Below are 71,204 nucleotides of genomic sequence, written 5' to 3'. Positions count from 1 at the left end.
AAGGTAACTCAGTTTATAGTCTAAGTATATAGTATATAAGTCTGATGCAGTGAGGGCCAAAGAGACAATGTACTACGGAGTATTAGGACCACATTGAGGGAAAAAACATCTGAGATTTACACAATAAAGTCAGAATATTATGAGAACAAAGTCATAATTTAACGAGAATAAAGTCATAACTTTACGAGAAAAAAAGTCGTAATATTACGAGAATAAAGTCATAACTTTATGAGAAAAAAAGAAAATAACACGTAAAATTCTCAATTTTATTACAAATTACCAATATATATATAAAATGTATGCTAAACTTCTGACTTCATTCTCTAAATCTCAGATCTATTTTTTTTCCTCAATGTGGCCCTAATACTCCGTCGTACCGTCGTACCGTCGTACCATAGATCTACAACAAGGATAAATAAAAATTAAAACAAAAATCAGTTATTCATTTCCATGTTTAATAATCCACAGGGAGCCGCCGGAGAGGAGCTGAAGAGACGCAGGTTGCTGACCTCTGACCTCTGACCTCTGACCTCTGTAGTCGGCCATATGGAGGAAAACGTCAGCACCAAATATTAAACATTAAAATGACTTGTTGGTTGTTTTTTTCCGCACTTTTATTGCAAAAGAAATGAAAATTTGTAACAGTTTAGACCCAATCATTTATTGAAATTGTCAAATCATTATGTGCACACATTGTTTTATAAATAGTTCTTATTACAAGTAGCCATAATTTGGTTTGTTTGCCAGTGTAGATCAGTGCATCCAGGGAGGACCACTTCTAAGACAGCAGTGTAGCCTCTTGGTTAAAAATAGTGGAAAGCAGAGCAAAAGATGTGAAGATCCTAGAAGTTAACAAATTAAGTTGACAAATTAAAACATATATTTTTTTAAATTAAACAACAAGCACCTTAAAATCTCTACAAAGTAAAGATTGTTGTATTCCTTTTGTACAAAGATTGTTAAGACTTGTCAACAGAAACCGTTTTTTGTGCTGGCACATGAGAATGTTTCAGAGGTTTCCTCCTCCTCCTCCATTAACTGTGCATTTACATTTTATAGGCATTAATCAGGGAAATCATACTTAACGTAAGTCTTCAGTCCATAACGTGATCTGCCAGTGCAAACATCTAATCTATTCTTCAAGATACAGAGGAAAGGTGTGCACGGTGCTGGGCTCACTAGAACACAGCGTCGGATGTTTAAACCATGTGCTGTGGAATGCTGTCGGCATGTGACGTAAAGGAATGCACTTAATCGTGCAGCATATTGCAGTAGAAAATACACACACACTCTCTCACACGCACACACACACACACACACACACAGTCAGGCTTGTAACTTAACGTGGTTATAATTCATCTCTCATCTTGTCGCCCTTTGGCCTGACCATCCTGCCGATGAACAGGATGGAGTTGGTCTTCTGGTCCTTCACCAGGAAGATGAACGGGTGGTCGGCGTAGAACAGTTTAGGGTCTTTCAGCTTGTCCGTGCCGAAGACGCTCGTGTCCATTTCGTTGCCAGCGGTGTCCCATTCCATGGCGGAGGCGTGAAACACGCTGGCCAGGTAGAGATCCTTCTTCCCGGAGATGTTGGACAGGTCAGCTTTGGATTTGTCCACGGCCGCCGTCAGGCCCAACGCCCCGAGGTGTTTCTACACGGGAGCAGAACATCAGATTGTTAAAGGGATTTGGTTTGAATTGACAAAAGAAGGGTCGAACCAGGGTCAGATAACCCTGGTCAGATAACCCTGGTCCGACCCTGGTCCGACCCTGGTCAGCGGTGTGAAAGAGGTCTTATTACCTGCAGGTCGTGGCTGACTTCCATGCTGACTTTGGGCAGAGACACGGCTACAGCCGACTGCTGCAGCTTGCCCATCCATGTCTCCAGCTGCTTCTTGGTCAGCATCTTCTCCAGCCTCTGCAGAGGTTCCACCTGGTGGGGCATGATGAACACCACGCTGGACTTCTTATGAGCCAGAGGGATGCTCAGGATGGTTAACTTATTGGTTTTGTCATTATAGAAGCTGTAGAGACCTAAGGAAACAGATTCAATGTATTACAAATATCAGCAATCCCTGCTTAACAATAACATTTAGGGAACCTGTTTTTTTTCTCGGAAAGTTATGACTTTATTTCGTAATATTATAAAAAAATTCTCATAAAGTTCTAACTTTATTCTCGTAATATTCCGACTTTTTTTTCTTCTTAAGTTAGACTTTATTCTCACAATATTACGACTTTATTCTCTTAATATTACGACTTCTCTTTCCCGTAATATTACAACTTTTTTTCTCGTTATATTCTGACTTTATTGTGTAAATCTCAGATGTTTTTTCCCTCAATGTGGCCCTAATACTCTGTAGTACATTGTCTCTTTAGCCCTCACTGCATTAGACTGATATACTATATACTTAGACTATAAACTGTGTTACCTTCATCACAATGATCACATGTTTTGCGGCTCCAGACAGATTTCTTCACCTAAAATGTCTCTTTGATAGTAAAGGTTGCTGACCCCTGCGCTAACAGGACCGTGTCCACATACCTGTGCGGTGCATCATCTGTACTGACACCGTGTAGCCACGGGACACCATAAATCCACGGTTGTCCACCATCTTATGATGGAACTGCTCGTCCCAGTGAGCTGTGAGGAATAACAAATCAGTTTAGATGGATTTAAAGGGAACAATGCTGCACATGAACAGGTCGTTTACAGACTCACGTTTGAAGAACATAGCGTTGATGATCATGGCGCCGTCGGTCTTCTCTACATCCTTGGTGACCTCAGCCAGTTTGCCATCAGTAGACTTGGCCGCCCACTCGTTGATGGAGTTCACCGCGCTCTTCTTATCGCTGAAGTTGATCTTGGAGTGGTCGCAGTTATAGTGCTTTTTGCTGCTCTTGACGAAATCCTCCACGAAGGTGACGGAGCTGGGTCCGTACAGGTGGTTGCTGATCTTCCAGGTGACGTTGCGGGTCTTTGGGTCGCTCAGCTCGGTCAGGAGCTCGGCCAGACCGGCATGCAGCTGCTCGTCTTTAACTTTAGCTGCGTTCAGGATGGTTTTTACCTGGGAGGCGGTGGAGGCTTTGCCCCCGAGAGCCACCAGACCCAGAGAGGAGGCCACTACGACGGGGGAAATCAGGATGTTTTCTACATTCTTTTCCTTAGCCATGTTCTGGTAGAGACTGAAAGCCAACTTTGCGCTGTTGTCAGCGAGGATGGTGGCGTGGTTACTCAGGACTTTGTCCCGTGTGGCCGAGGTGGCGGCTGAAGCTGAAGTGGCCAGGAGGACCAGAGCTACCAGGTGTGTCCCCCACATGGTGTTAATGCTCATCAGAGAAAACCTACGAGAAGACATGAAGACAAACACCAGTCATTAATGTAATCAACCTAAAACCTCTCGTCTGGGCTGACGTTTGGTCCGTTTCCGTTTGAAATATCTTGTTTCCAAACTCAGGGAGCCCATGTTGTGGCATCTTTAGGGTTTATTTTGCCGTTTTTAAAGGGGACATATCATGAAAATCAGGAACGATAAATTCAGAGAGAGTTTGATCGAGATGGATGCTGAGCTGTAGCTGTGTCCTGATCTCCCCTTACTCCGTCCAATCGGAGTAATTGTTGGTAATTTCTAAACCGGATCAGTTGTCTAAAGTTGCAACAGCTCTACAAAACCTTTCTGAAGTGAAACTTTGTTTGCTCATGCCGTGTGGAACCAAAACAAACACGCAGCAACCTGCCTCTGAGGGCACGCTAACAATGCAAATGACGGAAACACTGACTACGCTGGTAGACGCTGCACTGGAGAAACATTTTTCCAAGGCTGAGGCCATCTCCAAGGAGAGATTTACTTGAATTGAGCAATGTTTTGATGCCCTACAGTCAGACATATCATCACTCAAGGAAGAAACCAGTGTACTACGGGAAGACCATGCAACCTTAATGATGTGCACAGAAAAGGTAGAGCGCACATCGAAATTACTGTCAAAATCATTAACGGCAGTAGAAGTAAAGTTAGCGAACCTTGAAGATCGCAGCAGGAGAAACAACAACTGCGTTCATGGGTTTGCTGCTGTTAGGTGGGACAACCAAACTGACGAAAAATTCATTGAGTTGTGGCAACTGTAGCCCGCTACTGCCTATCGCACGTTTCGTCGAGGGATTACCATGACAAAGTCAAAAAAGACAAATGTTGGCGAGAAATATCGGAAACACTTCATCAACCAGGTGAGTAGATATGCTTTGATATGCTAGCTATGCCGGCATATCCCCAGTCCTAATTACGGGAATATGCCAAGCATTGACAGTTGCTTCAACCTCCTCCCCGATGACGTCTGAACTCGCGCATGATCATGGAATACGACGCTGCAAGACACTGCAAGAGTTTATGGCGCTGTGATCGTTAGATCTCACATGGTGACCATCGTCAAAGACTAAAATATCCTGGAGTCTGATCCCGGCATTAAAGAGACAGGAGCTAAAACAGAGCGTTTCAGACAGAGAGGTATATTCAGACAGACAGGAGGAGAACATTAAAGCTTGTAAACGTGTTCCAGTAGAAACCCAGAATACAAGAATGAAGCTGTGAAATGAGCAGGATGTGTCTCCTATAAGGAGAACAGCAGGGAGAGTCTGGTCTCTCCCAGTAGACCTCCAGGCTACAGACTTTCAGCCACGTAGGCAGCTGCAGGATGGAGCTAAGCCTAAATCTTGGCCTGAGTTCTTCACGTCTTGGCAACACAAAAGATTTAAGATTACAAAAACATCTCTGTGGAGGAATGAGTCTGGTTGATGCTGATTGGTTCCTGGTGGTGTGGGCAAAGTGACCACGTGCTGACACACAGGATTTAATCCGGTCCACGTATATATAGAGGGGATGTGAGGTTCTGTGTATTTTATGGTTACAGTTAAAGCTGTTTTTGAACTTCTGTTAGTGCTGACAGATGAATTGGCCAAGTATCAGCTTGTTAATAAAGAAACCAGAGTCTATGATTAACATCTAGAGTCTCCTCTCAGCAGCTTTCAGACATGTTTCTACAGACAGAAGGAGCGATATCTGACTGAGATCTGTGCACGAAAGGCTTCATGTTTACAGTTACATTATTCTTTAAATAGTCTTAGACTGAAAGTAGTAACTAAAGAAAGTAATAGTAAGTTTAGAGGAGAATAAATCACCAAACGCTGATGATGTGATCTAAATAGCATTTGTAAAGTAACACTCTGTTTCTTTAAATGAGCCGGTGACGAACGCTGGTATATTTAGTTTCTCTGTATTTTCATTCATGTCCTTACTGACTGATTTCTGAATCTGTATGCCACCCTGATGATGCCCTTTTTTAAGCCATTACTTTTAAATCTGTCACCTACACATAGTTCATCTAACTGGACATTTAGTGTGAATGAATGAATGATGAGAACTGTGTATATATACAGTATATATCATCAATACAATTAATGTATTTTGCACAATTTGTACCCAAAGGAAAGAGATGAAATCAGGTCAACTCTCTAAATGTCTGTTTTCTAACTTTAAGCAACATACTTCCACATTTTCTTCCATGTTTTTCTAACTTTTTAAAACTGATCCAACAACATGAACATGAACTGATTAAATCTCTGACTGCAGATCACAGATGTGAGTCTGTGGCCTGTTTCCACATGCCTGGGCATTTCCCACACTGCCCTGCAGCCTCTCCCATCCCCCCCTCACTCACTCCCACTGCTTTATATCTTACCTTATTAGGCTCTTTCAATAACTCAAGGTTTTGTCCTCAAGCTTTTCTTGCAGATAGATCCCCCAGCGCTGATGTGCACTATGTTTAGTTGCTGTACACAGAGTAAAGAGTTGAGTGAGACAGTTTCTCAGTTTCTCAGAGCATTAAAATCTTCCTTCCAGGCCGGTCCCACCCAGAGGAGAGTACAATCCTCCCCCTCCAGGTCCTAAAGCCTGGAATGGTAGCCCAGTTGGACCACTCAGTGAGCCGTAATAATAAAGTTACCCCTCATTACATACTGAGAAATACATGGTAGTTTCCCCTTCAGTATCTAGGACAGCTTCATCAGTATTTACTCAGCTCCTCCAAGGAAATAACAAGAAGGGTTGTAAGTGTGATACACAAAGTAAAGGTATGGGTATTACTGTTTCACATAAAATATAGCTGTGGTATCTTGATGTAGAAACATGCTTTAACATTCCTGTGTTTATGTCGCTTCACTTCTGAGCTCATCTCGACTGTACAAACTTTTTATGTCATGAAAACTGTATTCAGAGTTTGGTAGTGTTATGACTTTTTTTTACTGGATGAGAATAATAATGTGTTTTTTGAACATTAAAGGGACTGTTTGTAACTTTTTACAGGTATAAATCTACCGGGTCGGGATTCCATGCGCGCTCACTTGTTGCCAGAGTTTCTCCTCTGCCTGCCTTCACTCACACACCGCCCGCGTTCTCTCTCTCGCTGTCTCTCTCCACCTCTCACGTGCATGCTGCTCACTCCACACTGCAGAAGAGTTAGTTTAGCTCTGAGAATATCTAGTGAATGTTCAGTGGACGTTTGTGCAGAAATAACTGCTGCAGCTCCTCCAGACCAACAGAGGTTTCCCGTGTCTTGTGAAGTGACGGGGCTCCGCAGAGAGAAACGTTATCGTCTCCCCCGTTCCCTCCGGCCGCGGTCGGGAGGCTGAGGCGGGAAAAGCCAACACTAGGATCAGCATTGATTCATGGAGAGACCTTGGTCTGGTCAGCTAACATTACTGCCAAGCAGCTGAAATATAGAGTGATATTGTGCTTTTAGCTGACGTGTGTCTCCTCACTGTGTTGAGTGATGCTCCTTCATGTCTATGTAGAGCGAGCACAAGCGCCAGCAACAGGACGCTGACTTTAGTTGACTTAACGGACACAGGTGAAGCTGTTAACAACACATTTAGGATTCTGACTAACACTCCCTTTAAATCATGCAAACATGTTTTAGTAGAAACCCAAAATACAGATGTGAAAGTGAGCAGGATATGTCCCCTTTAAGGATCAGTACAGTCAGTCCAGTATGTATAACCCCCCCCCCCATCAATGCTTCCTTCTCTTTTCCTGGTGTCCTCCGTGTCCTCCCCCTGCGTGGGAGTGGGATGTGTTTGGAAGTGGATCAGGCAGCAGGAAGTTACAGAAGTTACAGGATGTATGTCCGCTGTAACGCTCCTCTAGAGCGTATCATTATTACAGCTGGATGCAGCTGTTCTTCTGTACATTGGGCCTGATGGACACACATACATGCAGAACATTTTGCCACTCACGCAAAGAGACTTGTGAATCTGTCTGGCTCGTATCTCTCTAGAGGCTACAGTAACTCTCCTGAAGGGTGAAGTCTCTCCTCACAGTGTGTGTTCATGTCATTGATTCATTCACACTAATCAGCTGTATCACTGTGTGTTCCTTCATCAGGCCTCTTCTGTGCTTTAAATCACTGTAAACTTTATTTACCCTACTATATACCCTACTACAGTACCCAGATTAACTCTTTATTTACCCTATACCTTACTACAGTATACCCAGATTAACAGATTCATTTCACATCATGTCCACGATCACAACAGTCCAGAGGGTCCAGGCGCCGTCTGCTGGCTGAAGGACCGACTGTCAGCTGAGCAGCAGGTCTACAGGAACTTCATGTGACCACTAGAGGTCGACAAAGAGCCAACAATAGCCTCAACAGGTCTTTAGGGGGGTACAGGGAGTCTTTAAGAGGACCTATTATTTTTGCTACATTTATTTATTTTATTTATCGAGTCATTTATTTTATTTATTTTATATATTTATCGAGTCATTTATTTTATTTATTTATTTTATTTATTTTATTTGTTTTATTTATTTTATTTATTTATTTTATTTATTTATCGAGTCATTTATTAATTTTATTTATTTTATTTAATTTATTTTATTTATAATGTAATTTATTTATTTATTTATTTTATTTATTTATTTTTCGAGTCATTTATTTATTTTATTTATTTTATTTATTTATTTTACTTATTTTATTTATTTTATTTATTTAAAGAGTGATTTATTCATTTGTTTATTTATTCATTTATGTTTTTATTTTGGCACGTTCCGTCCTCCATAGTTTTGGAGTGAGCAGCTCTTAGGGTCAAAACGCCTCCCCTGACATGTTTCCACATGTTTCCACTCCTGACGTGTCTCCTCCACCAAGAAGACGCCATCAGGACCAGCATGCATTTCACCTGAAGGAGAGATTCGAGTCGAGGGACTGTCACCGCCACCGCTAACTTGTTTGGGATTAAAGGGACTTGACGTAATTCTGCCGGGGTCAAAGGTTAATCTGTCACTGCTGGGCCTGGAATAGATCTCCTGCAAGACGTTACTCATCTGCTCTACCTCTTTGTCTCAGGTGTTGGTAATGCAAGGCCTTCTGGGTCTCGTACAGTGAGCTATAACTCTGTGTTAATTATTAGAACAATCACTTAGAACAGTAGAGGAGAAGAGCGCCGCCATGTTCAGACCCCATCAGAGTCAACCTTTCTATGGAAACTCTCCGTCACAGTCTTCATAAACCCGTCCAAAGCTCCTCTCCGCTGCCCTTCTACTTCTGCTTGGTACATTCCAGGAAGCCCTAATGTTTCCTAGCGATGGGGCTAACCGTCCACGGCGACTTCAGCCCCCCCACAGAGAAGTTTAATTAAATTATTCTTCTCTTTTATCCCCCCTCTGATCTCTCCCTCCTCACATCACTTCAAACTGGCAACATGCTTTAATTTAATCCTCTCAACTCCAGCACACGAGACGCTATCATGTCCAAAACGGAGCAAACGAGGCCGGAGACGGCCAACAGGAAGAGGAACACTTCTCAGATCTCACATCTCCTCCTCCTCCTCCTCCCCCTCTCTACGTACTCTCCTCTGTTTCAGCTGTCTCATCCGTCTGCAATTTTAATATCCGTAATAATGGAAAATTTATGCCGTAAGATTTATGTCTGCAGAAAGGAGTGAAACTGGCTTTTGACGCTCTGTGATGTTTGCTCCCGCTGCAAAACATTAACCATGCATTTAAATATCCTGAAAATGCTAACACAATATATGGAATACAATAAACGTGTCCAAACAGCTAAATACATTTAAAAGTTACAATTCAGCTGGAGATGGAGGCGTTGAGGAGTCCAGTAAACCCTGTGAATAACGTTAAACTGTAAACGTTTCTAGGAGAATGACAGAGCCATCACAGATGGACTCCCACTCAAAGTCCTCGAAGGCATTGCCAATGTCTATTTCCCATAAGGACGCCTTATTATAAGTGATTTATGAAAGATGAGATGGGCTGTCAAAGTTAATAGACACGCCCACTTAAAAGTCAGAAAAAAGTCAGAAAAATGTCCAAACAATGTCCAAATAACCTCTGAAAAACTGTCCGAAAGAAATTCTAAAATTATCCAAATAATGTCCAAAAAAAAAGTCCAGAAAAAGTCAGAAAAAAAAATGTTCTAAAAAAAAAAAGTCAGAAAATATCCCCCAAAAAAAGATCCAAAAAATGTCAAACAAAATTCAAAAAATGACAAAAAAAGTCTAAAAAATGTCCGAAAAAAAATGTTCGAAAGAAAAAGTCTGAAAAATGTCCAAAAGAAAGGCAGCAGCAAAGTCAGATCCTGGTATAATAGTAAATAGAGAACCTGATGAATCCATCGGTACCAACCATGTCAGACTAGCTGGTCATGAAGAGGTTAAATAACGCTCCAAACTGTCATGTCCATGTTCAAAGGGGTCCCTTGACCTCTGACCTCCAGATCAGTGAATGTAAATGGGTTCTATGGGTACCCACGAGTCTCCCCTTTACAGACATGCCCACTTTATGATCATCACATGCAGTTTGGGGCAAGTCATAGTCAAGTCAGCACACTGACACACTGACAGCTGTTGTTGCCTGTTGGGCTGCAGTTTGCCATGTTATGATTGGAGCATATTGTTTTATGCTAAATGCAGTACCTGTGAGGGTTTCTGGATCAATATCTGTCATTGATCTGTGTTATTCATTGATTTGTAATTTTTATATTTATTTATTTATCTATCTATTTATTCATTTTCCTTTAATATATGTATTTTAGACTTTACATTTAAATTGTTCAATATATATATATTAATTTTTTATTTTTCATTTTTTAATATTTATTATTTATCTATTCATTTTTACTTTCAATTTTTATTTTTCATGTCTATTTATCTATTTATTTATTTTTTATACTTATGTATTTAAATATTTTATTATACATAAGTAAGTACATATACTACATATACATCATATAGCTGTTATTGTTTTGTGTTGTTAACTGATTTACAATAATAAATATATACATACATTTACATAAAGCAGCATATTTGTCCACTTTTTGATAAGAGGATTAAATACTGGACTAATCTCCCTTTTAGGTTCATTTAGAACAGATAAAAAATGTGTGATTAACTGTTTTAATGGACTGAAGAGACACTGATGAGACACTCATGAGACACATTCATGTCCTCAGGTTTTATTTACCTGTGTCAGAGATCTCATGAACACTGTAAAAAGTGTCCCCTTATTCCTCATGAGGTAACGATGGCTGGTTCTAAAAACACTGACCAGATGGAGCATGTTTTGCAGTGTGCTCCTCCACAGCTCCACCCACAGGATTACAGCTCCTCAACTGGTGTGTGTGGACACAGTGTGGACACAGTTTGGACACAGTTTGGACACAGTGGAGGGCTCTATTCAACGAGAAAGTGTCCTGGGACTTATTGACAACATGATCAGTGATATGTAATCAATAATTAGACAAACTGAAGAGACACAATGTGGACATCCATCCAGAGAAGTGACTAACCGTCTCCAGCTCTGTCCAGGACATCCGAGGCTGTCGTGGAGGTGAGGGGACATCTTTACTTCTTCATTAATCTGAGTAACTGTCTCTGTTTACTGTTGACTGATCAGCTGCTGGAGCTCAGCTGAGTGATATCTGTCCTCACTGCTGTGACTGGGAACACTTTCATACTTTATTTATCCCATCAGGTCTTCAGAAGACCCCTCTTTATAGATTTATGGACAAATATCAGCAGTAATGTGTGCATCTAGTGACACCCTGCCGTCTCCATGACAACAGGATGAGAGATATGAAAGAAAAGGTTCTGTTCTAAATGAGCAGAGAGAGAATGAATGAGGGAGATTAGTCCAGTATTTAATACTCTTATCAACATGGGAGGACAAAACAAACCTCACAGGTATACTGGTATGGATATATTTATTATTGTAAATCAATGAACAACACAAAACAATGACAGATACATAATGTATATGTAGTATATGTACTTATGTATAATAAAATAAATAAATAGACATGAAAAATTTAAATTGAAAGTAAAAATAATTCGATAAATAATAAATATTAAAAATGAATAAAAAATGAATAAATATATTGAACAATTTAAATGTAAAGTCTAAAATACATATAAAAATGTAAAATAAAAAATAGATAAATAAATGTAATAGATAAAAAAATTAATAAATTGATAGATGAATAAATAAATATAAAAAATACAAATCAATGAACAACACAAAACAATGACAGATATTGATCCAGAAACCCTCACAGGTACTTATGCATAATGTATATGTAGTGTATGTACTTACTTATGTATAATAAAATATATAAATACATAAATATAAAAAATAAATTTATAGATAAATAGACATGAAAAATAAAAATTTAAAGTAAACATGAATAGATAAATAATAAATATTAAAAAATAAAAAAATCAATAAATATATTGAACAATTTAAATGTAAAGTCTTAAATATATATACAAATGAAAAATAAAAAATAGATAAATAAATGAAAAAATAAAAATGTAATAGATGAAAAAAAAAGAATAAATAGATAGATAAATAAATAAATATAAAAAATACAGATCAATGACAGATATTGATCAGAAACCCTCACAGGTACTGCATTTAGCATAAAACAATATGCTCCAATCATAACATGGCAAACTGCAGCCCAACAGGCAACAACAGCTTTCAGTGTGTCAGTGTGCTGACTTGACTATGACTTGCCCCAAACTGCATGTGATGATCATAAAGTGGGCATGTCTGTAAAGGGGAGACTCGTGGGTACCCATAGAACCCATTTACATTCACTGATCTGGAGGTCAGAGGTCAAGGGACCCATTTGAACATGGACATGACAGTTTGGAGCGTTATTTAACCTCTTCATGACCAGCTAGTCTGACATGGTTGGTACCGATGGATTCATCAGGTTTTATAGTTTACTATGATGCCAGTATATATATATATATATCAGTTGCGTTAATGCGTTTAAGAAATTAGTGGCGTTGAAACAAACGCGTTATTATGAAGACACACTGAACTGGATTACTCTTCATCTGACTCCATTTCCCATCATGCAACTTTCTGGGTAATGAGATCATGTTTCTGGCATGGTGAAACACTGAAGTGATGAGGTAGATATAGAGGCCTTTATGGTAATTAAAATATGACTGAAACTAATCCTTTTACATAATCCAGATGTTCCCACATGTTTGACTGAAGGTTTATTATAACGAAGGCGGATTTATTGACCCGTCGGGGGGGAGGGTGGGGTTCTGGAAGTCTTTGACAACCAAACGGTGACGTCATCATCTTTGCAAAGCAAATGCATCCAGCTTTAATCACATTGGTTCGTCCCTTTGTCCTCCCAAATGTGATTAGTAGAAGACATATCTGACTTCCAATGTTCATCTCTGTCTCTATCTGTACCCCCGATCCTCGCTGCGTCTGTCAGACTGATATCACCTTTAATAAATCATCTGTCAGACTAGTATCACCTTTTAATAAATCCGTTTGCTTCAGAACTGGCAGGTGTTGCTCGGCTGATGATGTGCAGGACAGGACAACAGCGTCTCACTCGTGTCTCATGACCACTTGATGGATCACGCAGGTTAGCGGTTAGGGTTCCGGAGAACATCAGCGTTTACTGAAATAACCTCGACAGCAGCTTCGTTTCCAGTCCGTGCCCTCGTGCTCCGGCTGGTAACGAGCACGTGGCACTAATGGAAACTCTATTTATGGCTGAATCTGCTGAAAGATTAAGGAAGCTATTAATGAATGCATATATAAATTTCATGAAGGAGTGAACGATGGAAGCCTGGAACGAGGCGACAGTGACCGAGATAAAAGAGGCTAATAATAGACACATATGGCAGCGGCTCTGAGACTTAGTGGATTATGTTGTATTATCATTCAATGAGCACATAAATCGAACTCCACGACAACTTTGACACTGCGACGGGCCTGCAGGCTGAACCAGGTTACTCTTCTGGAAGCGGGCGAGGAGGTGAGGAGAGGAAGTGAAGTCCTCTCAGGTAAAAGGCAGGTTGATGAGAGGGAACTGGTCTGAAGCCAGCTGAGAGCCCACCAGAGAGAGCTTTGTCTTATAGGTCGAGTACAGGTGAGTAATATTTAATATGCTGGCTGTAAATGCAACTAGGGATGAATTAGGGATACCACCGAGACCGAGTACAAGTACTTACATCTGGGTACTCGCCGATACGAGTACTTCTCTGAGCCTAAAGACCCTCGTTAACAGCCAGCTGGAGGGTGTGAGCGACACACGGCAGGCTGGGGAGTTCCGCATACGAGGCGCTGCGCTGCCACCGGCTCTAGGTCGGCGTGGAAAGGCTCGGGGCGAAGGTGCTTCCCGGGGCCGTGGACAAAGTGTCACCGGGACAGTCTGTCCTTAGGGCTGTCAATTGATTCAAACATTGAATTGCGATTAATCGCATGATTAACATAAAGTGGGCATGTCTGTAAAGGGGAGACTCGTGGGTACCCATAGAACCCATTTACATTCACACATCTGGAGGTCAGAGGTCAAGGGACCCCTTTGAAAATGGACATGACAGTTTTTCCTCTCCAACATTTAGTGTAAGTTTGGAGTGTTATTTAACCTCCTTCACGACCAGCTAGTCTGACATGATTGGTACCGATGGATCCATCAGGTTCTGTAGTTTACTATGATACCAGTATCTTCACTCTAGCTTTTAAACTGAGCCGCTACAACCTCAAAATCACAAGAAATTAGTGGCGTTAAAACAATTTTGCGCAAACGCATTATCACGTTGTTGTTGTTGTTGCGTTGTTGTTGTTGTTGTTATTATTGCGTTGTTGTTATTGCGTTGTTATTGTTGTTGTTATTGCGTTGGTGTTGTTGTTGTTGTTGTTGTTGTTGTTGTTGTTGTTATTGCGGTGTTGTTGTTGTTGTTATCACGTTGTTGTTGTTATTGCGTTATTGTTATTGCGTTGTTGTTATAGCGTTATTATGGCATTATTATGGCGTTAACTCTGACAGCTTTAGTGTTTACATAAGAACGTCATGTTACATTAGTTCGGAGCGTTATTTAGCCTCTTTCACGACACGCTAGCATGATGTGGTTTTGGTAACGATGGATTCCACCAGTCAACATTACAGCTCCTGCCTCTGTAAATAAACTCTGCTGACTCTTCACAACCCCAAATGTCATAAACAAGGTTGATCTTATACCGCCACTAATGCGTGTTTTCATCAGGTTGATGCAGGTTCATCAAAACTCATATTCATCGCGGTCCAAAGCTTTTTGCATTGTAGTGTTCTGAGAACTGTCTGTGTACGGTCGCTCTCTGTGGTTTCACTGTAAATAACAGAAGACATCCCTTCAAAGGCACGCTGATTTATAATGCACACATTTTATTATTAGTAGATTCATCTTCAGCCCCGGATCCAGGAATACTTAAATTTTCCGATAACAGTCGGATCTCTTTTATGATATTTGGTGTTGCAACAAGCATTGCCTTTGTTCTTTTCACAGCCGTGTGCCTTAAACCTTCATCCTGTCTACCAGCCAGCAGGGACGACTCCTCTGGTTCTATAGAAGTCTCTGATTCTCTCTTGATTTATTACCTCAGTAAACATTGTAAACATGAGTTTATGGTCTCAATCACTAGTTTCAAGTCTTCTTCAATACAGCATGATGTTCATTTAGTAAATGATGGTCCCATTTAGAGTCAGATAGACCATAAAGCAGGGGATGCTTTAGGGCGGGGCTACCTGCTGATTGACAGAAGAAAGGTGACTATGGGAAAGACAAATGTTTGTACTGAACACATCCTGTACCAGACACCATTTATGTGGAGTTATTTATCAGTTCACTCCAGACACACAAGAAGCTTTACATCCCAGAGCAGCGGTCAGCAACCTTTACTATCAAAAGAGACATTCTAGGCAAAAACACAACAACAACAACAAAATGTGTCTGGAGCCGCAAAACATGTGATCATTGTGATGAAGGTAACACAGTTTATAGTCTAAGTATATAGTATATAAGTCTAACGCAGTGAGGGACAAAGAGACAATGTACCACGGAGTATTAGGGCCACATGGAGGGAAAAAACATCTGAGATTTACACAATAAAGTCACAATATTACGAGAATAAAGTCATAACTTTACGAGAAAAAGTCGTAATATTATGAGAATAAAGTCATAAATTTACATGAAAAAAACGCCACAATTTTTAGAGAAAATTCAATATATTTTGTGAATGATGGTGGTTCACTACAACCCCGTCTTGTACTTCTCTTTAAATGTTTTAATGTCTGACAGAACCGGCTCAAATGACTTAAAGACATTTAAAAGAATAGCTGAATCTACCTGGCTCGGTGCCGATGAACTCCATGTTGTTGGGTATTGTGTGTCACATGCTGTATAGTACTTGAGCTGTGTTTCCTACTCAGGTGTTCTCAGGGGATCAGTGTGAACGTTTGTTTAGGATTCAGTGCTAACCTAAATCTAACAATCTTCAAAAGGGGGAAATAATTGTTGTGCATCCACCTCGCAGACCTGCATCCTTTCACTGTTGGCTGGTTATTATATGGAAACTCCCAGCAGGCCTGAGGGAGCCGTCTCCCACATTCAGAGGAGTTGGCAGATTCCCAGCATTCACATCCTGAAACAAGGGCCAACTGGAGCTGAAACCACGGCGGCCTGATTCCAGCCAGGTTGGCCTATTGTCTCATTGTGGCTTTCTACCACGGAGCATTTCTACCACCGAGCATGGTCATGAGGTGAACTAGGAACCAGTCTGGGTTCAGACACTTCACTCCTCTATTGCTCTGAGACAGCGTTCAGCAACCTGCGTCTCTTCAGCTCCTCTCCAGCGGCTCCCTTTGGATCTTTAAAAATGGAAATGAATAACTGTTGTTTGTTTACATTTTCATTTTTATTTATCCTTGTTGTAGGTCTATGGTACGACGGTACGACAGAGGGTTAGGGCCACATTGAGGAAACAAAATAAATCTGAGATTTAGAGAATAAAGTCAGAATATTACAAGAATAAATTCATAATATTATAAAATAGTAATTTTACATGTTATTTCCTTTTTTTTCTTGTAAAGTTATGACTTTATTTTCGTAATATTACGACTTTTATTTCTCTTAAAATTAAGACTTTATTCTCGCAATATTACGACTTTTATTCTCGTAATATTCTGACTTTATTCTCGTAATATTGTGACTTTATTGTGTAAATCTCAGATGTTTTTCCCTCAATGTGGTCCTAATACTCCGTAGTACATTGTCTCTTTGGCCCTCACTGCGTTAGACTTATATACTATATACTTAGACTATAAACTGTGTTACCTTCATCACAATGATCACATGTTTTGTGGCTCCAGACAGATTCTTCTATTTTTTTTATGCCTAAAATGTTTATTCAGTGTTTCCTCCACTAGGACGGTCAACAGCCTCAATCAGCAACACACAGCAGAGCAAAAGGAATCAGAAGGGCCTAAAACAGAGCAGAGTTTCTGGCTTGGCTGATAATAGATGTGTTGCTGTTAGTGAAGGAGAGATCAGAATGACTCTGAAGGTGCAGTTTCCTTCCTAAGGGGCGTCGTCACACCCTGATTGGCCGAGAGGAAAACGCACCAAGCTGCTCTCAACTATCATTAAGAGCCAACAGGTGAACTGAATCAGCCTCCAATCACTCAGTGATTCAACCAGAAAAACACACAGCAGCAAGCAGCAGAGAACGGGCGGCTGCCACTAACTGATTGGTAGTTAATCTGTAAATAAACTGTATGAAGGATGAAGCCCAGGTTGCTGATTGAGAGCAGAATCTAAACATTTACATCTTCAAATTACAAATGAGCTCTTTTTGTCTGGTTGAATCTTCTTGTGAGTCAAAGGTTTGTTTCTCTATTTGTATGTTTGGCTGGAACGCAGAGGACCAGCCCTACAAACGCAAAAGTATGTTACTGACTGACTGACTGACTGACTGACTGACTGAGTGACTGACTGATGAAGTTACAGGATTGGTCGGCTGACTGTTGGAGTTCCCTCATTGGTCGTTGCTCTTTCAAAATGAAAAGGCGGAGAACAGTTCTGTGTTTAGGTTTTCTGAGGAGCGTGTCAGTGGTTCAATGTCTCGTTACATCGTGCTGTTGTTGTGCATGTGCTATTGTTTATGTTGGTTTAAGTTACGTTATGTTGTTGCTTCGTATTGTGTTACCGTGCATTCACACCAAGCGCCAAGCACATTTTCACCTTGCTTTCCTCCACAAATAACCTCTGTTGCTGCTTTGTACATGTTGGTTAAGTCCCAGATATGTCAGAAAACCAAATGCCGTCGTGTCTGGGTTCATGACGTCACCCGGCGGCGAGCTGTATTCACATACTGTATCTGTATCTAGCAGACACACGTTGCTACTGCCGTATGAACCCAAAATAAACAGACTGTGTTGTGATTTAATTGCAATAAATGATGCCGAAATAACGGCATTACGATGTTGATTAGTAAAAAGACCGAATTCATGCGTTGTCGGGCCTGTTACCATGACAACAAGCAAACATCTCTTAAAACACTTGTTTTCTGAATGGAGTCTGGATGGATCAGAGCCAGGCTATGTTAACATTGTATCTGCTCCATTAACACTCCATCTAGGAATAAATACGGCAGCAACAACGTCAGTGATGACATGAACTTTAGTGAGGTATGTTTATATTGTTCCACACCACTTATATGATGAATGCTTTAGATACACATGCTTTAATACAAAACTGAAATACTGTTAACCTGCAGACTGTATGTCATGCTAATACCGTTTCACCTTGTATAAAATACTGACTAGTAAATGTTACCATTCACTATTACTGAATGTCATTGGCTTCATTATAAGTTTCAATCAAACATTAAGATATAAAACTGTTCACTAAACATGATAGACATGACCTCTGACCTCTGACTATTGGTGGAACAATTTAGACACAATTTCACATCCTGACCAGATACGGTCCAGACTGATACTGGGTTTGGACCGAGTCTTGTTGTGTGTTTGAAAGTGTGTCAGTGACATGGAAACAGAGAGTTGTTGCTGTGGACAGACACAGATTCAGCCCGGTCCCCCCCCCCCCTCGTCATGTTGTAATGTCTCTGCTCAGCGATAAGGACAAAGGAGCAGTTTGTTTTGTTCAGGACGTTGACCAGGAAACACGTCCTTATCTCCCTCTATCTGACGGGACGCTGCTGTTCGTCGCCGCCTTTTATCAAAAGAGACAAACAATAAAATGTTAGACGTTTTATTTCAGCTGGACTTTGTGTTCTGTCTAGAAAACCTGATCCTCGTGGTCCGGTCTAGGCAGAGAACTGTGGTCGTGGTGGGTGTTTATAATTGGGCCCACAGCTTCCAGTGGCTCTGTGTTCATAAGTAGTGTGATGATCAATGCCCCCCCCACCAGACCCTCTGCAGACATCTGTTCTGGACCAAAGCAGTGATCTCATAAAGTAGCCGAGACCGCAACTTTATACAAATGAGGAGCGGGCGACGTGACGCTCCGTCTCTCGGATCGCGCCATCACACTACCAGAATGCATTGCTGCACAGCTGCTTACATAGACAATGAATGGGAAGTGTGGAGCAGCATCAAGAAGGACTTCGTTTTTCTTGTGCAACCTGAAGAATTCCCACACTGCAGAGTTTACGTTTTAGCAGGGCGATAAAGTATGTCCTTTTCATTCGTCGTCATTTTGAAAGAATCACGAAGACAAGACGTGCGCTTGCTTGTGGTGTGTTTACTTTATAGTCTGTTTGTGGTGAGTCATGTCTGCGACGAGCTTTTATTTACTGCGTGCGGGAGAACACAAAAGAGAAATAACTAACCAAGAGCTAAATTGAATTAAACACCATATATCGAGGCTGGATTATTTACACTATATTACTATTTTATGTTTTTAATACCTTGATTACCGCGACACCCCTACTGTGGACACGTACCATCACTCACAGTGGGCTCCCTTCTATAGTGAATTAAATAGTGAAAACAAACTATTCCCCATTGTTCTAGGGAACTGGAACTCCATCAAGGACCACTGGGGGGGTCCCTGGACGCCTGGTTGAGAACCACTGATATACAGTATAGAGCCATGCCACTGAAACCAACATTATCTCAGGAACTGTCACTCACACGGGGCACCAAGGTTTTATAAACAGAAAGGCCCTGAAGGCCACATACTCAGACTGGGAGCTTTATTTTTAGACATTATGTAAATAACTCATACCGTCGGTTACACGAGCTACAATTAGAGCTGCCAAAATGACCTGAAAATGCTGTAAGAGGATGAAAGAAAGGAGCAATAAAGGGTCCCTGAAAACAGAGAAATCCTTCCAGATAGCCACGACAAACCAAACCTCCTGTTCTGTGCCAACACATTTTTACCTGCCGCCACGGCAACGAGCTTCTCTCCTGCTGACTCCATCTGAATCTTTTACTGACGCTCTTCTTTTTAAAAGTACCCAGAGATAGTGCTGCCTATCTCCTGTTACACATCAAGTCATAAATCCTCAGAACGGTAAAGGTTGACTCAGGGACTGTAGATCATATATTATTATTATGTGTGTCCCAGACATGACTCACTATTGAACAGTGTGTTGACTTCCTCCTCCAGGTGTTGTTACTCCAAACAAGGCCCGACACTGTCAACATGTTTTTTGTGAAAATATACCTCAGCATCATGACGTGACATGACATGTTGATGAATAAATGTAATTGTATGTCCAAAGACTGAGCTGATTGTTAGAAAGCTCTTCCTCTGTTGTTCAGTAACACGTTGATCTTCTCCAGGGTTCCTCGGTCCCGTGTGGGATGTTAACGGACTGGTGGCGCGTTGAGGCTGAAGGAGCTGAAGGAGCATGGTGAAACACCAACCCTTACAGGTCTACGAGAAACAGCTCTTTGTGTCCTTCGTCACTGGGATCTATGGTTGCCGCTGGAAACGCTACCAGCGTTCCCAAGACGACAGCTCCAGGGTAAGACTGATCATTAAGTGTGATCATATATATTTCTACTAATAAATAACTTTCTATGACTGTCACAAACTTATTGTATTACTGTAGTAACCTACTATTATTATTATTATTGTAGATAGATGTGTGATCAAATCATCAGTCTTTGATTAAAACTGGTTACTGTTAATAGTACTAGTGCTACTATTGTAGTACTAATACAATACTCAATACTTCACTTTGAGAACAGGCAACATGTTTTTCTACAAAACTCATTTCATTGAACAAAAGAAGCCAAAAGTCTCAAATGTTAAACATCACATTTCTCCTCTTTTGGTAGCAGCTAACCAAGACAGAGAGAGCGTGTCATTATTACACCGGCAGGAGGAGTATAGAACAATGGTTATTAAGTTAATGCAGTATTTACAGTGCATCCGCTCAATGCTAGTGCTACTGTAGTTGTAACTTACAATTCAGTCATCTCTGGAGAGTTGCAACAGGAATGTTTACCACGACATGAATGAAATATAATATTAAAGCTGCGAGCGGCGATGAACGGGCCCTCGCACCTCCCAGCGTGTCGGGGGTACTGGCGGGACGCCGATTGACACGGCTAGGCACAATGAAACTGGAACTCTGCTGAGTACAATGACACCTCCCACAAGACTCTACGACAGGCGGTTCATGAGTTATGAAAGGGGGCGTGGCTACCGTCTTGGGGCGGGGCTATGAGTCTATATCGACATGTAAATGACCTCAGGACTGGACCGCCATCATGGCTGAGAAATTTGTATCAGATTTGACAAAGTATGCTGATGTTACAACAACTTCCTGTTTCATGGCGAATCACACCAAATGATCGCCACGCCACGGCAACGCCGTTCAACGAAAACTCACAGTCTCCACAATAATGCATCATCAAGGTCTTCAGGCTTTTCTGACCACATCTAAGGTGGATCTGCTCAACCTGCTAGGAGGAGTACATTAAAATAGAAAACATGTAATTTCCTGTTGTGAGTAGGGGGCGCTATGAGTGAGACTCGACAACAACTTCCTGTTCCATGGCGAAAGGCTCAAAATGGCCACCACGCCACGGTCAGGTCGTTCAGTGAAAACGCACCATTTGAATAACTTTTCATCCTCAAGATCTTAAGATGGTCCTGACCAAATTTTAAGTCGATCTGATTAAATCTGTAGGAGGAGTTCGTTAAAGTACGCGAGCTATAAAATGCAAAAAAAATGGGCGAAAATCGCACATTAAATTAAAAATGGCTGACTTCCCGTTAAGTTTTGGGCATACCTCCAAGAGGCTTTTTTGTGCGTCTCCACATGTTACATCTGTCTGCCAAATTTCATACATGTAGGTGAAACCGGAGCGAGGGGCTCAATTTTTTCCAACTTTCTAGGGGGCGCTAGCGAGCCAATTTGCAACAGCCGAGCCCGAGACCCTTGTGCGGCCATTAGCTGACTGTACGTCGTGTGCAGCGGAGCAAAACAGAGTCTGATAATGAGACAACACAATCCTGCTGACGGCGCTGAAACCTGATCACACCTCAGGAAGAAATGAACTATTTTCCATTTTGTGGTTTCTGAAGGCCAGAAAATAGGTCAGGCTTTGTGAACGGCAACACAAAGCAACAGTAACCCCACAGAGCACCGTACATTCAGGCATGTTGGTGACGGCTTTACAGGCTCCTTTTGTACCCTGAATGTTCCCTTAGTTCAGGGGTCTCCAACCTTTACGAACAAAAGAGACATTTTAGGCAAAAAAAAAATAAAGAATCTGTCTGGAGCCGCAAAACATGTGATCATTGTGATGAAGGTAACACAGTTTATAGTCTAAGTATATAGTATATCAGTCTAATGCAGTGAGGGCCAAAGAGACAATGTACTACGGAGTATTAGGGCCACATTGAGGGAAAACACATCTGAGATTTACACAATAAAGTCAGAATATTATGAGAATAAAGTCATAACTTTACGAGAAAAAAAAGTCGTAATATTACGATAATAAAGTCATAACTTTGCGAGAAAAAAAAGTCGTAATATTACGAGAATAAAATCATAACTTCACGAGAAAAAAAGAAAATAACACGTAAAATTACTACTTTATAATATTATGACTTTATTCTCTAAATCTCTGATTTATTTTAAGTCCTCAATGTGGCCCTAATACTCCGTCGTACCTTCCTACCATAGACCTACAACAATGATAAATAAAAATGAAAATGTAAACAAAAAACAGTTATTAAAATCAAAACTCATTATTACACTTTCAAAAACACAGAAGAACTGATATATATATCTAGATATATATGGATATATATCCATATATATCTACGAGACACACGAGAGACCATGAGACACCGACCAGCAATGATTTATACGTGGAACAAGTTACTAACAGGAACTTTAAACAATAAATAAATGTTCTTTCTGTCCTAGCACACGTTATAGCAACAGATAACTCTTAATCTCCACAGTGAACCACGAGTATAATCGATAGTTAAATTATATTTGTTGTACCATTGCACACGTCCCATTTAAAGGTAACATATTCATACCTCATGCATACTGCTGACACCCGCGTGTACTCGCTGACACTGACCTCGTCTGATATAGGCCGTTCTGTATTTATCAGCAGAGGAACGGAGGGAGAGGTTCATCACACGGTGAAGTCAGCACGTTGATCAGATTTATGAGCGCTGTCAGACGTTCTGTACCGGCAGTTCTAATTGGAGAGATGGAGGGAACCGTTGAAGACCACGTAGCACTCAGGAGAAAGTGTCAGATATCACGCTGTGAGAGCGGCCTGCTGAAGCTCAGGAGATGTGATGTGGAGGTGACTACCACACTTTGGATGAACTGTAGGAGATCAATTTAGTAGAAGACAGAATGACAAACTCCTCAAACATCTTCAAGCTCAGTAGATCCCCGATAAAATGTTTTATAACCAGGGCTGTCAAAGTTAACGCGATAATAACACGTTACCGCAGATTCGTTTTAACGCCACGAAGAGTGAAGATCCTGAAACTATAAAACCCTGAAGAGTCCATCGGTACCAACCAGGTCAGACTAGCTGGTTAAATAACGCTCCAAACTGTTCAGAAGGGTCCTTTGACCTCTGACCTCCAGATCAGTGAATGTAAATGGGTTCTATGGGTACCCACGAGTCTCCCCTTTACAGACATGCCCACTTAAAAGAAGAAAATATCTGAAAAAGTCAGAAAAACGTCCGAAACATTTTCGTAAAAAAAAAGTCTGAAAAAAAAAAAGATTCTGAATAATGTCCGAAAAAATCTGAAACATGTCTGAAAAATGTCTGAAAAATATCCCAAAAATGTCCAAAACATTACCAAATAAAATTCAGAAAAATTTCCAAAAAAGAAATTTCCTAAAAATGTCAGAATAAGAGTCTGAAAATTTCCTAAAAATGTCCAAAACATGACCAAAAAAAAGTACAAAAAGATATTCGAAAAAAAAGTACAAAAATGTCTGAAAATGTCCAAAAAATTGTTGAAAAAAAGTACAAAAAAGTCCTGAAAATTTCCAAAAGAAAGGCAACAGCAAAGTCAGATCTTGGTATCATAGTAAACTAGAGAACCTGATGAATCTATCAGTACCAACCATGTCAGACTAGCTGGTCATGAAGGAGGTTAAATAACACTCCAAACTTACACTAAATGTTGGAGAGGAAAAACTGTTATGTCCATGTTCAAAGGGGTCCCTTGACCTCTGACCTAAATGCAGTACCTGTGAGGGTTTCTGGATCAATATCTGTCATTGTTTTGTGTTGTTCATTGATGTACAATAATAAATATATACATACATATGCATAAAGCAGCATATTATCAATAGCAATTAATGAATTCATTATATCTGATGTCCCTTTGATATCTCTGGTTGCATTTCGCCATTCAAGCCAACGTCGCAAATCAATGAGCGTCCTTTGCTTTTATTGGATCGAGAGGATTTTTGCATTAATTTGATGAAAATTATTAGTTTTGCCTTTTAGCATTTAGGCTTTCTATTTGCCTCTCTATCTCTGGAGGATTTACAATATCACAAACTGTATTGTTATTGTGATATATGTTTGCAATCACTGTAACAGAAAATGTTATACATATATATATATATATATATTATATATATAAGTGGAGCAGCTGAGTGTTGGATGTCTTCCTGAAGGTAGTCTGGACAGGAGGAGCAGGCCTCTCCTCTCCTCATCACCATTTTCTCTACCGAGGAGATTTCCTCAGCCGGGGATTACTTGACCTGTTGGTCCAGAACCTTTCTCTGACCCGACTCATGACCGGCCTGTAACAGGAACCCTAATCTACCGAGCAGACGGTCTTTGGAGGAGGCACACACAGTAGATAGAGGAGGACTTCAAATGAAACACCAGGGCTGTGAAAGTTAACATGATAATAAATAAGCTAGAGTGAAGATGCTGGTATCATATGAAACTATAAAACCTGATGAATCCATCGGTACCAACCATGTCAGACTAGCTGGTAGCGAAGGAGGTTAAATAATGCTCCAAACTGTTCAGAAGGGTCCCTTGACCTCTGACCTCCAGATATATGAATGTGTTCTATACCCACAAGTCTCCCCTTTACAGACATGCCCACTTAAAAGTCAGAAAATATCTGAAAAAGTCTGAAAATGTCCAAAAAAATGTCAAAGAAAAGTAAAAAGAGAATTCAAAAAAAGTACAAAGAAAGTCTGAAAAATGTCTGAAAAATGTTTGAAAATGTCCAAAAAAATTTCGGAAAATTGTTCAAAAAATGTCCGAAAAAAGTACAAAAAAAGTCAGGAAACTGTCCAAAAGAGAGGCAGCAGAAAAGTCAGATCCTGGTGAGAACCTGATGAATCCATCGGTACCAACCATGTTATACTACTGCTAATACTACTGCTACTACTACTACTACTACTACTACTACTGGTATCATCTGAAACTAGAGAACCTGATGAATCCATCGGTACCAACCATGTCAGACTAGCTGGTCATGAAGAGGTTAAATAACGCTCCAAACTTACACTAAATGTTGGAGAGGATAAACTGTCATGTCCATGTTCAAAGGGGTCCCTTGACCTCCGACCTCCAGATGTGTGAATGTAAATGGGTTCTATGAGTACCCACGAGTCTCCCCTTTAAAATGTGTGATTAATTTGTGATTACATATTTTATTAAATTGAGAGCCCTATATATAAAAACAAATTTAAATCTGGAATTTGGTTAATTTCTCTGCGATGTCAGGGAATGCTATAATCTGAAATACTGTGAACTACCATTTATTTTACTGTGGTGTTCAGATGTTTCCCTCCATTGCTGCAAGCCTACTTACAGTGGAAACCACAATGCAGAAAACTTCATTATAACTTCAATAACTAATCATATATAAGACACACATTCGGGGGAAGTGGTCTGACTAAAGATGCATGAACTTTGGGTGAATGGGGAAGTCCATAGAAGTGACTCCTATCTCGGACACTCTTCCACTGTTTGGTGCACGAGGTAAATTGCCAACGTGACTCTGGCTCAGTGCCCCGTCGTCATGTCCAGTCACCTGGCCTCAGGTAGCTGCTCTACGGGTTAAAAACAGCCACTGGTACCGATGGTATCCCCGCCTCTACTGCCACGCTGTTACCGGCTGCATCAGGTTAGAACACATTCCCTGATGCAGATATTCATGCCCTCTCCCTTCCTGGCTAAAAGTGAAAACGTTCTGCTTCATCTTGCTTCAGCCACATGCTCTTTAGCTGCACACACACATCTAATTATCTCCCGGCCTCTTACATAAGCCGCTGGAAATGGTCAGTTCAGGCACGGTGGTGGTGTAAAGCTGATCAATGCTCAACAGGATCTGTTGACTGGCCTATCATACTTTACACCTCCCCTTCACAGGGCCTTAGCTCCTAATCCTGTTAACTACTGAAGGGAAGAGTCCTTGAGAGTGCTGCACAAGCTCTCCTCTGTACCTTTGTTCCACATGTCAGGCCAGACGACGGCACAGGAGGTTCAGAACCTGCAGGTATAAGAAACTAGAAGGGCAGACCTCAGCCAAGGCTGTTTCCGTGATTAGGATCCGCTCCGTGGGTTCTTTCTTGGCCCGTGCTACACCCTTCCACCAAGTTTCATGAACATTGGGCCGGTAGTCTTTTCTGTAATCCTGCTGACAAACAGACGAGCTAACCTCCTTGGTTGAGGTCACAACAATATATCTGTTTTTTGTCTTTGTAGTCTTTGTAACAGCATCTGGGAGTTACAGGAAGTCATCATTAGCAGATTGAGATTGAGAAAATAGTAGAACTGTGTAGTAAGTCTGAGGAGCGATCACCATGGTCACCATGACTGAACAGTCAAGAGAGCTCCACCAACAACAGAACCAACAGAATCTCAAACTAAGACAACGTCCAAGGCAATATGTCACATCATAGTAATGATCACATATCACCTAAGATCTTGTGAAAAATAAGCAAATATAGTCAGTTCCTTCCTGGTTGGCCTACAAAAATACGTCATCTCTGGAGCACTCTATTAATAACAGCCGTTAGAGAGCATCGTTAGCATCTAGAGTCGTGTTTCTGACCAACTGGTGAATGTAAGTCCAATATTCACTCTCCTTTAAGCTCTGCTTTTGGCCTCCACCAACTGCTGAAGGAAAGAGCTGACTCTTTAACAGCTAACTGCTCCACTAGCTCACCAGCTCACCAGCTCACCAGCTATCACTAAGGGCGTATTCACACCTGCCTTGTTTAGTTGGGTTGAATGGAACCCTGGAGCGTTTTACCCTCTCGGTGCGGTTCGTTTAGGCAGGTGTGAACACAGCAGTCGCACTCGGGTGCAGCACTAAAACAAGCGAACCGAAACCTCCTTGAAGGGGTGGTCTCGGTTCGCTTCCAGACGAACTGCGGTACGGTTCGTTTGAGGTGAGAACATGATCCGACCCCAATACGGCCCAACTGGAGAAAGCATTGTGCCTTTTTGTATGAAACCAGCTCCGGTAGCGAGCTGCGCTGTGCACGTCAACACCAGAGAGCAGACAACATTACTACTGAAGAGCTGACGCTCGCCCTCGCTATTCACATCAGTACTAAACAGGTGTAACGTCAGGCTGTGTTGAAGACCACGGGCATACCTGATGGATCTAAGGAAATATTTCCGGCGGATGAGAACGTCCCAGTTTTGGAGGGTTAATGCACGCCTACTCCGTCCTCCCTACGTCTTTATATGCGCCTTCGGTGACTCCAGAGGATCAATACATTGTTTTCCAGTCGCCTCATTTTCAAACTGAATCGTTGTCTTGAGTGAAAAATTGCTACGAGGTAAAAGAAAAGATGACCAGGGCCGAGATCAAGCCGAGTAGTCGTCCCTCCATTGTTGCGTTCTGGAAGTCTGCTCTTTGTTTACTGACCAATCAGAGAGCAGCTTCTTTGCGCACCAAACTTTTGGTCCGCTTGTAAACGCTGCCGTGTGAACACAAACCAAACTCGAGGCAACATGGTAACAATTCAGACCCTGATTCAGACCAGAGCAAACGATCTACAGGTGTGAAAACGCCCTAACTTTGTCTGTTGGCTGTTTGTTGCTGGCGCACAGATCAAACTTTTCATATTCTTATATAGATATGTATAGATTCTTATATGTATATATGTGCTCTCCTTCACAGTGGGAGTGTGCATGGTTCTTCATCTTGTGCAGTTCTTTCCTCCTGCTCCTCTTCTGGGCTTACTTCTGGTTGGTGGCTCAGAATGATTTCAACGACTTCAACTGGTGAGTCCGTTATCCCACGATGACTCCCCCGTAGACTGTGTGCATGTCAGTGTAGTCATCATGACGTCACCGTGATGTTAGAGATAATGTCATTGTATACTGTAGTGCTTTCCAGGCAGAGTTAACAACAATGAGTTTAACCATCAGCACTGACCCGTCCACCCTCATCGTCCACCCTGCAGGTCGGTCTACAACCGCTCCGGAGAATGGAGGGACGAGACGATCCCCATCCTGGCATCCACCACCGTGGGATTCAGCTACATCACATTCTTGATGGTAACAGTCTTTTTCAAACTCCTAGATGTTAGCAGACTTGCTTTTTGCTCAGTTACAATACAACCGACTGAATCTGGTTTTCTTTTTCAGATTTTAGCCCTTTTCCATATCTCCCTGGGCCAGCAGCTGAACCTCTACTGGGTTCACAAGGTGCTGGATTTACAGATTTTTACATTTCTTGTCTTGGAGTTTGCTGCTCGCACATTTTTTAATCAAATCTGACTTCATCATTGTCTCCGTCTCGTCTCTCCAGATCGGCGTGTTGGCTACGTTGCTCACCACTATCTCTGGCGTCATCTCCGTTGATGACATTTGGGGAGATGAGTGGGACATCCTGTTGGTATCGCTGCAGGTCGGTCTACAATCAGAAGGACATGCTGTTATGTTTAACTGTTCAGTTCTCATATACATACAGTATCCCTCCCTGCAGTTAACACCAGCGTTCTATATCTGTGTTTTGTTGCCAGTCCACGGCACCTTTCCTGCACATCGGAGCCCTGGCGACAGTCACCGCTATCAGCTGGTTGGTAGCTGGATACGTGGTTCGCAGACAGAATTCCAGTAAGAGTTGACTGAGAGATCATTTTAATGATTGGATCATGAATAAAGCTCTCACCATTACAAGGTTCTCCCTTACTCCTCCCTCTCAGACTTCCAGGTGGCGGTGTTGCTGGTCTACGTCGTCATCGTCCTGGCCGTCTGTTTGGCACCACTCACATTCACCTGCCCCTGTATCATGGACCGCAACAGCCTCGGACCGCGACCGGACATCATCGGTCGACGGGGAGCTCCGATGGTGAGTCGGTGCTTCGTCAGACCTCACTGAGTCTGATCCAGTTCCTCATGATGTGTCCACACAGTGACTGACAGTAGTCTCTTCTCTCTGCTCCAGCTGGCCCCAGAGAACACCATGGTGTCCTTTAACAGAGCCCTGCAGCATGGAGCCAGCTCCCTGGAGGCAGACGTCTCTATCAGGTTATTAACCATCACTAAGAACGTTTTTAATCCCAGGTTAGTTAGATTTAATCTGACGTTCCACATGTAGATCTCACAGCAGGATGTTTATATGAAGTATATACTAAATCATAATAGAAGTTGTAAAGTGCAACGTTTGCTGACCGTTCTGTCTCTTCCAGTGTGGACGGCGTTCCCTTCCTGATGCGAGACCACACGTTGAGACGAACCACGGACGTCTCGAAGGTCTTCCCAGGCAGACAGTATGAGGACGCCTCTTTCTTCAACTGGACAGAGATCCGCTCTCTGAACGCAGGCCAGTGGTTTCTGGAGGTACTGACGTCCACTGATTCCCTCACAGCTATAAAACACATTCATATTCACCACATCCTGTTACCACAACAACAGTCCTTCAGGAATATGAAGGCAGTTCTGGAGGAATTATGTAATAAGTATGTAGTGTAGTCAGTAAGAGTGCAGGACGATGAATGAATGAATTATATTATTTGGCATTTGTGCTGCATTCATGTGGTGTCGGAATAATCGGAAATATAAGATCCCGACTGTAAATGTCTGCATACTTAATTTCTATGCTATTCTATACGGAACGTACTGTATGTGACATCTCAGTGTCCGCCTCTCTGTTGCCAGAGTGACCCCTACTGGACGGTAGAGACCCTGACGGCGAGGGATCGGAGCAGAATAGGCAACCAGACGGTTTGCAGTCTGGTGGAGATGCTGCGTCTGGCGGCCAGAACCAACAGCTCGGCGCTGCTCAACATCCGCAAGCCTCCTGCGGAGCACCCGCGCTACCGGAGCTGGTTCATGGACACGCTGTGGGCGGTGCAGAAAGCAGGGATCTCCCAGAAGAGGGTGAGGACTGTAGGTCCCCTCATCATAATCCTTTGATTACTTAAAAAGGTGCCTCTTGTAGTACTGTAATCCCAGTAAATCATGAGTACATAAACAGCTGATATAGTGAGTGTTACTATGGAGAATACTGTGGGACATTTACAGGACAGCTATAGAAGGAACTGTTGTTAAAGCTGCAAATGGATGCAAAAAAGTCCTACAACAAGCACCTTTTTACCATAAAAGTGTAATATATATATGAAGCACACCCAGCATTCTGTCTGACCGGTGTCTGTGCATGTCATATGTGTTTGTGTCAGGTGACGTGGACCCCCGACACGGACAGGGGGAGGGTGAGAGGGCTTCAGCAGACCGCTAACGAGAAGCTGTCGGTGGAGGAGATACGGCAGAGGGGGATAACTAGCCTGACCCTCCGCTACAGCAAGGCCAGCCACAAAGACATACAGTAAGAGCACGCAAATATCCAAAAGAAGTCTGAAAAATGTTAGAAAAAAAATCTGAAAATGTCCAAAAAATGTCCAAAAAAAGTACTAACAGTAAAACGAGATTGTAGGTTTTATTAACACCCAAATGCCCAGCCCACGGGCTTTAGGTTGCCAGAGTTATATTAACACATGCTCACGATAACTGATAGAAACGACAATTTGTTGAATGACATTCCAGTCAAATCCAGCAGTTAACGTAGGAGACGCAATTGAATGTCATTTTCAACAAAATCCTGGGCTTCAGGGTTACGTGATTCACTACTTACTTTTGGGGGCTCGTCCGGGATATGAACCTGGGACCTCTCGCACCTGAAGCGAGAATCATACGCCTAGACAGTCTGATACAGACAACGTTTAAAGTGACAGTATTTCCTGTGCTGCGAGTAGAAGGAGCTGAGGAGTGAAAGGGGGGGTGCTGACATGTGTGTGTTTCCTCCTCAGGGAGTATCTGGCCAGTAACGTGAGTGTGACCGTCTACGCGGTGAATGAGCCCTGGCTCTACTCCCTTCTGTGGTGTAGCGGGGTGCCTTCTGTGTCCTCTGATGCCCCCCAAGTCCTCCGAAAGGTGCCTTACCCCATCTGGCTCATGGTAAACAGCTCTCATCTGACACACACACACACACACACACACACACACACAGACAGACAAGGTCACACAGCGAGACGAGAGGACAGAGACTGACGAGGGCCCAGCGAGACTACGTAGAGAAATATGAGGGAGCTCAGCGGCAGACTTTAGCTCAGCGTGGTGTTAGAGAACAACAGGACTCTGGGAACGAGTCTGAGACAAGGACACAGATCTGAAGACAGAGCAGCTGTCTAGTCAGGGCCTGGGTTGTGTTCGAAGAGTCAAAAAATGACGTCCTAACGTCTTTTCCTAACCACTTCTCCTTGATCCTCGATGGAGAACGTCATGAGGTCGAGGAAAGATGAGAAGGAGAATTCAGAAGGACTCAGGAGAAGACAACCGCGGTGTTCAGAGAACCTGACTGCTCTTTCACTAGAAGCTCCGTCATTACGATGCGACGGCGGTGGATGTTAGTGACGTCAGTCTGCCGTGGTGAAACTACAATGTTCTGAAGATGGACTACAAAAGGCGTCGCTCCCCCCGTGCGTTCTTAAATAGGTCCTTCAGTGACAGACTGCTTCAGCCGCGGTGTGTTAAAGAGAGCTACCACAGGTCCTCCTGCTGCTGGAACACTCTATCAACAGATTATAAAGATCATCTGACCTAACGAGGACAACCGGTGAAAAACATCACTTTATTACCAATAAACAGGAATATATGATCAATATTGAGTTAATTGTTGAAGTTATGGAGAAGGTGTAGGACCATATACAGACATGTAATATTTATTTATGTTGATTATTTGTTAATTGATTGTTTAATGTTGATTTTATTAATTATTCTTGTTTTGTTTTTTACTGAGGTATTTGTTACATTTTCCAAATAAATCATTAATTACAAATAAAGTGAAACTAAATGGTTGTCACCGTCCACTCATATTAAACATGAATCCCAATTAGTGTATAAAAATAATAAGCAAGATCAGCATATCGTTTGTTATCATGAATGGCCAAACGGTCCGTTGCTTTAAATGCTGCGGCTGCAAGGCATTGTGGGATGTTATTTTCTCCTTTCCTTTGGTAAAGGATGGTCCAGTGTGTCCTCTGCTAAAGGAGATAATAAAGGAAGCATTGAAGCTCCTTTCCTCAGCATTTAGAGGACTCTAACAGCTCTCATCATGGCTGCTACTGAGATACTGAGAGGGTCATTTCACTCCGTTAGGAACCTCCCTGAGAGAAAAGGACTATTGGAACACGACCCAGCTGTCTAGTCAGGTCCTGGTGTCGGCTTCAGGAGACGTGCATGTTGACGGTGACCTCCGGTGGCGTTGACTGGAAACTACTCCTCTTTTGTTTTCTTCTCTTGCAGAGTCAGAACGCTTACAACTTCATCTGGATCACTTCAGACCTGGTCACCCTCGCCGTGGTCATCGGGATCTTCTGTTTTCAGAAGTAAGTTCAGTCTGGAGGACTGTGATCATGTTGAAAGTCACGGATGGACGTATGTAGATACACACAGCAAACACCCTTCAAGCACCTGTCATAAAAAAACATTTATAGAGCACTGATCATATTTATTTTCATGCATCACTGCGTTTGGTTAAAGAACGTACAGTACCTGGTGAATGGACCTGTATCAATATACAGTAGAGCTCCTTTCTAGTCTTCTGACCACTCAAAGCTCTTTACACTACATGTCAACATTCACCATAAAGGGGGCATGTCTGTAAAGGGGAGACTCATGGGTACCCATAGAACTCATTCACTGATCTGGAGGTCAGAGGTCAAGGGACCCCTTTGAACATGGACATGACAGTTTTTCCTCGCCAACATTTAGTGTTAGTTTGTAGCGTTATTTAACCTCCTTCATGACCAGCTAGTCTGACCTGGTTGGTACCGATGGATCCATCAGGTTCTCTAGTTTCATATGATACCAGTATCTTCACTCTAGCTTTACAACTGAGCTCGTTACAGCCTAAGAATCGCACATTGCGTTAATACGTTAAAGAAATTAGTGGCGTTAAAACAAATTTGCGTTAACGTGTTATTATCAGCTCTAGTATCTCCAAACCTGGATAAATATTTTAGTTTTGTTATTTTTGGGGGGAACTGACCCTTTAAGAACCAAGAGGTCTTATTGTTTATTATAAAGTATAAGTCTTTTATCAGATATGATCTAACTGTTGGCGGCAGCAGCACATATCTGCTGTGTCGAGGTGCTGAATGTCTTCCTGTGACTGCACAGTGTTAACAGCATCCACTGAACTGAGTCTAACTGGACCTGAGCTGAGCTTCTGTCTTTCTTATCTAGTCTTTGTCTTTTGTCCTCTGGCTGTTTCCATGTTTCTCCTCCGAGCTATAACCTCTTTTTGTCCTCTCTGTCCTCTCTTTCTTTCTCTCTTTCTCTCTTTGACATTTGTACTTTGTCCTGTGCTCTGCCTGATCTGCATGCAACCTTCCTCCTCCGCCGCCGCCCCCCCCGCCCGGCATCTGTCAGCTATCATATGATCAGGTAACTGCTGCGACTGCCGTGGCCTTTGTTTCTGTCCTCCTGGTCTGTCCTCCACCTCGAGGCTGACTCTTTCCTTTCTCTCCCTCTACTTCACCTCCTGTTTATCAATGTGTTATTCATTGTGTGTGTCCGTATCTTAGAGGTTCAGTCTGTCACCGTAATCACTGAGTTGTATGATTTCATGGACGCGTTGCCTCCAATGTGATGCTAATGGTCTGTATGTGTGTTTGTGTGTGTGTGTGTGTGTGTGTGCTGTGACAGGTGGAGGATGAGCGGGATGCAGACCTATAACCCTGAACAGATCATGCTGAGCGCCGTGACGCGTCGGGCCAGTCGGGACGTCAACATCATGAAGGAGAGGCTCATATTCTCAGGTGACTACATTCACACCTGGAAAAATAAATGTTTCCGGTTGTAACTGGACACAACGAACACAGATACAAATCAGCCACTCAGTCTGAGACTTTGAGCTTCTTAACTCACAAATCAGCTCCTTCCTGCAGTTCGGCACACACACATTTAGCCGTTATTATAGCACATAGTAGGGATGCACCGATACAAGTACTTACATTTGGGTACTCTCCGATACTGAGTACCGATACGAGTACAGGAAGTGAAGTCCTCTCAGGTAAAACGGCAGGTTGATGAGAGGGAACTGGTCTGAAGCCAGCTGAGAGCCCACCAGAGAGAGCTTTGTCTTATAGGTCGAGTACAGGTGAGTAATATTTAATATGCTGGCTGTAAATGCAACTAGGGATGAATACCACCGAGACCGAGTACAAGTACTTACATCTGGGTACTCTCCGATACCGAGTACCGATACGAGTACTTCTCTGTGCCTAAAGACCCTCGTTAACAGCCAGCTGGAGGGTGTGAGCGACACACGGCAGGCAAGGGAGTCCCGCATACGAGGCGGTGCGCCGCCACCGGCTCTAGGTCGGCTTGGAAAGGCTCGGGGCGAAGGTGCTTCCCGGGGCCGTGGACAAAGTGTCCCCGCCGCGTCGTGCTCAGTTAATGCGATCCCAATAAGGGTTAGGGGTTAGCTAAACCAACATGTATAATCATGTTTCTGTCTGTTTCAGAACTCAACAACGGGCTCGGCAGTTCAGAGGAGCTCTCTCTGTTTCCTGAGAACGGTTACGCCACCTACTCTCATGGAAGCCTCAGTCACTGAACACAACACACTGAATAACCCCAGATAAACGTCTGTTTGACTTCAGAGCTTCACTGGCTGGACGTCACTGATCTACCAGTAAACCAGAAGTTCTCCCAGCCTGGGTACCACGTCTTCATCTCTAAACTATTTGGCCTGTATTGATTCATCCGTTTTTTTTAAATAAACACATTTTTCACTTGCTTCTGTGCAAGTTATATGTAATATTTGTACGTATGTAATATAATTTTGTATATTTTTTTTCCATAAGACTGCCAGTCTTAGTCACATTCCTCAAAAGTAGTTCACCATTTACCTTTAACGTGTCTGTAAAGAGTCTTTTTCTCACTTTCAGTGTAAATTTCTGTGCAAAAGTGAAGAAAAAAAACCTTCAGTGGGAGAAAACACGGCTGGTTTGAGTCCATGTCGTCATCACTGGTCTCGGATTGTCGGATGCTATTTTCTCCTGACCCGTTACCCTCCTGACCCTGACCCTGACCCTGACCCTAACCCGTTACCCTCCTAACCCTAGCCCTGACCCTGACCCGTTAGGGTTAACCCTAACCCTGACCCTAACCCGTTACCCTCCTGACCCTGACCCTGACCCTGACCCTGACCCTAACCCGTTACCCTCCTAACCCTAGCCCTGACCCTGACCCGTTAGGGTTAACCCTAACCCTGACCCTAACCCGTTACCCTCCTGACCCTAGCCCTGACCCTGACCCTGACCCTAACCCTGACCCTGACCCTAACCCTGACCCTGACCCAACCCGTTACCCTCCTGACCCTAGCCCTCACCCTAACCCTGACCCTGACCCTAACCCTAACCCTAACCCTGACCCTGACCCAACCCGTTACCCTCCTGACCCTAGCCCTGACCCTGACCCTGACCCTAACCCTGACCCTGACCCTAACCCTGACCCTGACCCAACCCGTTACCCTCCTGACCCTAGCCCTCACCCTAACCCTGACCCTGACCCTAACCCTGACCCTAACCCTAACCCTGACCCTGACCCAACCCGTTACCCTCCTGACCCTAGCCCTCACCCTAACCCTAACCCTGACCCTAACCCTAACCCTAACCTGTTACCCTCCTAACCCTAGCCCTGACCCTGACCCGTTAGGGTTAACCCTAACCCTGACCCTGACCCTGACCCTAGCCCCGACCCTAACCCTAACCCGTTACCCTCCTAACCCTGACCCTAACCCTAGCCCTCTTGACCCTAACCCGTTACCCTTCTAACCCTGACCCTAACCCTGACCCTGACCCTAACCCATTACCCTCCTGACCCTAGCCCTGACCCTGACCCTGACCTTTTACCCTCCTGACCCTAGCCCTGACCCGTTACCCTCCTGACCGTAGCCCTGACCCATTACCCTCCTGACCCTAGCCCTGACCCTGACCCTGACCTTTTACCCTCCTGACCCTAGCCCTGACCCTGACCCGTTAGGGTTAACCCTGACCCTGACCCTGACCCTAACCCTAACCCTGACCAAGATAAACTGGAAATTTATCAAAACATTTGTTTGAATTCTAATTTTAAAACAACATCACATCACATTTTAACACAGAAACACAACGTCCACTCATTCAACATTATCACCAGATACATCTGGTGATTGGGCCAAAAATCCATTTGACTACCAGGAGAATAAAATTCAGTCTCAACAGTTATAATGAATAAATAAAGCTATGATTAATGAATAATAAAGCTAATACAGTCTGTAATATATTTATATGATTGTAATATATAACAGGGAATGAGCTGTGTAGTGTTCTGTATTATAAACTGATGTAAATATGAGTTGTTTTTATTCTTTTTTTCAGTGGTTTGAACACATCAACTGTATATTTTCATTTATTATCATATCTTTTTCTGCCTCTCTTCTGTCATGCCATGACTGATTTACTATATATAGTCATATTAGCTATTCCAACGTTCACATGGCTGCCTTTCTGTTAAATGACTGGACTGGTAGAAGAGCGTAGAACATTGTGTTTGTCTTTTAGTTTAGTAATAGAGGGACCAGTATGAAGTTACAGCCTTTAGCCGCAGACGTGTTGACTGTTCAATAAAAGTGATCTTCTCTCTTTGAATATGTGACGTTTGTTTTTGTGGAAGATTTGAAACAAATTAAATCTAAGACCTCCTGAACACCTTTTTTACATGAAGACATGTCTCATATCCAGATTGTTGTTAGATATGATTTAACCTGATTACATTTACACGTGTCTCCAGCGTCCATACTGAGATCTGATTATTCATTTTAATGCTCTTAAGGGGGGGGTCTTAAAGGTCCCATATTGTAAAAAGTGAGATTTTCATGTCTTTTACATTATAAAGCAGGTTTAAATACAGGTATATATATATATATATATATATATATATATATCCCTTTAACCTCCATCTACTGTAGTAATACACTGACTATGGATCAGAACCTCATAGAACCACACTGAGAAACGCCTGAACAACCCGTTTAACTGTAGTGTATCTCATAATGATTCTCTGGTATCGGCTTCAGTAAAAGAAAACTGATTCATAAAATCTTTTATTTCAGGAAACAAGTGAACATGTTGACACACACACAGGGATGGAGTTGAGAGTGACCGTGGGTAAAGGCTCAGCATGGACGTGTTAATGTACATAATGATGCTGTTTTCATTCCCTCGTCATCTCAGCAGCAGCATGAGGAATACAGGAGACTGGGTTCTCCTCAGGAAGCTGCCGTCTCAGCTGGTCGAGGGTACTCGGAGATGAAGGGAAGGTCCGGGTCCTCTGGGCAGCTGTCGGGGCTGTCAGATGGCATGTGGCAGCCGGAGTCTCTCGGGCAGTTGTTCATATCTGCCTTCGTGTTCTCGGCCTCCCGATTGGCCTCGTTCTCCGACTGACTCTCAGCTGTGAAGCAGAGGAGACGGGTTGGTTGGACGTGCTGTCCCACAGCTGAATAGATGAGCAGCAAGTAATCCTTAACAGCTATTATTCCTGTGCATTAAGTCTGTCCTGGTGCGTCCTGCTCTATTCTCAGTAACACTCTGTGGGGTTATCCTGTTATCCTAACCTTCTTTAGCTGTGGCACAGATACCCTCCCAGTCTTCTATACTGTCCCTTTCTCTATCGGAACGTCTCTGCCAATAGTTTCTCCGGTTTTATCATGTTTCATTAAAGGGACTGTTTGTAAGAATCAGAAATGTGTTGTTAACAGCTTCACCTGTGTCCGTTAAGTCAACTAAAGTCAGCGTCCTGTTGCTGGCGCTTGTGCTCGCTCTACATAGACATGAAGGAGCATCGCTCAACACAGTGAGGAGACACACGTCAGCTGGGAGCAGGGGAGACGCCGGAGTTTTGGTCGGAGACGATAACGTTTCTCTCTGCGGAGCCCCGTCACTTCACAAGACACGGGAAACCTCTGTTGGTCTGGAGGAGCTGCAGCAGTTATTTCTGCACAAACGTCCACTGAACATTCACTAGATATTCTCAGAGCTAAACTAACTCTTCTGCAGTGTGGAGTGAGCAGCATGCACGTGAGAGGTGGAGAGAGAGAGAGAGAAGGAGCGTGGTGTGTGAGTGAAGGCAGGCAGAGGAGCAGAGGAGCAGAGGAGCAGAGACTCCGGTCCTGGAGACCAAAGCTACGGTCTCCCCCGCGTCCTCCGACCGCGGCCAACACTGTTTAACAGCTTCACTAGATACAACCAAGAGGTTTTGGTGCTTCACTGGAGTTTGTGTTGGAGTCTGAGTCTGAACAGCGGAGACACACGAGAGACCATGAGACACCAACCTGCAATGATTTATACCTGGAAGAAGTTACAAACAGTCCCTTTAAATTGTGCATCTGTCCTTGGATGATCTTTTCTTGTGTTTCCCGTTACTCACTGTGCAGTCGCTGCAGGGAGCGGACAGCGGCGAGCAGACGATGCCGGTGCTCCGGATCAGTCACATTCAGCTCCGTCAGGTGATGCTCCCTCAGCCTCATCAAGTCCTCTACTGTTTGGTAACCGTTCAGCTGGAGAGAAGACAAATGCTCCTGGAGAAGCAAGAGGAAATAAAGCACCATTCAGAGAGGGGAGGACACCCTCTCATATATATCTATGGATATATAGATATATAGATATATATAGATAGATAGATATATGGAAGATGGTTGTTGATGTCTTATTACCTCCATACTGAGGCGCTTCAACACTTCCTGGACGGTTGATTTGAGTGTCACTCTGTGGCTTTGTGTCTCCTCCGTTAGCACATCCACATAAATGAACTTGAAATTTCCCATCCTGCCGTTCAGCATGCCGGTCCAGATTCCCATGGAGGGCTTGGCGATTATGTCGATCACATCTCCCACCTGAAGGAAAGTTTACTTTAGTTATATTACATTTATTTGACTGGGGGGACAGAGGAGAGATGCTTTGTACCAGATTGATCTATTTTCCATCTGCACTCACTCAAGTGTGTTAATCATTCGTCCTGTCCACTGTAAGTGATGGGGGACCAAATCCACAGTCCTCATATGATGCAAAAACAGATTCAAAAGTGTATCTGAAGCTAATATGAGCATTCAGCTGCTAATGAGAAGAATTAAGCAGGTATCTTCCAAAGTTAGTCTTTTTAGTATTTAAAGATCCTGAAACACAGAGACGTCGTTCGGCAGACGGACAGTTTGGGGCCGTCGGTGAGCGTATGCCGGTCTATTTTTTGCGGTGTGTCTCTCACCGTCGGCTCTAGTCTGCCCGTGTCGCAGGTTTTTCGGCCAATTCAGCGCGTTGACTCTGCGGCGGCGGAGCTCGTCAGTGAGAGAAATCACTCTGATTGGCTGTTCAGCTTCAGTGTATCGGTGCATGAGAAGAGAAACGAAAGTGAGGATAGCAAGAAAAAGTGGAGAGGACACACAGAGAAGACTCTTCCTCATTGTTCATCTTCATCTCATCTGATCGTTCCAGATATTTTCACAGCGACATGAACAATTTCAATGAAGCTAAGTGGTGAGTGAGAGCGGTGTGATAACGGCCGCCAGACGCCGCTTTGTTTCATGTACGTATCATAACCACGGCTTGTATATCCGCCGTCCTCGGTCTTCCTGTTTCCCCGTTAGAATGATGAATCCAGACTTCCGCCGCCTGCTGGGGTGCAGAGTTATTTCCTCTCACGCAGCCGCAGAACGTACGTGGTAGTCGGCCGTCGGCTGTCATCTCTGCGGTGTGTTCAAATGCAACTTGTTGGCCAGGACAACAGCAACGCGAAGCGACACGACAATCGGCCTCCATCGCCGTTTTCTCTTTGTTGGAAGGAAACACCAACACATGAGGCAACTTTATGGCTTTTACTTTGGAAGACATCCACTTGATTTGACTCAGACTGCTCCGTCCTCCTATGAGCTTCACATACATATTTAAATATAGTTTCACATAGAATGAGGCCTGTGGATTTTGTCCCCTCCCCCCCCTCCCCCCATTACTGGCATTGACAGCACAATACAAAGGATTTTTTTAATTGCCAGTAAAATGTCAATCTCATGGTGGCGCCAGAGGAAAAGTCACTGAGGTCGGTAGGATTCATGGGGACCTGAACAAAGTCTCATAGTAATCTACCAAATGGTTGTTAAGTCTATTTAAGTCTGGACCAAAGTGGTGGAACCAACCAGACAGACCAACAAGAGCCAAGCAGCTAGCACGACTGATCCTAAAGACACTGGCATGAAGGTGTCACAAATACAGTACATAATACAGTATATATAGTAATACAGTATATAATACAGTATATATAGTAATACAGTCCACAGTCAGACCTTCCAGACTTGTTTACCTTGAGTTTGAGGGATTCGGTGTCATATGGACTTGGCACAAAGTCCGTATGGACTTTAGCTCGACCACAGAGCTGTCTTGTGTACGACAGATCGTCCTCCAGCCTCAGACTGTCTCTGTTACTGGAGCAGCCCGACCCGCTGGTGACTCCACCTGGGGGACAGCACACAAACAGGAGGGCTCAGTAATGGACAAGCTAATTACTGCGTTCAATCCTACAGGACTCCTCCACAAGTCAGGAATAACTCTGAGTGGAGGATTCCTTATTGTAGCTCTACAAATCAGTGCATCTAAATGGGGAGTAACAGGACGTGTACAAGCAGAGGTTACATCATTCATCAGGTTGTGGTGTGAAGACAACGCTTGGCTCTGAGCCTGGAGGTGCTTACTGGAGGAGCTTTGTCCACTGGTGAGGCTGTAGAGGCTTTCCAGAGAGTTCCTGGACCGCCTGCGTCCTTTACTAAACGATCTTCCTCCACCAACCCTCCTCTTCTCTGCTTCATCTCTCTGTGTGTTTCCACTCTGCACAGTAAAAACACCACAAGTCACATTCTGCCTTATATACTGTATGCGTTTGGTTCTCTGTCGTCCGTTATCTTCCACTACAAAGGAGAAAGCTAACCAACCAGACAGCTGAGTCAGAGCCCAGAGCTGCCATGTTTGATTCTTCATGTGACGGAGCAGCTCAATATCCCGGTTTATGCCGGGACACGCAGCTCCTTCGGCAAGCTAAAACACTTAATCCTGCAAGAGTTGCCTCGCTTTTTATAGCCGAGACCTGCAGGAGGTGTGTGGCGAGCATAATCCCCCAGCTACCGTAACACCGTGGACGATATATCTGTCTGCAGTTTCTGAGTGTAAAATTGTGTATAGGCTGCACGTAAACTGCACAGGTATGCAGCTTACAAAATCTAAGATCTGATTTGATTGGGTTCTGAAATAGTCGGTGTTACGGCCATGAAACCATTTTGTGTATATTTGAGGTGATCCTGCCAGACAGCAGGGCCAGTGTGCCAGTTCGGCAGTCCAGGGTTGTGCGGGTGTTGACCGATTTACGCCGTTCCTCGCTCCTCACAAGAGGAGGTGTTCTTCTACTTATCTAGCCTTCTTATGTTGTCAGTAAGCTTGTTTTTAGTTAAGTACTTTAAGTTGTGCAGCTGTTTAGTTAAATAAACATTTTTTTTGCTGTTTCATCAACCTCCGTTTTCCTCATTTCCTCTTTTCCACCCAGTTTTACTTTTCATCGTTACTCCCCCTCCCCTCGCCTTAAGTGGGGTCGTAACATTTGGGGGCTCGTCCGGGATCTTGGAAAAAGAGACTCTTCTAAAGCGAGAGATGTCTGGGAATAGTTGGTTTGACTAGACTGCATACTGTACGTACTACCTGCATGTTTCTAAAACAAATAGCCTCAACACTCACTAGGACAACTTAACCAGCCACACTGATCATATACTGTATATATATATATATATATATATATATATATATAACATATATAACATATATATAACATAGTGAACCTGCAGTGAGCTATTATCATATTATAGAAACAGTTTTATCATAAGAGCTTGAGGGGAATCACATTAAAGATATCATTATTTATTTATGATATCTTTAATAACTTTTTGAGTAGTCAAGCCACGAATTTAAGAAATCTTTCATAACATTTTGAATATTCACAATTGTGTAACAATAATTGAACTATAGGGCTGTCAGTCCATTAAAATATTTAATTGCAATTAATCGCATGATTGTCCATAGTCAATTGTGATTAATTACACATTTTTACCTCTTCAAAATGAACCTTAAAGGGAGATTTGTCAAGTATTTAATACTCTTATCAACATGGGAGTTGGTAAATATGTTTATATTTATTATTGTAAATCAATGAACAACACAAATCAATGACAGATATTGATCAGAAACCCTCACAGGTACTGCATTTAGCATAAAACAATATGCTCCAATCATAAAATGTCAAACTGCAGCCCAACAGGCAACAACAGCTGTCAGTGTGTCAGTGTGCTGACTTGACTATGACTTGCCCCAAACTGCATGTGATTATCATAAAGTGGGCATGTCTGTAAAGGGGAGACTCGTGGGTACCCATAGAACCCATTTACATTCACTGATCTGGAGGTCAGAGGTCAAGGGACCCCTTTGAACAGTTTAGAGCGTTATTTAACAAGCTAGTATGACATGTTTGGTACCGATGGATTCATCAGGTTTTCTAGTTTCATATGATAACTAAAAATCACAAGTTGCGTTAATGCGTTAAAGATATTAGTGGCGTTAAAACAAATTAGCATTAACATGTTATTATTGTGTTAACTTTGACAACCTTTATGTGTGTCTTTTCTTTTGGTAATAAACCCCTGAACTGTCCCTGCCTGCCTCTATGTCAGTATTCATATTGTTGTGTTAACGCATGTTAGTCCTTTTTAAGCCGGGTCAACCAGATAAGGTGACATCCCCATGTATGTATGTAGTATCTGTCCGTCTCCGCTGGACTTTTGGTGCTGATTTTAACACCCTGTCTGGTGTAAAGGTCCATCTGTAGATTAACAAACGATAGTTTGATTGATAGTTTGCAGTCTGGCGGAGCAGGTGTGAGGCTGACAGCTGTCTGCTCGGTAACAGATGTTCTTTCATTAGGTGTGAACGCAGGGTGCCATGAACCTCTAACTGTCTGTGTTAACATAAGCTTTGTAGAGTGCATGACATACAGTGATGGCTGTCAGCGTTTTCTCAGGTGAGGCCTCGACGTGCTTCCTGTCACGATGTGGTGAGGTCTCCGTCTCCGTCTTCCTCCTCTGGTTGGATGGATCTCTACTCTGCTCCTTCTTTAGAAACAAAGCACCCTGTGAACAGACGGCTCACCCACAACGAACATGGTGGACATTTTCTGTCTAAAAACCAGATGTGGTGTTGTGTCGTGGAGGATGTTAAAATTCCTAGACGGACAAACAGGCAGATTGAGGAGGTCGGATCTCTTACCGGAGCGCCTGCATCATCCCGTGGTTTCATTAAAGGCGACGGCTGTCTGCACGCTTCAAATCTCCCAAATCTGGTCAACTGTTTGGGTAAAAGAGAGATTAAAATGTGTGTTTGTGGTGACAGATGGGCACATTATCTGTGTGTGTGTGTGTGTGTGTGTGTGTGTGTGTGTGTGTGTGTGTGTGTGACCCCACAACACAAACAGTGTGTTTATCTCTGTTCAGGATTCGAGGTTAAACCCTGGCGGACACACAGCTCTTAGATCGGCTGGAGTTTTTATATCCTGAGTCTAAATATTGTGGCTTGTATTTGAGTGATCATGTTGCATTGATGTTGTATTATTGACTGTGTTGTGTAAAAAGAAACAGATGTGATCTCAGTACGATGTGTGGAGAGGTTCACTATAAAGTATTCACTCTTTATAATCTACAGTTTATTCTTATATTTCCCTCCATTAAGGGGAGCCGGTGTGAGACCACTGAGTCATTCCTTCTACTTGTTTGCCATTAGCTTCAGTTTAGCGGTCGTTCAGCGCCGCCCTCAGAACATCTGTTACACCGACTCTTGGCTCATTCCCAACACTGACCGTTAGTGAACTGAGGCCTCACTGTCACTACGCAGTTGGATAAGAGGTCCTTCATGTGATTTACAAACATGGATATATTTACTATTTGTAGTGCATTGTTTCCTATTTGCAATTATATGAAACCTTTGGTCAGGGATAAGGTATTAGTTGAACTTTAGAGCTCTTATTATTAGCTCCGTATTTAACAGACAGATCTGAGCATCTATCTTCTCGTCTAACTCTCTGCCATAAAGAAAAGAAGCAGATTTGCCATAAAGTCAAAGATAAAACTTGCCCTGACCACACTACCGGTTGATGTAGTTGCTCTGATTGTCTGATGGTAAAGACACCGAGGTACCACCGTTTACATCTTACTGTGTTCTGAGAGAGCTGCTGCAGATCCGTGATGGAGCCGATCATCTCTGGAGGAGACGGATCAGACTGTCTGCTGTCCAGCTCCTGGATCAGACTCTCAAAGCGATCCCACTCTGAGGTCCGGGGCGACGACGGGGTGCCGGCACACACCGACAGCTTGTGTTGAGGTAGGTGACAGGTGTGGTAGAAGGGGGTCCAGGGCTGCGGACACTCAAACGGGTTCCACAGATAGTTTCCGAGCCGGGGGCTCCAGACTCTGTCCTCTTCTGACTCTCCGTGGACGTCTGAGGCCTGCTGCTGTGGTGATGCAGCAGCTTTAGAGGGCTTCTTCTCTGCTCTCCTCCCCAGGCCGATGCAGGTTAACACAGGATTGTTGTTCCTCAACACATCTGTCAAATGATCTGGAGATGAGCAGAAGTTACTGTCAGTGATTGAACACATTCAAGGTCGAAGAATATCATCATCCACATGAACTGACCGTGATTCTCAGAGGTCCTCTTCCTTCTTCCGGCTCCACTCGGATGTCCCGTCTTAGTCTGAACCAGGTTCTGTAACTTCTTCAGTCTTCCTGTGGTGTGTAGTGATTCTGTTGTGTCAGCTGCAGTTTCACCAGCCTGACACAAAGGAACAATATGTGCATTCAAAGCAGTGTATGCACATTCAGCATTTAAGCTGCTGTAGGCAGAATGTTTCTGGCATCAATTAGCAAAACATCCCATAATAACCTTTCAGCATATTGTAATTCAAGTGTTCTGAGAGAGACTTCTGCACCTCCTCATGGCTCTGTTGTCAGGCTTTAAAACACAGTAAACTTTAACCAATCACAGGTCATTTCAGAGAGAGAGAGAGAGAGAGAGCGTTCCTATTGGCTGAGCTCCGGCTGGTGGGCGGTGCTTGGTATTTCCTCAACTGGTCTTAGCCTTATATTCCATTTCTGCTATTAGATCAGCCCACATGCTACATGGTGCTTTGAGTTAAGGCATAAGAACTGAGCTGATGACGGATGTAAACCTTCCTCTGAATCCATCCTCCAACAGAAAGTCATCTTATCACACTGGCACGGCCTTATCATCTGTTCTCTGCTGTCCTGTCCCTTCTCTCTCTCAACTATCAGCTGCTGGCATGAAAAGCACCAAACAGGACAGAATCCAGGTGTTCTGAAGAACTCGGGGCAGATATAAAAGGGCTTTATAAAAAGAGAGATTATAGATTATAAAGCAGATCACAGTGAACCGTGGATCTGATTTGGCTGACATACAAACGACCTCCGTCAGGTTTGCTTCAGGTTTCTTTACCCGACGTAATCTCCGTCCAGACCACATAAACACACTGAGCGATTTCACTTTACAACATGAAATGTACTTTTATGTACTGTCAAAGGGCCTGATATGGCCTTTTTATCCATTTTACATGCTGTATATTGTAATACAATCTACTCAGTGTTCTGGTCAGAGGGTTAGTGGTTCAGGTTAGATCTGTGTGGTGTTCAGGTCAGAGGGTTAGTGGTTCAGGTTAGATCTGTGTGGTGGTCTGGTCAGAGGGTTAGTGGTTCAGGTTAGATCTGTGTGGTGTTCAGGTCAGAGGGTTAGTGGTTCAGGTTAGATCTGTGTGGTGTTCTGGTCAGAGGGTTAGTGGTTCAGGTTAGATCTGTGTGGTGTTCTGGTCAGAGGGTTAGTGGTTCAGGTTAGATCTGTGTGGTGTTCAGGTCAGAGGGTTAGTGGTTCAGGTTAGATCTGTGTGGTGTTCAGGTCAGAGGGTTAGTGGTTCAGGTTAGATCTGTGTGGTGTTCTGGTCAGAGGGTTAGTGGTTCAGGTTAGATCTGTGTGGTGTTCAGGTCAGAGGGTTAGTGGTTCAGGTTAGATCTGGGTTGCAGGTTTCTCTCTCTCTCCTTGCTCATCAGGAGTCATTGGTATCACCTGTGATCCTCCTCAGCTGCTGGTAATCAGCCTGCTGGGAGGCTATATCAGCAGGTTGGCTGCTCAGTTGGTTGTGTGTCTGCAGAGGGTCAACACCTTCAGTTGGCTCTCTGGGTTTACGTTGTGTTGGGTGTTTTGTGGGGTTTAGTGATTTAGAATGTGCACATCTTTAGTCAGCGTCTACTTCTCTTTTGTGTCTCAACGTACATCTCATTTGGTCTGATACCTTCTGTGTTGGTCTGTCATCATTGTTGGTAGATTTAGTGGGCGGCTGTGAGGAGTTATATTATATCAGAGTCTCCTTTTAGAACCCAAGAGACCCTTTTATTATTATTATTATTATTATTATTTCTGTGTGCGGTTTATGTATTCGTTAGTTTCCCGGTAGTGACATACTGTAATGTCTGTATTTCCCGCAGTTACATAAGCAGAGTGGTGGAAGATGAGCATGATAGATAAACTGACTTTTCCATCATGTGTACCAACATGTGCACACATCCAGGTATGTCAGGTATCTACGTGCCCATCTGGCACACATGTGGGTGCAGGATTACAAAAGACTAAAAGAGCTTTGCATCTATAATTATCATTTGTGGTGCTAAAGTGATTGTGTCCACGTGTGAACAATGAGATCTTCTCATCTGAAGTGTCTCCAGCGTGTTGCTCTGTATGCACCGGCTCCGAGTTGGATGGATATTCATCATAATGTGGCTCTGCTGGGGGCGTTAAACCTGCTCTACAGTGACAGTAATGTGCTTTTACCTGAGCTGGTAGATCCGTCTGTGTCCTGTCAGAGTCCAGTTCCTTCACTCGGTCATCTCTGGTCGACACGCTGCTCTGACGGGAAGCTTTACACGTCTCTGTAGGATCAATCCACACAAGTCAGACGATGCTTTACTTCCTCCTTATTCATATATTATAACACACACACGTCATTAGCATCGATCCTCCAGCTGTCAGACACTAATTAAAAATACATTCTGTGATATTCTACGAGTGTTTCTGCAGTGGACCGGGGTGTCCTGGTGGTTCAGGTAGACGTACTGTGTTGCTTTACCTTTCATTTGATGAGAGAAGTCCTTGTTGTCACCTGATGACATGCAGCAGGAATAATTAATGTCTCTGTCTGCAACAGACAAGGCGGAGGGGGGGGGGGGCAGGTGACAAGCTGTCACATGGTGTGTATATATATATATGTATACAGAAGGGTTCAACGTGTAATGTAGATCAGTCTGTGATCATTCTGTACCAACCTAACGTTTCATTCTCCGAGGGTGATGTTGGCACACATGACCTGAAATGACAAATGATAATATTTTAATTTCCTAATCAGAAATTAAAAATTTTTGCTCTCTTATAAAATCCTCCTGTGCAAAATGAGCTAAGAAAAGTCCCATACTGTACCTTCTGTTATCCCACTTTACTTCTGCTGTGCTCTGTGGTCGGTCCTTAAAGGGAACAAAGACAGACACAACTTAAAGTCTTATCAGAAAGAAAAGAAATATATCAGAATAATGAAGTAGCATTTAGCCAGCTGCTCTGGACGCTGGTGTTGTTGTAGGTGTGAAGGTCTCTGCACTAGCTGAGCCCAGCAGCATGGCTAGCAGCTACCAGATGATCACTTCCTGTTAGTGGACAAGGCCTATGGAAAGGTGGCTGGGGGTCACGCGTCATCAACGTGTCATATCTAGGGGGGTACAACACATGGGCAGTAAAATCTGGCCTGCACTCGCCGAAATTGAGCCAATCGCATCGCACGACCGCAGCTTCAGTTACACTGCGCATGTGTCATACTCCATAGCCCAAGACCCATGTCCGCCCGTGACCCAGCCTCCTTTCCATAGGCCTTGTTAGTGGAGGGAACCAGAGAGATGATCACTTGTGAATAAAAGATAATAATAAACTCACAGAGGTGATGGCTGGATCTGAGCCGCCCCATTCAGGCTTCCGTCTGTGAAGAGACGGGCTGCACTGGTAGCTGGGGAGGACGTCCTTCAGGGTTTGTCTGTAGGGGGGTTCATAGATGCTTTCTGTGGAGCCCTCCTGTGAAGAACACAAACAGTCTGCATGGTGACAGCCGCCGACTTTAAATACTACAGTTCAAACTCTCAGACTCGATGTATCCTGCTGTTGAGGCTCATCAGGGAGGAACAGTCTGGAATCAATCAGTCTGACTATACGATATAAAAATCAATGAGAAGCTTTAGATCTTCTGATCTAATGGCCTGCTGTAATTATTCTGCATGTACACATCGCCACTCAGACATGAACAATCGATATTCATCACACTTTTGGTTTTAATGTCGTCAGTCTGAGGGTGGAGCCGGTCGGCAGTCTGCCATCAACACACTGATTCAGTCTAATGAGAGGAGGACTGAAGCTGAGTGGAAGTTCATTCAGGAACACTTTCATTCTGTCTCTCTTATGGTTCGTGTCCACCGGGGCGTTTTTTATCACGAGGGGACTCGCCGCTTCCCAGCGTCCAACGCTGGGAAGCAGCACTCGGCTCCTGATTGGACGAACGCTTTCCCGCCGTTGGCTGCTGCTCCCAGCTTTCAAACAGGAACCAACATGGAGGCTCGTTTGGAAACTTTCTTCTCTTATTTCATGAAAATAGTTCACTGAAATGTGTTTCTGAGAACATCTGAGACGAGAAATAATCCATGCAGTTGATGAATCTGTCTTTATTTTAGATCGACAACATTTATTTTAAAAGATTCTCTGGAGTTTGGAGAGGCGGCGAGTCGCGTCGGACGCCCGTGATTTGCATAAAGTAGACTAGACCGCAACTTTATGCAAATAAGGCCTGTGGACCCGTACCATTATGGTACGGGTCCACAGCCTCCGTCCTTTCTACGCTTCCCATTCATTGTCTGTGTAAGCAGCCGTGCAGCAATGCATTCTGGTAGCGTGGCGGCAAGATTCGAGAAACGGAGCGTCACGACGCCTGCTCCTTATTTGCATAAAGTTGAGGTCTAGTCTACTTTATGCAAATCACGGGCGTCCGACTTAACTCGCCAATCAGCTGTCGAGTGTGCTGTGTCTAGTGACAGCCCACCAAGCATCCAATGCTGGGAAGCAGCGCGTCCCCTCGCGATTAAAAAAATGCCCCTGTGGACACGTACCCTCACAGCTCCATCAGCCGATCACTCTCTCAGTTAAACCAAATCTCTGTGAGCTAATCAGATCGTTGCTGTCAACCGTTGAAATCTGCTGTATCGAAGAAGACTTGAAACTAGAGCTTGAGACCATAAACTGCATGTTTTTCGATGTTTACTGAGGTAATAAATCAAGAGAGAAGTAGTCTCTTCTATAGAACCAGAGGAGTCCAGAGTTGAGAGGTTGGTTGGTTCTGCTGGGGGATTTCAGACTCATGTTCTCAGTCGTTCTACAACCCAAACTCATGAAGAACTCTGCTTCTGATACCAGCTGCTCATCCTTTGTGAATTAGTCCCTCATGTCATGTTCAGTGGGATCAGACACTGTTTGTTTCTGTACAGAAGATGGTGGGATTGATGGGAAAGAAGCTCAGTCGTAAGTGATTAGATCAGTTACGTAACCAGGGACATGAGTCTGTGGTTTGTTGAGGTGAGCAGAACATCTTCTGTTGTTAATACAGTTCTGAGTCCATGAGGCTGATGATGACAGGTTGTACTGTTTCTGTTGATAGATTTAGGACTTTACCTGAGAGCAAAGCCTCAGATCATCTGGCACCGAGTGGACCAGGAGTCCGTGGTGCTGTATTAACAGCTATTAACTCTTTATTATCTCTCTCTCTCTCTCGCTCCACCTCTCACGTGCATGCTGCTCACTCCACACTGCAGAAGAGTTAGTTTAGCTCTGAGAATATCTAGTGAATGTTCAGTGGACGTTTGTGCAGAAATAACTGCTGCAGCTCCTCCAGACCAACAGAGGTTTCCCGTGTCTTGTGAAGTGACGGGGCTCCGCAGAGAGAAACGTTATCGTCTCCCACCAAAACTCCGGCGTCTCCCCCGTTCCCTCCGGCCGCGGTCGGGAGGCTGAGGCGGGAAAAGCCAACACTAGGATCAGCATTGATTCATGGAGAGACCTTGGTCTGGTCAGCTAACATTACTGCCAAGCAGCTGAAATATAGAGTGATATTGTGCTTTTAGCTGACGTGTGTCTCCTCACTGTGTTGAGTGATGCTCCTTCATGTCTATGTAGAGCGAGCACAAGCGCCAGCAACAGGACGCTGACTTTAGTTGACTTAACGGACACAGGTGAAGCTGTTAACAACACATTTATGATTCTTACAAACAGTCCCTTTAACAGCTATAAAATCAAACTGAACATGTGCAGCCGTGTTCCAGCTGTAAATGTCATCACTTCCAACAACAAACCATTCTCATTGTGACACATTGCAGTGTGATAATCACATGAAAGTCTTCATTCCACCACTCACTCACCCAATCAGCATGCTTGCTATATTAATTAATTATCACATCATTGAGTTTTGTTACAAGCAGATGCATTTTCATCCTTTCTTAAACACTTTAACTCATAAGAAATAGTACGTATGCACGACTTTGACTGTGATTAGATTAGACAGAGTTAGAAAGTTGTTAACAGGATTATTAAACCGTTATATAATGATCTATAACACTAACATAAAGACATTATATTTACAGTTGAAGGTGCAGGCGGAGAACAGGAGGACTACGTCTGAGGAGCCTAATGAAGCTCAGAAAGAGGGACAGTTGTTGGTGGTCTCGTCTCCCCAGAGACCGTCTCAGATCAGATCAGATCAGATCAACAACAGTAACATCAGCAGTCTGAGTTTCCTCTGCTCACCAGCTCCTCTAAAACAAGCTGCTCAGGACACACAGACCTGAAGTGGACATCAGTCCTGAGAGTAGATATATGAAGTGTATATAATCTTACCAGTGTGAAGCAGAACAGGTTCATGTTGGAAGTGTCCCGGCCAAAGAGACGACGGAGCCGAGTGGAGCCGAGCTGCACACCCTGTGAACTCTGGGATACGTAAACACACTTTCACACACCACCGCCCTCCCGCTCAAACACCCTAACACCCCCCCCCCCTCGCCGTGATGAGAAAGCTCACGCACCCCCCATGCTGTCCGCAGCCCAATGGCCTAATCCTAGTTTGAAATCCCTCCCATAATCCAATAGATGCAGTGAGCCGTCGCTGTCCAACGCCAATGCCGGCCTCAGAGAGACAATAACAGGCCGCCTTTGTTTGGCGTGTGTCTGAAATGATTACGATAATGACCTGATGGAGATTAAGTCATCACTAAAGTGAGGTTAAACTTCTGGTGACTGACAAATATACAAATATACAAATATCCTGTGAGGTTTGATCACATGGTAGTAAACGTGTTCCACGTGTTTCTGTTGAAGCCAATAATCAGTCCAGGAATACTTTTAATCCTTCTATTGTCTCTGAATGTGTGGAAGGTTCTGACAGTTTCAACAAATTAGAACTGTAAAGAGGAGACTCGTGGGTACCCATAGAACCCATTTACATTCACTGATCTGGAGGTCAGAGGTCAAGGGTCCCCTTTGAACATTTTTTTTTCAGACTTTCTTTTTTATATTTTTCAGACATTTTCAGACATTTTTTTAGACTTTTTTTCAGACTTTTTAAAATATATTTTTCAGACTTTTTAAAATATATTTTTCAGACTTTTTTTAATATATTTTTCAGACTTTTTTAATATATTTTTCAGACGTTTTTATATATTTTTCAGACTTTTTTTAATATATTTTTCAGACTTTTTAAATATATCTTTCAGACTTTTTTTAATATATTTTTCAGACTTTTTTAATATATTTTTCAGACGTTTTTATATATTTTTCAGACTTTTTTTAATATATTTTTCAGACTTTTTAAATATATCTTTCAGACTTTTTTTAATATATTTTTCAGACTTTTTTTAATATATTTTTCAGACTTTTTAAATATATCTTTCAGACTTTTTTTAATATATTATTTAGACTTTTTTTCTGACATTTTTTTAGACTTTTTTGGAGATTTTTTGGACAATTTCCAGACATTTTTTTTTACCTTTATTCATTTTTTTTCCTGACGTTTTTCAGGGGAGACTCGTGGGTACCCATAGAACCCATTTACTTTCACATATCTGGAGGTCAGAGGTCAAAGGACCCCTTTTGGACATGGACATGACAGTTTTTCATGGTTGGTACCGAAGGGTTCATCAGGTTCTCTAATTTCATATGATACCAGTATCTTTAAAACTGAGCCAAAAAATCACAAAACTAATTAGCGTGATGAGTTTTTATTGCGTTAACTTTAACAGCACTAGAATAAAATCCAAAGACATTATTTCCTTGCTGAATAAAGTGGAAACCATCAGATAAAAGCAGGATTATTACAGTGTTGGTGTGTTTGTAGAGGGAAGCTGCAGAGAAACGGACCTGTTCTCTAAGAACCTTAAATATCTGTGTTTCACTCTGTAAATCTCATTAATCTCTAAATGCAAACCTCTTATTACCGTTGTTTCCTTTCAGGCTTCTGAAAATAACGTTGTTAGAGTTGTTATTGATGTCAGGCTCAAAGTTAATCTCTAGTTGAACCCCCCCGGTCCTCCGGTCTACACCTTCCTCCTGCCCCGCTGTCTTCTTGTCTCTCATCCAGAGATAAAGACGACCTTTCATGTTGTTGTGATCCGATACTCCGAGCTACAGAACTGGGTCAGAGAATGAGGACAATATTTCTCTGGTAATAAGAAACAAAGATGCTGCTGCTTATTTATTATCCACCGGTGCAACTTCCATCTCTGTGTTCCCTGCAGCAAGGATTCATTTTATTTTACATCAATGCCCATCAAAGCTCACATTTTGATATGATATGTGATTAAAGAGGTACTCCAGCTACCCTGCATCACACTTTCATAAAGTTTGGAGACTCACAAGAATCATTTAAAACAAAAGAATGGTCAGAATGGAAACGGCAGAGGCTGAGACACCCGGACCAGATCCTACATTTCCCATAATGCAAACAAAAAGCATCTGATGATGATGACGTCATCATCAGACTTGAGAGCTTGTTCAAATAGCAACAAAAGACATTATTATTATTATTATTATTATCATTATTCAACTGTTTTCCCCGGCTACGTGAGGTTTAAGGACGACCGTTATTGTTTCTGTGGAGCTCAAACTGAGACGAGGTGCAGCAGCTCAGCCGGTTTAACATGTTCTAGTAGAAAACACCAAATACGGGTATGAACCTGAAAATGAGCAGAATAGGTACTCTTTAAATGATTATTTGTATATCTGATATGCTAATAAAGTTGTTTATTGCAGATAATGAACTCTGATGTAATCCACTGAGTTGAAGTCAACCGGAAATATTCCTCTTCCTCCTGCATCTCTTCAGCTCCTCTCCAGCGTCTCTTCAGCTCCTCTCCAGCGTCTCTTCAGCTCCTCTCCAGCGTCTCTTCAGCTCCTCTCCAGCGGCTCCGTGTGGATCTTTAAACATGGAAATGAATAACTGTTCTTTGTTTACATTTTCATTTTTATTTATCATTGTTGTAGGTCTATGGTACGACGGTACAACGGAGTATTAGGGCCACGTTGAGGAAACAAAACACATCTGAAATTTAGAAAATAAAGTCATAATATTACAAGAAATAAAGTCGTAGTATTATGAGAATAAAGTCAGAAGTTTAGTGTGTGTATATATATATATATATATATAGTAGTAGTTATTTTCTTTTTTCTCGTAAAGTTATGACTTTATTCTCGTAATATTGTGACTTTATTGTGTAAATCTCAGATGTTTTTTCCCTCAATGTGGTCCTAATACTCCGTAGTACATTGTCTCTTTGGCCCTCACTGCATTAGACTTATATACTATATAATCAGACTATAAACTGTGTTACCTTCATCCCAGTGATTACATGTCTGTTAGTATACAGTCAGTATTCAGCAGTTTATGCTGCTCTATGTTCCTCCTGTAGATGGCAGCGTCAAACCTCCGGATTTAAGAAGTGTCTCTGAGCTCGTCTCCTCTGTCATCACATATTAAACTCTTAATATCAATATTCATTATCGGTATGTCAATGACAGATGTATGAACATCTCTCAGCTTTATCTTCCATAATGTTAAATATTCTACATGTGTTTATTTAAATTATTGAATAAACTTCAGTCTTGTAATACGTTACAGTATGAATGACTGTCATGGGGATCTTTATATTACTTTGCATAAATTTCATACAATGCAGCAAAAAGTTATCCTTGAAAAGTTTAATTAAATGCCATATTTTTTCTTTTGACAGTGTGAATATAATATATAATATAATATGATTCATCAGCTCCCATTATAGGCCGTCCACTGTGTGTAATTATAATATTAAATCACAGTCACACCTTCAGCCTCCACCTGCTGCTAGTGGAGGGGAAGTTTCCCCTCTAGTCTCAGGAATACTACACTAATACTATAATAACAGGAATACTACACTATTACTATAATAACAGGAATACTACACTATTACTATAATAACAGGAATACTACACTAATACTATAATAACAGGAATACTACACTATTACTATAATAACAGGAATACGAAACTATTACTATAATAACAGGAATACTACACTAATACTATAATAACAGGAATACTACACTATTACTATAATAACAGGAATACTACACTATTACTATAATAACAGGAATACTACACTAATACTATAATAACAGGAATACTACACTATTACTATAATAACAGGAATACTACACTATTACTATAATAACAGGAATACGAAACTATTACTATAATAACAGGAATACTACACTATTACTATAATAACAGGAATACTACACTAATACTATAATAACAGGAATACTACACTAATACTATAATAACAGGAATACGAAACTATTACTATAATAACAGGAATACGAAACTATTACTATAATAACAGGAATAACACTATTACTATAATAACAGGAATACTATACTATTACTATAATAACAGGAATACTACACTATTACTATAATAACAGGAATAACACTAATACTATAATAACAGGAATAACACTATTACTATAATAACAGGAATACTACACTATTACTATAATAACAGGAATAACACTATTACTATAATAACAGGAATAACACTATTACTATAATAACAGGAATACTATACTATTACTATAATAACAGGAATACTACACTATTACTATAATAACAGGAATAACACTATTACTATAATAACAGGAATACGAAACTATTACTATAATAACAGGAATACGAAACTATTACTATAATAACAGGGATACGAAACTATTACTATAATAACAGGAATAACACTGTTACTATAATAACATGAATAACACTATTACTATAATAACAGGAATAACACTATTACTATAATAACAGGAATACTACACTATTACTATAATAACAGGAATACGAAACTATTACTATAATAACAGGAATAACACTATTACTATAATAACAGGAATAACACTATTACTATAATAACAGGAATAATACACTATTACTACAATAACAGGAATAACACTATTACTATAATAACAGGAATACTATACTATTACTATAATAACAGGAATATTACACTATTACTATAATAACAGGAATAACACTATTACTATAATAACAGGAATAATACACTATTACTACAATAACAGGAATAACACTATTACTATAATAACAGGAATACTACACTATTACTATAATAACAGGAATACGAAACTATTACTATAATAACAGGAATACTACACTATTACTATAACAACAGGAATACTACACTAATACTATAATAACAGGAATATTACACTATTACTATAATAACAGGAATACTACACTATTACTATGATAACAGGAATACTACACTAATACTATAATAACAGGAATAACACTATTACTATAATAACAGGAATACTACACTATTACTATAATAACAGGAATACTACACCATTACTATATAACAGGAATACTACATCATTACTATAATAATAGGAATAACACTATTACTATAATAACAGGAATAACACTATTACTATAATAACAGGAATACTACATTATTACTATAATAACAGGAATACTACACTATTGCTATAATAACAGGAATACTACACTAATACTATAATAACAGGAATAACACTATTACTATAATAACAGGAATACGACACTAATACTATAATAACAGGAATACTACACTATTACTATAATAACAGGAATACTACACTATTACTATAATAACAGGAATACTATACTCTTACTATAATAACAGGAATAACACTATTACTATAATAACAGGAATAACACTATTACTATAATAACAGGAATACTATACTATTACTATAATAACAGGAATAACACTATTACTATAATAACAGGAATAACACTATTACTATAATAACAGGAATACTACACTATTACTATAATAACAGGAATACTACACTATTACTATAATAACAGGAATACTACACTAATACTATAATAACAGGAATAACACTATTACTATAATAACAGGAATACGACACTAATACTATAATAACAGGAATACTACACTATTACTATAATAACAGGAATACTATACTATTACTATAATAACAGGAATACTACACTATTACTATAATAACAGGAATACTATACTATTACTATAATAACAGGAATAACACTATTACTATAATAACAGGAATAACACTATTACTATAATAACAGGAATAACACTATTACTATAATAACAGGAATACTATACTATTACTATAATAACAGGAATAACACTATTACTATAATAACAGGAATAACACTATTACTATAATAACAGGAATACTATACTATTACTATAATAACAGGAATAACACTATTACTATAATAACAGGAATACTACACTATTACTATAATAACAGGAATAACACTATTACTATAATAACAGGAATAACACTCGTACTATAATAACAGGAATAACACTATTACTATAATAACAGGAATACTACACTAATACTATAATAACAGGAATACTACACTATTACTATAATAACAGGAATACTACACTATTACTATAATAACAGGAATAACATTATTACTATAACAGGAATAACATACTATAGTAATACTCAGACGTGTTCATCCAAACAGGGGAAGGAGACCACACCTTTGACCCCGCTCCCGACCTCCCGTTTACCCAGCATTCCTGCGCTGACCTTTGACCCCAGGACGCTCAAGATCTCAGCCCAGAGGCTACGACCCCGGCGTCCTTTATAGCGACCTTTTGACCTTTTGATCCTCACCCGCCCCCCCAGTCAAAAAGTGAAACAGTTTGTCCCCTTGGAATAAATGACCTCTGTTCCTCTTGTCCAGGCAAAGGTATGTGAGTACGTTGACCCCGCTCGACCTTTCATTAGCTCTTCCTTTTATTACACCGCTTCCTCCCCGCTGCCTCGTCAGCACGCCACAGCAGAGCGGGGGAGATGGTGGAGGGAGGGAGGGAGAGGCGAGGGGGGGGAACAAAAAAGAAAGGCGAGAGAGGCAGAGCGAGAGAGAGAGGGATGTGAAAGGAGGGCAGGAGATAGAGCCGAGGGGAAGATAGATTGGCAGCATCTGCTGCGTTGACTGAAGTGTCACCTTTAAATGGCTCCCCCCGTCCTCGTGGCCGGAACCTCCCTATCTGATCTCCGTTCTCCTTGGGAGTTGTAGTTCTGATGACTTATGTAGGACACAAAACAGATCTCTTATAAAATAATAGTGCAGCTTCAAGATAAGCTTTCAGCCTCCCGTGGTTCTGGGAGTTCTACTGGAATGGACCGTTTGAATGTTAAGGTCAAAAGGTCGTCGTGCCGCGTCTGAATAGGATAATTGGATTCGGAGAGTTCGACCGCGACAACTGTAACTCATGTTTATATGAATGATGAATGATATGAAAGTGGTGCAGTCAGACTCCTCGGCTCATCCTGAGAGCTTCGATGTGGCTCAACAACTTATTATTTGAAATGTCTCAGAAAGTCCGGAGAGGTCGCAACGCAGCCACAAACTAATTCATTATTGGTTTTGTCAGTTTATTGATTGTTAGATGTTGCTCTCTTCCTTATAGATGTTCCTGCTCTGCTCTCAGGTTTATTGTTTGTGTCGGAGGTATATGGTCGTTTACTGAGGACACGCTGAACTGATGCCTAATTGTTCACATTTGTTAAGTCCCTGTGACCAGAGACAGCTCCTTCATGCCACAGGCTAATGCACATCTTGATCAGACTCACTCAGTCTAAGTAAGGAGTTTGTATCGTCGCCTCCATTAAACCTGACATATATCAAAGCAAGACACCATCTGCTGGGATGTTTTTGTGAGAGTGCTTCTTCAATCTATCCCCCCCCACGGTGGCACCCGCACGGAAAGTATCTGCTCTCTCCGTGAAGTAAGCTTTGAGAATCCTTCATCCTGTAGCGTCTCTAATGACCTCATATAACCTGTATGAAGGTCTAGAACAGGTGTTATAACCTCTTATAACCTGTATGATGGTTTAGAGCAGGTGTTATAACCTCTTATAACCTGTATGAAAGTTTAGAGCAGGTGTAATAACCTCTTACTGTATGAAGGTTTAGAGCAGGTGTAATAACCTCTTATAACCTGTATGAAGGTTTAGAGCAGGTGTAATAACCTCTTATAACCTGTATGAAGGTTTAGAGCAGGTGTTATAACCTCTTATAACCTGTATGAAGGTTTAGAGCAGGTGTTATAACCTCTTATAACCTGTATGAAGGTTTAGAGCTGGTGTAATAACCTCTTATAACCTGTATGAAGGTTTAGAGCAGGTGTAATAACCTCTTATAACCTGTATGAAGGTTTAGAGCAGGTGTAATAACCTCTTATAACCTGTATGAAGGTTTAGAGCAGGTGTTATAACCTCTTATAACCTGTATGAAGGTTTAGAGCTGGTGTAATAACCTCTTATAACCTGTATGAAGGTTTAGAGCAGGTGTAATAACCTCTTATAACCTGTATGAAGGTCTAGAGCAGGTGTAATAACCTCTTATAACCTGTATGAAGGTTTAGAGCAGGTGTAATAACCTCTTATAACCTGTATGAAGGTTTAGAGCAGGTGTAATAACCTCTCACTGTATGAAGGTTTAGAGCAGGTGTAATAACCTCTCACTGTATGAAGGTTTAGAGCAGGTGTAATAACCTCTTATAACCTGTATGAAGGTTTAGAGCAGGTGTAATAACCTCTTATAACCTGTATGAAGGTTTAGAGCAGGTGTAATAACCTCTTATAACCTGTATGAAGGTCTAGAGCAGGTGTAATAACCTCTTATAACCTGTATGAAGGTTTAGAGCAGGTGTAATAACCTCTCACTGTATGAAGGTTTAGAGCAGGTGTTATAACCTCTCACTGTATGAAGGTTTAGAGCAGGTGTAATAACCTCTCACTGTATGAAGGTTTAGAGCAGGTGTAATAACCTCTTATAACCTGTATGAAGGTTTAGAGCAGGTATAATAACCTCTTACTGTATGAAGGTTTAGAGCAGGTGTAATAACCTCTTACTGTATGAAGGTTTAGAGCAGGTGTTATAACCTCTTATAACCTGTATGAAGGTTTAGAGCAGGTGTTATAACCTCTTATAACCTGTATGAAGGTTTAGAGCAGGTGTTATAACCTCTTACTGTATGAAGGTTTAGAGCAGGTGTAATAACCTCTTATAACCTGTATGAAGGTTTAGAGCAGGTGTTATAACCTCTTACTGTATGAAGGTTTAGAGCAGGTGTTATAACCTCTTACTGTATGAAGGTTTAGAGCAGGTGTAATAACCTCTTACTGTATGAAGGTTAAGAGCAGGTGTAATAACCTCTTATAACCTGTATGAAGGTTTAGAGCAGGTGTAATAACCTCTTATAACCTGTATGAAGGTTTAGAGCAGGTGTTATAACCTCTTACTGTATGAAGGTTTAGAGCAGGTGTTATAACCTCTTATAACCTGTATGAAGGTTTAGAGCAGGTGTTATAACCTCTTACTGTATGAAGGTTTAGAGCAGGTGTTATAACCTCTTATAACCTGTATGAAGGTTTAGAGCAGGTGTTATAACCTCTTACTGTATGAAGGTTTAGAGCAGGTGTAATAACCTCTTACTGTATGAAGGTTAAGAGCAGGTGTAATAACCTCTTATAACCTGTATGAAGGTTTAGAGCAGGTGTAATAACCTCTTATAACCTGTATGAAGGTTTAGAGCAGGTGTTATAACCTCTTACTGTATGAAGGTCTAGAGCAGGTGTAATAACCTCTCACTGTATGAAGGTTTAGAGCAGGTGTAATAACCTATTATAACCTTTATTCTCTGCCGTCTACTCGGAGAGACTTGGCTTAACATTTGGCCCAAACATGCGTGGACCACGTGAGGCGGCGTTGAGGGCGGCGTGGCCCGACGCAGCTGGAACATGGTCACCGTCAAGGCCGAGTCCCCAGGATGTTGACAGCGGAGAGAGATTACTCAGTGGCAAAACTTTAGGCTTCTCCTTTAGCTTATAGGCAGAACATGTTCCTGAGTGGCGCAGGGTCACCCTGATCTCTGATGACTCTCCTCCTCCTCCTCCTCCTCCCTCGCTCTCTCCCTCCTTCTCCTTGTCTGTGTTTTTTTTTGTGATGTTATCTTTTCACTCTCCTCCCACTCACTGCTGTTCCCTGAAGCTGTCTCGGGGATGAACGCCTCATTGTTTTTGTCCTTGCGCTGCTTTCCAGAAGTGCGTTTTCTGCATGTGGATGTTGAGTAGCTTCACACTCTGTTTGACCTTTCTGGGGAGGGGGAGGTCACGTCTAGGCCAATTACACGTCATACAATTATACACTTCACTTTGAATACGTCCAAATTCAGATTCCTTCATGAGGTTTATTATTATAGATAGATTAGAGATGATCTGTTTGTGTCCCTTCTCTCTTTGAAAAGTGAAGACATGACCATGTTTAGACTTCAGACAGCTGGACTTGTTGCACTGAGCAGCCTCTGTTGACGTTAGCTCTAAACTGCTGGATGAGACTGGCTCAACCCGCCCCGCTCTCCCCTACTGTCCAGATATTATGGTATGGCGATGCACAGTATGTACTGTGTAACTTACAGAGCACCATATTGTTTTTGACAACTGCCACGTTCCTAATCATCCTTCCAGTTGTTCCGTGTTCTCTGAAGCCGTCTAGCGCCACATGTTGAAGCGCTATCCATCTGTTTACTCAGGTTGTGTCTGTTTATTTCTTTATTCCGATCATGCACGGCAGCACCGGGGTTTCACACAAATCAAATGCACCTTCAGATGTCGTTTCTCCGCGGGGGGCTGAGTGATCGAGGAGGAGACGCCGCAGCCTCCTCATGAGGGCTCTAAAATTGATGTGCCCTTTTGGCTCTAGCGAGGGTGACCTTAAAAAAATCAGAAACACTCAGCGAGCGGCACAGCCACCGTCTCACCGCTGATCAATCTCAACCCTCCACTCAGCTCTCTCCTCCACGCTATTCACACACTCCGGAGCAGTCAAATACCGATGCTCATGTGCTTAAATTCTTGTTATGTGCGGGCAGGTTGAGGGAACGCCGCCGCACAGCCGTGCAGTCAGATAGTGTTCGCTTTGTTGAATATTGAGTGAATGTCTTATGTGCATAACTACACTGTGTCAGGTAGCGAGACAGCCCTGATGGAAACAGAAAGCTATTAGAAAGGAGTAGCAGATGGTCCCAGAATTCAGATGTGACAGGCCCGGACGCCGACTGACAAGCTACCGGTATCGTCAAGTATCGTCTCAGACTTGGGCTGCGTTCCAATAGTCCTTTTCTCTCTCGGGAAGGTTCCTAACGGACTGAAATGACCCTCTCAGTATCTCAGTAGCAGCCATGATGAGAGCTGTTAGAGTGCTCTAAATGCTGAGGAAAGGAGCTTCAATGTTTCCTTTCTTATCTCCTTTAGCAGAGGACACACTGGACCATCCTTTACCAAAGGAAACGAGAGAATAACATCCCACAATGCCTTGCGGCCGCAGCATTTAAAGCGACACACCATTCAGCCATTCATAATAATAAACGATATGCTGATCTTACGTATTATTTTCATACACTAATTGGGATTCATGTTTAATCTGAGTGGACAGAGACAACCATTTAGTTTCACTTTATTTTTAATGAATTATTTATTTGGAACAAAACAAACAAGAATAACAAATAAAATGAACATTAAACAATCAATTAACAAATAATCAACATAAATAAATATTACATGTCTGTATATGGTCCTACACCTTCTCCATAACTCCAACAATTAACTCAATATTAAAGAGCTGTTTAAGAACGCACGGGGGAAGCGACGCCTTTTGTAGTCCGTCAGAACATTGTAGTTTCACCACGGCAGACTGACGTCACTAACATCCGCCGCCGTCGCATCGTAATGACGGAGCTTCTAGTGAAAGAGCAGTCAGATTCTCTGAACACCACGGTTGTCTTTTCCTGAGTCCTTATGAATTCTCCTTCTCATCTTTCCTTGACCTCATGACGTTCTCCATCGAGGATCAAGGAGAAGTGGTTAGGAGAAGACGTTAGGACGTAATTTTTTTACTTTTCGAACGCAGCCCCTGGTGAGGAAGAGTTCTCTCTGAAGCCAGAGGAGAGGATGAAGAATCAGATCTGTTATCAACCGTGAGCTCAGGAACGATTATCACTCTTTGGCTCGGCTTTGCATCTAAGTTATTTGATAATTAACTGTTGTCCCTGGAGATTTCTCATTAGCGTTGGTGTTGACCTTGGGGAGGTGCACGCACCGTTGACATCTTAACTGTAGCAGGCCGGAGCGGAGCGTTGTGCTTGCATAATGCACATGCATGCAGGGACACTCTGATCGCATTGTCCGCTGAGAGCCAACTGGAGCGGAAAAGGCAGTGGAGGTTCAGGAAGCGTGGATAAAAAACTGAATGTGATGAAGTGCTGCAAGGGCAAGACGTCTTCAACGACCCCCCCCCCCCCACCTCCATCCTTTCTCTCGCCTCCACTCTAACCAACACACACACACACACACACACACGCACGCACACACACACACACACACACACACAGACGCAGGGATTTCAAACGCCAGGACACACATCCGTGCTCCCTGTAGCCCATTACCTCAACCTGCCTCTCCACCTCCCCCTGACCCTGTCATCCCATCTCCCCCCCGCCTCCCCGACTCATTACTCCCTCTCCACCTATCTGCCACCGCTCTCCAGCCCTCCACCTGTTCTCTCCCACTCGTCTTGCTCCTGCTCGCTCCCCGCAGGTCGGCTGTGTGTTGATGTGAAGGCGGGCGGCGTGGTGAGTAATTCTCCCGGTGATACCGGGCTCCTGACCTTTCATTGCACCTTAAGGAAAGAGGGATTTCTCTCCCTCCTCAACCGGCCTCGCTCCTCATCGGCCGTGACGGCTCCCGGTGCATTCTGGGGCCTGGCCCTGGACCGGGAGGAAGTCGGTGGGGGGGGGGGTGCTCGTGCTGTCAGGACACAGAGTGTCAGGCCTGACCCCCCCAGGTGGCCTTACAGGCTGACAGCAGACAGACCTGCTATTTGTTGCCTGAAACACCTCTGAAGAAGATGTCAGGTGGCATCGCAGCTGCACGTCAGCTGCCCCCGAGGCCTCGCCACGCACGCCGCCTGCACCTTTATGAACAACCTCCATCCAGACACTGTACAAGTCACATGCATCACCGTCCGTACAGTTGCCACCAGCAATGCCCTTATTTGTGCATGTGATCAAAAACCTTTTCCATCCTTAAAGAGACTGTATGTAATATATATATATATATATATATATATATATATTATATACTGTATGGAACTTTTTACACGTATAAATTGTTCTTTATTGCCAGTGTGTGAACAGGTCGTAACCTAAAAAATGAGACCTTCCGTGACTTCCTGTGTTTCCTCTCTCAGCCTGTAGACTGATTTTAACGTGACGAACCCGGGACCGTTTTTTACGGGGAAATCCAACCGATGTGTCTTCGCCGTAGCGTAACGTTCGGTTAGAAAGGGACTCCGCTAACGCCAACAAACGACCAGCCCCAACAACATGACTAACCCCTTTGACCGATGCTCGCTCCCGTCTGCGTAGTGCGAGCACAACAGCGAGCGTGAGCACCAGGACGCTGACTGTGGTCGACCTAACGGCCTCAGGTGTCGCCGTTAACGAGCTCTCTCTGAATCTCACACAGAGAGTCTCTTTAACTGCAGCATCACCGCCCAGAAGAGGAGGTCTGTTTGAGACGGTGGAGTGTTCGTCCACGCCACCTGACTGGAGTCATAGTCCCGTGTTTGGTCTGAGCGGTCCTGACAGTCAGCGCTGTGGTTCCTGTGTTCTGTGGTTTGCTTTCAGAGAAAGGTGTTTGATTTCCTCCCCACCAGCAGCAGAAGCACCGTAGAAAACACAGAGCCAGCAAACACATCTGATAACACGACGGCATCAAACAGAATGAAGAGACGAGATGAGAAACGTGGAGGTGCACAGGGAGCGCCGGCAGTACGGTTCATACGGGGGTCAGAGCTGAAGTGTAACACTAACATGAACCAGGACTTAATTTGAGATCTCGTCTACGTCCTCCCCTCCTTCTTCTTCTTCTTCTTCTTCTTCCAGCCTTCAAAGCCTCTTTTCTGCAGCTTCTCCTGATTTACATTGAGCCAGAAGAATGGCTAATAGCTGACCAGAAAACAGGTTTATTCTGTATATCCTATTAAAAGCACACATGGTGACGATGTCCTTCCTGTGCCGCCGCCGTGCGATCAGAGAGGCGGCACTAATGCTCTCCGCTTCACACACTTGAATGCACATGTGGGGTCGAGGGGGGTTGGGAATCTCAGAATTAGAAGTGGGATCACACCGGTGGTGTAACAAGCGTCAGCTCCTCTCCTTTAAGGAGGCGGTTGGTTGTTGTACAAGAGTCCTAATTTCCTGGCGGTCCCACAGTGACGAGCTCTTTGTCAGAGACGAGGGCTTTGTAGATATATTCATGTGCCTGGGGAGAACATTTTTATTATTATTATTCCAAACAATGGAGCTCACGCAGGGACAGAAATGGGTCACAAATGGATTATCTATTTGTTTGTTTTTTGACACCACTTTCATTGCGTTCTATATTTAGCTGTCGTAAGGAAGCGTTTCATTATTGTGCCTTTGATAAAGTGGTGGCTGAACGCCGCCGCCGCCGCCGCCGTGCACGGCACCGCTTTGAGTCAGAACATGAAAACACACAAACTCTTCTGAGTTTTTTACAGTGAAAAAGTAAACTCCCTCAATTCATGTCGGGCGGCTCAGGGCAAGACATCGACTGAAGAAAAGAGAACTCCTGTCTGTATGTCTGGCCCAGTCGGAGCTGATCATTAACAAAGCATTCAATACTCACTGCTCTAGCGTTCTGTGTTACAGAGAGAGCTCACCGGCTCCTCTGACCACGTTCAGGCAAAAGATGGATTTCTATAATAGAGGATTTGGAAATTGTGACCATATATCATGAAGCTCTGTTCTTCCAGCGGGAGGTGGAGCATCCGTGGGCCGCACACACACACACACACACACACACATACTATTTCTGTTATTTTCTGTTATTGAGCCGTCACATTTTGTTTCACATATATATATATGTATATATATATATATATATATATATACATATATATATATAGAGAGAGAGAGAATACAGGTCATTATTTAGCACCACACCAGAAACTGTAAATCTATTCATCATATCTGAAGTTAAATTAACTAAATATACATCAGATACTGATAATACTGATTATACTGATAATACTGTATGTGTGATGGAAGCTAAACCTGAAACAACCTTTCTGACCTTCTGTTCCTTTAAAGTTGCATTCTGTTGCGTCACCTTTATTTGATTTGATGGGTATCAGCCTATCGGCTGACTGTATGTATGTTGGTACACTCCCACTGTATTCATGAGCAGCAGCTCACCACTGAATGAGCTCCAGCATCTCAGTGTTTAGTCATCCGACAGCCATAAACTCTCTTTATGGCTCTCTCACACAGCGTGGGTAATTAGCCCGGCTGTCACCACACCGGTGGGAATGAAAGGGCACCTCGTGACCTCTGGGTCACGCTATAGATCAAAGGTCACTGAAGGGCCAACGCTATGACCTCACGGTGAGCACACATCATGTGTGCACGTGAGCTCTCACACGGTGATGGTCCGTCGAGCCTCGTTATATTTTCCAGCGTAATCTTTGAGTTTAACGAGCGACGGTGACACAGGAGATTATGTAAAAGAGGAGTAAACAGAGAGGAGGTCTGGCTGCCCTCTCTCCTCTCTTCTCCTCTCCTCTCCTCTCCTCTCCTCTCCTCTCCTCTCCTCTCTGTGGTACGTTACTGTAAGGTTGAAGGGTGAACGTGGCCCCCGGGGGACACCAGGAGACGGAGACGGAGATGGAGAAGGGCTCACTGAGAGTGACATTTAAGATAGAAACCACATCAAGTGTGGCACCGCTGTGCCCCGCGGCGACTAAACCCTCCGCATGGAGACAATGTCAGCAGGATCTGACTGCAGCCCCACAACGCAGTAGATCCCTCCCCCACCTCCACCCCCACACAAACAAACAGACAGATCTCTTACACATGTCAACTGCATCTCATGTCAAGTGACAGTAAACCAGATGTGCCACCTTCCAGATGTGGATGTGTTCTCGCCTCGGGGGGCAGATTTAGCTGCATGAGATTTAAATGAAATACACAATAGATGTTCTTCTATTTTAGGGATATTCTGTTTTTATAGCAGCATTTTGGAGCATTAAGATAAAAACAGGAGACACCCGCGGGAAAAAAACCCATTGTTTTACATTCCGCTGATCAAATTTAGTCTTTCAGACGAGTAGAAATAAAAACATCATTCAGGGGTTTATTTACCTCCATTCATCAAAAGTTAGCGTTAGATATATAATGCCTTATTTGCATATTTCACTAAGTATATACATGCATACATATAAACATACTAAGTATACACACATGGAATTACACTCTGGTTTTATGCAGCTCTCTCTACTCACACAGAATAGAAATAAAATAAAATATTAATATAAAAATAAAATATTAGTATAAAATAAAAAAATAAATCAAATCAAATTAAATTAAATTAAATTAAATTACATTAAATTAAATTAAATTAAATCAAATTAAATCAAATTAAATTAAATGTCTATATACAAGTGTTCGGAGCTGATGAAGTTTCATGGTGATATCAGTTGTCACCTGTATCTTATATATATCTTTAAATCTCTTCTATAAAACATAATTCCATGTTTCTTTCCTTCTGAAGGTTTTTATAGAGGGGTTTGTTCATATATCATATCATTATACAACATTTTATTCTATAAAACATGGTGAAAATGAAATGAAAATGTCTGATTTATGGATTGATAAAAAGATAAAGATAAAGATAAAAACCTTTGAGATCAATATGTCAACAAAATAAAACAATCATTTTTAACCAGTCTTTATCCAACGAGTTCTGATCTGGACATTATTTAATAACATAATGTGTCATAAACATACAATTTCAGAAAACTTATAATACACATCTCCTAGTTAAATATTTGACCTGAGTCCATGTAGAACATCTTTAAACTCACTAATCACTAATATATTTACTTATATATATATATATATACTTTGTTGAGGAGGATTTTCAGCCATGGATTACTGTATTACTGGACTGATGCTCGTAGGCTCTTAGTAAGTGTTTAAGGCAGCGAGACAGTGTTTGTGAAATGGACTTTAAATAAACTACAATGGCTATTTTCATGGTAAAAAAAGGAATATGTCACATATACTGTAGCTCAGCGGTGCACTAAAGAGGAATAAGATATATCAGACTTTGGATTCAAAGGCAATACTTAGTAGGATCATGTGATGTGTTGAAAACAACAATATAGAATATTCCCAGATTAAATAAATGAACCCTGGCATGCTGTTTTAATATAAAGAGACCGACTGTTCACTCTTTTCTTCGTACGTCAACCAACACTCTGTAGCTCCTCTGATTGTTTTTTCTACATGCACATTTAAATTCACCATTTGAATTTGCATGTGATTATCTTGAATGCCCTTTTCATCCCGCTTCTTAGACCAACTTATTGCATATTTATTCTCTTCCTCAAAGCAATATTTTACCATGTCTGATAAGTATATTAACTCTATCCAAAAACATAACCTCTTCACAGTTCACAGCTCTCCTCTGCTCCACTATGCAAACTAATAAAGCTACTAAAGCTGAACAAGGCCAGCTTAGAATGGATAACCCCAGCAGAAATGACTGGCCCATATTGACCCCATACATAAACAACACGGGTGCTGAGACCCGGGGACATGCTGGAATCTGTCTGCTTAGGATTTAATGCGGCGGCCATCCCTCCTTTGCATGACCCTTCTGAAACACTGCTGACCTCTCCCTTAGGTCCTTTGTTAGTACAGCAGCTCTTCAGCTCTGTACGCAGTCATTTGCATTTTAGAATTGTTAAACAAATACCCACCCATGGCTCCTTCTCCCTGCCACCCACTGTGACCCTCCACCCACTCTCCTCTCAAGCCAGCCAAAGGTAATAGCAGGCATACGGTGAAGGCTGCACCAAATGTTAGCCAGAGAGAGAGCGGGGGTCAGAGGTCCAATCATTCGTATAAGTGAGTGGAAGAAAACACTCAACAGAAGGGATAAAAGTTTAACGAGCGTTGCAGCTTCGTCGACATGCCAGAGACTCCTCGACTCCTCCACTCCTCCACTCCTCGACTCCTCCACTCCTCGACTCCTCGACTCCTACACTCCTCCACTCCTCCACTCCTCGACTCCTCCACTCCTCGACTCCTCGACTCCTCGACTCCTCAACTCCTCAACTCCTCCACTCCTCCACTCCTCGACTCCTCCACTCCTCCACTCCTCGACTCCTCGATTCCTCAACTCCTCGACTCCTCAACTCCTTAACTCAACGCTGAATGACTCAATTCAGACGAAGACATTTTGTTTCATTTATTAAAGGCACTATTTTATAGACTTGGAGCTGTAAGATTATAGAAACTAACTCTAACGTATTGATGTAGGCCAAACAGGAAGTGATCATCTCTCTGGTTCCCTCCACTAACAGGAAGTGATCATCTCTCTGGTTCCCTCCACTAACAGGAAGTGATCATCTCTCTGGTTCCCTCCTCTAACAGGAAGTGATCATCTCTCTGGTTCCCTCCACTAACAGGAAGTGATCATCTCTCTGGTTCCCTCCACTAACAGGAAGTGATCATCTCTCTGGTTCCCTCCACTAACAGGAAGTGATCATCTCTCTGGTTCCCTCCACTAACAGGAAGTGATCATCTCATTGGTTCCCTCCACTAACAGGAAGTGATCATCACTCTGGTTCCCTCCTCTAACAGGAAGTGATCATCTCTCTGGTTCCCTCCACTAACAGGAAGTGATCATCTCTCTGGTTCCCTCCTCTAACAGGAAGTGATCATCTCTCTGGTTCCCTCCACTAACAGGAAGTGATCATCTCATTGGTTCCCTCCACTAACAGGAAGTGATCATCACTCTGGTTCCCTCCTCTAACAGGAAGTGATCATCTCTCTGGTTCCCTCCACTAACAGGAAGTGATCATCTCCCTGGTTCCCTCCTCTAACAGGAAGTGATCATCTCTCTGGTTCCCTCCACTAACAGGAAGTGATCATCTCTCTGGTTCCCTCCACTAACAGGAAGTGATCATCTCTCTGGTTCCCTCCACTAACAGGAAGTGATCATCTCTCTGGTTCCCTCCACTAACAGGAAGTGATCATCTCATCTTTACTGATATTTATGTCGTAGAACAAAACGTTAAAATCTCTTCAGCTTGTGTGAACCACAGATCTGATTTCGGACATCTAACTAAAAACACATTCAATAAACCCGTTGACTTCCAGACGAGGGAACAGGAAGTGCTAAAATGCTGACTCATGTCCTGGTTATGGAACAGGGGGCCGCGTGAGCTCGCCACGACGTCGTCTCCGTGCACGTTAACCGATGATGTCAGAGGCACAGAAGGAATGCTTTTTGCCACTTTGGCATTTTGGAAATGTGGTTCGGCCGGCGCTGTCAGAGCCTGAGTGTGTGTAGGACTGAGGATCAATAGCCAGCTATTGGGTAGACAGTGGCGGTGTGCTGCAGTGCAATCTGGGAGTTTCCTCTGGGGAAGGAATAGGTCACGAGGGGGGTGCGGAGCGTCGGGCTGCTCGTGTTGTTTAAGATGGGAGTACAGGCTGGCGCTGTGTGTTTGTGTCGCAGCTGCTGATGCGTGAAATGGAACTCAGGTAGCTGGGCGGGCCTCGGGCCTTCGCTGTATCTTCCGCCAAGTGATTACTTTACTCCATTGATTTTTCTCCCTCCTCCACTGATCTGAGAAGATCACTGGAAAGAGAGAGAGAGAGGGGGAAGAAGAGAGACGGAGAGAGAGAGAGAGAGAGAGGAGGAACCATTGATTGACCTAGTACCGAGACTCAACGATTGACAGCAGAACCTTGAGTGGCAACGCTCCCTCTTAGCCTGCTAATCTATGACTGAGATCCGCGGTGCATTCAGGGAGCTCTGCTTTATAAATCCTTACAGAAAGAGGCCAAATCTCTTCCTCTCCA

At 42.6% G+C, this 71,204-nt stretch overlaps 3 protein-coding genes across 9 annotated transcripts; 1 reads left to right on the top strand and 2 right to left on the bottom strand.

Annotated features, from left to right (window-relative positions):
- Positions 1–639: 639 nt before the first annotated feature.
- Positions 640–5,913, bottom strand: serpinh1a (serpin peptidase inhibitor, clade H (heat shock protein 47), member 1a). Its single transcript, XM_037749391.1, has 5 exons — positions 5,733–5,913; positions 2,722–3,344; positions 2,545–2,643; positions 1,801–2,033; positions 640–1,651 (listed from the first exon to the last, which is right to left on the bottom strand). The coding sequence occupies exons 2-5, from the start codon at positions 3,332–3,334 to the stop codon at positions 1,349–1,351; spliced, it is 1,248 nt and encodes a 415-aa protein (XP_037605319.1). The 5' UTR covers positions 3,335–3,344; positions 5,733–5,913; the 3' UTR covers positions 640–1,348.
- Positions 5,914–10,731: 4,818 nt separating this feature from the next.
- Positions 10,732–35,157, top strand: gdpd5a (glycerophosphodiester phosphodiesterase domain containing 5a). Of its 7 annotated transcripts, none has more exons than XM_037749364.1 (18): positions 10,732–10,894; positions 20,175–20,359; positions 22,977–23,177; positions 28,009–28,112; positions 28,295–28,388; positions 28,479–28,538; positions 28,642–28,740; positions 28,856–28,949; positions 29,039–29,184; positions 29,281–29,363; positions 29,525–29,675; positions 29,994–30,224; positions 30,515–30,660; positions 31,142–31,289; positions 32,637–32,719; positions 33,765–33,779; positions 34,041–34,153; positions 34,862–35,157. In XM_037749364.1, exons 2-18 carry the CDS (start codon positions 20,243–20,245, stop codon positions 34,951–34,953), a joined length of 1,977 nt encoding a protein of 658 aa, XP_037605292.1. In that variant the 5' UTR covers positions 10,732–10,894; positions 20,175–20,242; the 3' UTR covers positions 34,954–35,157. The 7 variants fall into 7 exon arrangements, with proteins under 7 accessions (XP_037605292.1, XP_037605293.1, XP_037605296.1 ...); XM_037749365.1 differs by having other exon boundaries at positions 29,994–30,215; positions 34,862–35,014; XM_037749368.1 differs by lacking the exon at positions 22,977–23,177 and having other exon boundaries at positions 29,994–30,215; positions 34,862–35,014.
- A 2,312-nt stretch (positions 35,158–37,469) lies between these two features.
- samsn1b (SAM domain, SH3 domain and nuclear localisation signals 1b) lies at positions 37,470–51,878 on the bottom strand. Its single transcript, XM_037749372.1, has 15 exons — positions 51,485–51,878; positions 48,491–48,625; positions 47,987–48,030; positions 47,836–47,876; positions 47,640–47,708; positions 47,345–47,442; positions 45,145–45,280; positions 44,667–45,055; positions 43,727–43,804; positions 43,456–43,572; positions 41,119–41,251; positions 40,731–40,882; positions 39,094–39,273; positions 38,808–38,958; positions 37,470–37,832 (listed from the first exon to the last, which is right to left on the bottom strand). Exons 1-15 carry the CDS (start codon positions 51,506–51,508, stop codon positions 37,651–37,653), a joined length of 1,929 nt encoding a protein of 642 aa, XP_037605300.1. The 5' UTR covers positions 51,509–51,878; the 3' UTR covers positions 37,470–37,650.
- Between the last annotated feature and the right edge of the window lie 19,326 nt (positions 51,879–71,204).

The sequence above is a fragment of the Sebastes umbrosus genome, chromosome 17 (assembly GCF_015220745.1).
Source record: "Sebastes umbrosus isolate fSebUmb1 chromosome 17, fSebUmb1.pri, whole genome shotgun sequence".
Classification (NCBI taxonomy): Eukaryota; Metazoa; Chordata; class Actinopteri; order Perciformes; family Sebastidae; genus Sebastes; species Sebastes umbrosus.
This window is presented reverse-complemented; position numbering and strand designations above follow the sequence as displayed.

What these genes read in the sequence shown, in the direction of transcription:
- serpinh1a (XM_037749391.1), bottom strand. Translation starts at nt 3,334, where the DNA reads ATGAGCATTAACACCATGTGGGGGACACACCTGGTAGCTCTGGTCCTC. An exon ending in ACAGATGATGCACCGCACAG is followed by an intron (nt 2,034 to 2,544) that starts GTATGTGGACAC and finishes CTGTTTCCTTAG; the next exon opens with GTCTCTACAGCTTCTATAAT. An exon ending in AAGTCAGCCACGACCTGCAG is followed by an intron (nt 1,652 to 1,800) that starts GTAATAAGACCT and finishes GCTCCCGTGTAG; the next exon opens with AAACACCTCGGGGCGTTGGG.
- gdpd5a (XM_037749364.1), top strand. Translation starts at nt 20,243, where the DNA reads ATGGTGAAACACCAACCCTTACAGGTCTACGAGAAACAGCTCTTTGTG. An exon ending in TCAGGAGATGTGATGTGGAG is followed by an intron (nt 23,178 to 28,008) that starts GTGACTACCACA and finishes TCTCCTTCACAG; the next exon opens with TGGGAGTGTGCATGGTTCTT. An exon ending in GATTTCAACGACTTCAACTG is followed by an intron (nt 28,113 to 28,294) that starts GTGAGTCCGTTA and finishes TCCACCCTGCAG; the next exon opens with GTCGGTCTACAACCGCTCCG.
- samsn1b (XM_037749372.1), bottom strand. Translation starts at nt 51,508, where the DNA reads ATGAACCTGTTCTGCTTCACACTG. An exon ending in GTAAAGTGGGATAACAGAAG is followed by an intron (nt 47,877 to 47,986) that starts GTACAGTATGGG and finishes TTGTCATTTCAG; the next exon opens with GTCATGTGTGCCAACATCAC. An exon ending in CTCGGAGAATGAAACGTTAG is followed by an intron (nt 47,709 to 47,835) that starts GTTGGTACAGAA and finishes TGTCTGTTGCAG; the next exon opens with ACAGAGACATTAATTATTCC.